At 36.4% G+C, this 72,089-nt stretch overlaps 2 protein-coding genes and 1 long non-coding RNA gene across 5 annotated transcripts; 1 reads left to right on the top strand and 2 right to left on the bottom strand.

Annotated features, from left to right (window-relative positions):
- Positions 1-39,105: 39,105 nt before the first annotated feature.
- On the top strand, positions 39,106-40,507 carry LOC131659281 (uncharacterized). The gene is made up of 2 exons (XM_058928493.1): positions 39,106-39,124; positions 39,627-40,507. The coding sequence occupies exons 1-2, from the start codon at positions 39,106-39,108 to the stop codon at positions 40,505-40,507; spliced, it is 900 nt and encodes a 299-aa protein (XP_058784476.1).
- A 2,464-nt stretch (positions 40,508-42,971) lies between these two features.
- On the bottom strand, positions 42,972-48,469 carry LOC131662549 (uncharacterized). 3 transcript variants are annotated; one of them, XR_009301656.1, is made up of 4 exons: positions 48,228-48,469; positions 47,995-48,133; positions 47,277-47,653; positions 42,972-47,186 (listed from the first exon to the last, which is right to left on the bottom strand). It is a non-coding gene; the product is annotated as an uncharacterized LOC131662549 (long non-coding RNA). The 3 variants fall into 3 exon arrangements; XR_009301655.1 differs by having other exon boundaries at positions 42,972-47,418; positions 47,614-47,653; XR_009301654.1 differs by having other exon boundaries at positions 42,973-47,653.
- A 1,792-nt stretch (positions 48,470-50,261) lies between these two features.
- Positions 50,262-51,702, bottom strand: LOC131659280 (transcription factor MYB35). Its single transcript, XM_058928492.1, has 2 exons — positions 51,597-51,702; positions 50,262-50,869 (listed from the first exon to the last, which is right to left on the bottom strand). Exons 1-2 carry the CDS (start codon positions 51,700-51,702, stop codon positions 50,262-50,264), a joined length of 714 nt encoding a protein of 237 aa, XP_058784475.1.
- Between the last annotated feature and the right edge of the window lie 20,387 nt (positions 51,703-72,089).

The raw sequence follows: 72,089 nt of genomic DNA, 5'->3' as shown, positions 1-72,089 counted from the left end.
GAACAATAACCTAATCTATGGTTTTTAAATTCTAGGTTTATGTTTAAGTTACCAATGATCTAACTTATTTATTGTTTTTTAAGAAAAGAAAACTGATAATGAAAAAATGAATACCTGTGTTTGTTTTTAATAAGAAAATGATAATCTTGATTAATTTTAAGTATTTAATATATTGAAAAAACATATCACGCCTATGACAAAGGATTCGGTATATCATTACTTGGTAAACGTAACATTGCAACTTTTCATCTGACCAAAGATTTGGTATGTCATTAGTTGGTAAAGGTAACATTGCATGCAAACTGTTCGGTTTTTAATCTCTCTTTCTTTTGCATTCTCTCTCACCGTTTAACTGTTGTTCTTTGCGCAGCATCCACTCCAACAACAACACTAGATTTCAGACGACATCATGTCTTCTTCAAATAGGTTAGTATCTGTTCTCTTCGTTTTTAACTCATCTCTGCTTTTCTGATATCCAAATCGAAAGGGTTTTAGGATTCATGTAATATGTGTTTGTTTATGCCATACAATGTAACGCAATTTTGTTGATTTAAATGTTATAGATTTTACAAAATTTAGGGTTTTTGGTACACATTTACAGTTTATGTAATTTGTGTTTGTTTATGCCATTGAATACCGCGCAAATTTGTTGATTTAAATATCATAGATTTTACATACTTTAGGGTTTTTGATACAATCTTCAGGATTTTATAAACAATGTGTGTTGCATGTTGTTATAATGTTGCAGAGCTGATAAACTCAATCTTCAACATTTTGACGAAAAGAAACTTCAACAGATGTACCTATGTCATAAGTTGTATCTGAAAAAACGATTGCTCCAGAAAAAAAGATCAAGAAATTGTATAGCTACGAAGAATTTTGTAAAAAGTTGGTAGAAGTGTGTAATCTTCGAGCAAAATACGAACTTGATCCACCAAAGGAACCTGCCAAGGAGCTCATTCAAAATGCTCCAGTCAATATTGGTGTTGATGCAAGAAAAAGTTACCATGCATTTGTTTACAGAGCCTCTCTCCAAAATGCTGCATCCAGGAGGTAACTCTGAAGTGTGTTTTATGAATATGAACATGTATTTTACCATAAAAACCTGTATGATTAGAGAGCAAGTAAGATAATAACGTTTCTTTACTTTATTGGACCATTTGTAGGAGTAATAAACATAGTAAGGTGTCGGGAATAGCGAAGGGAAAGGGTGAAACTGGCGGGGGGGGGGGGGGGGGGTTCCAGACAACGCTATGTGCAAGAGGTTACCAGTTCTACGATCAAGGACAGGCTCTCCGTGGAGGTAGAAGTGTGTAATCTTCGAGCAAAATACAGACTTGATCCGCTAAAGGAACCTGCCAAGGAGCTCATTCAAAGTGCTCTAGTCAATACTGGAGTCGATTCAAGAAAAAGCTACCATGCATCTGTTTACAGAGCCTCTCTCCAATCATCTGCATCCAGGAGGTAACTCTGAAGTGTGTTTTATGAATATGAACATGTATTTTACTATAAAAACCTGTATGATTAGGGAGCAAGTATGATACTAACGTTTCTTTACTTGATTGGACCAAGTGTAGGAGTAATAAACATAGTAAGGTGTCGAGAAAACCGAAGGGAAAGGGTGTAGCTGGCGAGGGGGTTTCCAGACAACATTGTGTGCAAGAGGTTACCAGGTCTACGATCAACGACAGGCTCTCCGTGAAGAAAGGAAAGAATAAACTTTGGCAGAGCGAAGATAGGTTAATTCGTTCGACCCAAGGTGTGGCGATCGATGAGGGCATGGAAGGCAAACGCAAGAGAGGAGGTCATCGTGAAGTTGATGCCGGAGGTAACGGCAAACTAAAGGGTAAGACTGTAGGTTCTTTGGAAGCCCCCGACGCTCAAAGCGTCGACTATGAATTCACAAGTATATCATCCGACAGCAATAGGTAAATATATTTTGAACGTATATTATATTGAAATAAGTTGCTTCGATGTTGAGTTGGAAGTTTCTAAGAAAAGTTTATATGATGTTTTGGCTTTGGTACAGGGTGTACACTCCGATCATTGTGAATCAGGATGAAGAGTATTGGGTTAGAGAAGTGTTTGATGCAAAGAAGATGCGCAACAATGTGATGGTATGTCCTGTTTTTATTTGATTTCCTATTACAGCAGAAGTCAGTTGGTATTTTAAAGAATCTGACATTCGGTGAAAACCTTTGCAGCAATTTCCAACAAATGTGATTGATAGTTGCCTTCTCCGCCAAATTTCAAACATTGTTTTACTTGACTGTGATAAGGGTGAACCATACTACTGTGAGATAAAGAAGAGGGAAAAGAAGAAGGAGACATATCTGTGTGAGGCGTGGTTTGATTACGTAAGGAAAGCTGATTTGAAGGTCGGTGACAAACTCCATTTTGTCATCCGATACCCACCGGTGGAGGAAATATTGGTATATGTTGAGCGTAGGGCTGCAACCCCATAGGGGCACCGAGGAGGATCATGGTTGCAATGGTATTTTTGAAAGATTCTATTTGTAATACTATAATTTTATATTGTAAACAGTGATGGAATTTTATTAAGTTTTATTTATAATGTTCCAGATACAATGTTAGTTGTGAAGTGAATTATATTGGGTATTTTGTATGTGTTTGTTAAGTTTTAATGTTAGTGATTGTTATTGCTGGGAAATTTTATGGTTGACCCCAGTTTATTAAGATTGGGCCCTTTTTGTGGTTGTATTAATCATAGCACATTCTGTTGTTTATCTGCATGATTTATATACTTTTATATCAAAAAGTATTTGTACGGAGTAAGGAACCTTGCAAAAACCCATGCAATGCTCAAAATTCAGGGGGTGAAAAAATGAAAAAGCATGAATTATAGGTATGTTAACATAGTTGTTTTGCAACGACACACAGTGGGACAGTCTGTTGCGACTGCTCGAAGCTTTTGAAGGATTTGCGTGACATTATTAAAGAACTTCAATACAGTAAAGGAGAGCAGATGGAGATGAAACTGCAAAATGAAAGGAAAATCTCCAAGATTTTTAAGACTTTATTTTTATTTTTTTTGGATTATTGTCATTAGATAAATTAATCAGTCATGATACAATATGCAAAGTATTTTCCGGATTAAGGTTTCTGTTACTAATGACCTAATTTATGGTTGTTGTTGTTCACGTTTCTGTTACTAATGACCTAATTTATGGTTGTTGTTGTTTATGCTTTTATTACTAATGACCTGATTTATCAGAAAACAAATTATTCATTTATAGAAAAAAGCAACTTTTCATCTGAAATATTTGTAGTGAGTAAACTGCTAACTGAATGATGCAAAATGCTAAGATTTAATTTAATATTATACACAAGCAATACAATAATTCATTACACTGCAAAAGTACATTATGAAACTCAACATTTGATTCATTTCAACACCAAAACAGACAACATCAAAACAAACTACATACCAACTACTTAACAAAACATCAAAGAAAATTACTTTCCATCTTCAACCAAGTTTAATTATACACCTAAAATTATTCGTATTACATCATAAAACGAAAAAACATTCTTGTAGGAAGATCTGCCACAGTGCACTCAAGAACATCACCAGCCCTCAGACGAGTTGCTTTAACATACTCATACCAAGCTAAGCAAAGATATCTCTCCCCTGGCCTCCTACCAGTCTTCAACACACATGGGTAAACAACATCGGTATGAACATCGACAATGTCTATCTCAGTTTGCAACGGCAATAACCAATTGTCAGCAACATTAGATGGAAAGTGCTGCATTTTAAATATGTTTCATAGCACAAAATCAGTATCAATACATGCGTATCTAACATACCAACATGTCGATTAAAATAACCGGTCCAGATTACTTACGAAAACATTCTTTCCTCTTACACAAGCAGCAGTGACACGATAATTGAATGAAAAGCCATTTTCTTCGACCGCGGGATCACCGAAATTTTCATCCATCTCTTCTTCACCTTCATCACTTTCAATGTCACTGAGATCGACATTCTGTTCAACCTAATCGTAAACGTAATTACCTAAATACTCAGCCCATTGTTCATCCATCCTTCAAAAAGATAAACATGAAACTATTAAAATTACAAAGCAAACAATGAAATTATATGTAAACGCAAATATGTAAGCAAATGATAAACATAATTACGTATCACTTGAAGTCACTGAGTGGGATTCACCACTGGACATTTCCCAAGAGCAAGAACACCTAACAATTTACTTTTAAAACAAGATTTTTTTCCTTATGTTATTTTTTCCTATCTTGGTGGTACTACTACTATATATATTGGAAAAAATATATAGGTATAGTTACACCTAACCTAAACCTCATTTAATGGCATTAACTCTAAGTGAAAAAAAATATTAATGCATGATGGTAATATAACTACTACTGCACTCATAGAATTAGGTGACTGACAATAGAACTATTAAACTGTATCAGTGTTGATTTGACTCCACTGAACTTACAAACTATTATGTTATAGACACAAAAAACCTATATAGATGCATGTATTCTAACCTAAACCTTGTCATACCACTAAAAATCACCTCCAATTTCACGCCTGGTCAAATTACAGCTACTTCTTTGCTCGTTCAAGTACCACCATTGTTCATCGATCGTTGTAGCCTACCGAAACACGAACCCGAATTTTCCGCAACTGTCGTTGGATATAGTGGGATTAATGGTTGTACATGCATTGGATGCAACACCGGTTGTACCACTGGCAACACGGGTTGCAATCCATACATTGCAGGCATGGGTATGCTTGTGCTTCCAACTTCCGCGCGAGAAGTCGCTGTCACATTAGCGCCACGAGAGTTCGGTGGTTCTGTACATTTATTTTGCACACTACTTTCACCAATGCGACCTCTTTTTCCATTCTTGTTCTATTTTAACAAACAAATTGTTCTTTTGATACAGATAATAACACGTTATAATTAATATAGCATATCAGAGCTTGTATTAAAAAAACATAATACCTTCACAACTTGGTTGAATGAATCAGTTACTGGCCGCGACTTCATACCAACATTTTATTCAGATGGCGCGTTTTCTGCAACCTTCAAATTATACAACAGAAACTACTATGTTTATCAAAAGAGAAACAGATTGACTCAAACGAACAAAATATAGCTTTTGAAATTACCGAACAACTCCTTGCATTATGAGTTCTACTGTTGCATTTAGAACATCGCCTAATAGCTTTTATGTCATTCTTTTTTTTCTTTGGAGCACCTTTGCTATTCACAATCCTTGGATCACCTACGGGTGAGTTCGATGCCAAAATAGGATCGTCCGTACTGCAATACTTTTTTTGTAACTTCAGAATGTCACCCATTATTTCCCCATAAACGCCTTCCTTTTTTGAAGCTTCTTTGCAAAAAGCAGTAAATGCAGAACAATATGCAGCAAACCGAGCTTGCTCAATCATATTAGAATCATCAAAATCATTACAATTCATGTTCAAGTATTGAATTTTGGCATCCTTCGTCCATCTTGACAAAATCAAACCGGTGGGAATGAAACTAACATGTTCTTCCTTCATGACACCAAACATATGAGAACATGGAATCCCACGAGAATCCCATAACCTACACTCACATTGAAGTGTTTCACCATCATACACAACCTCTACGTCATAGTTATCACAACAATATTTTGTAAATTGATAAGTCTTAAATCCATTGCGAATTAACTTTTCCTTAACAATCAATGATCCAGCCTTCACTATTTCATCTCTGACTTCCTTGAAAATCTCCGTAGTATAAACTTTCGCAGCATGGCTCTCAAAGGCACGCAGTTGAGTAGTCATCACAGGTTCTGAAAACTTTGATTTAAAATTGGCAATCAGTTCATTGTTTCTATAAGATCTCATAGCCTGCTCAAAATTATGCATAAATTAAAAAATGCAGCCTTTCTTCATGACATAACTCTTGATGATTGCTTTGACGGCTTCACATTGAGACGTAGTTCTTATATATCCAAAAAACTTCTCACGTAGATATGCAGTTGCCAATAGTGACCTGTTCTCGTACGTTTTTGCAACCCAAGGATTTCCTTCAAGTCCGTTTTCTTTAATTGTTTTTGACCAAAACTCTTCAAATTGATCCTTTGTAAAATTAGAGTACATGGCTTTTTGAAAATCTTTCAAAAATTCCGAGTTCTTTACATTCTCACACACATTCTTGTTCAAATGCCAAGCGCATAAACGATGTGTCGCATCCGGAAACACTTGTTTTATAGATTCCCTCATCGCCCTATCTCTGTCTGTTACAACTACTTCTGGGTATTTATTTTCCATGCACTCTAAAAAACACTCCAACAACCACTTATACGTCTCTGTCGTTTCATCTGACACCAATGCAACACCAAAAATAGCTGTATGAGAGTGGTGGTTACACCCTGAAAATATAACCAATGGGTAGTTGTATTTGTTCTTCTTGTAAGTCGTGTCGAACACAACCACATCGCCAAAACAAAAATAGTCAGATCTACTGCTTCCATCAGCCCAAAAAAGAGACTTCATTCGTCCATCCATGCCTACGGCATATTTACCATATAACATGGGATCAGTAGATGACTTCACATTTAGATAATTTATAGCAGCGGCAATGTCACCATCTTTAATAGTAGCACGCATTTTACTATCAAAATAATTATACAGATCCTTCTTTGTAAACCCAACACGATTGTATCCACCCTTCTGAGCAACCATGTACCCCATTATATGACAAGTTCTAATTCCATTTGACTGTAGACCGTCAATTTGAGCTCTATCTGCTTCAGTAATCTCACGATAAATGGGGTGTAAGTGGATAAACCTAGATGGTGTTAACTCATGGTTGTGAGCCTCTTCAAAACATGACACTACATAACTATCCTTCTGGGGCTTGTAATGCACACGAAGCCTAGCGGGACAATTAGTGCGGGTCGTAGGTCTGTGTTCTCTTTTTCTATCAAGCCTCCTTAAGTTTTTTGCATCTCTTAGACCGCGTTTATTGCATACAAACTGCCTCATTACAATTGTTTGTCCACCCTCAGTCGATCTTGTCCTAACATCACTTTTCCTAATGGCAAACCCTTTACATTTAGCATACTTAAAATAAAACACATTAGCTTCATCAACTGTACCGAATTCCATAGCACGAATTTCATCAGCAGTAAGGGCATCAATTTTCACTGTTCTATCACCTACAACTGCATCAAATTCAACAAAATTTTCATTGTGACTATCACCATCGCCATCACCATCACTTGAACCTTGGTACGCACTGGACACCGAATTACTGTCATCCTGACCATTGTCCGATTCAGAATCATATGTACCACTATCACGGCATCGATAGTCGTTGGAATCATAATGGTCGGTGTTTTCCATGGTAAACCTGAATTAACACATTTGTTAACACACCAAAAATCAACATAAATCACAGTACCTAATTTCCTATTCAAATCAAAGGTACTTAACATAATTGAAATTTCCAAATCATCAAATAGGAAACCCATGTACAGAAAACAATTTCAAGCATCAATCACAATTCCTTATTCCCTTATTAAATCAATCGACCTGATTCAAAGGTACCCACCAAAAGTGAAATTTCGTAATCATCAAATATAAAACCCATGTAAATAAAACATATTCAATCATAAACCTTATTTCCCAATCCTAAACCCTAATTCCCAATTTGAAATCAGTAAATCTTAACTATTCAAACAAATATAACAACCATTTTCTCATTTACCTTTGCAGCAGCGTGCTCAATACGAACACAAACAGATTTTTGGTCCTGTTACGTTTGACAAACCTTTGAATGGGACGATTACTGTTGTGTTGAGTTTGCAGTGTTGGGAAAAAAATGCCAAGATGAGACAATAACTGTTGTGTTGAGTTTGCAGTTGGGAAAAAATGCCAAGATGAGATGATGAAGATTATTTTTTTTTCAAATTCTGTTCACGATGATGAAGTGAGGGAGATGGAGATGAGTTGATTAATTTGTTGAGTTGATTAATTTGTTTTAATTTAATTGATTTTGTCTATAAACATTACATTTTAAAAACAATATTAATATGTTAGGGACTAAGTTTCAATATACAAACTATAAAATTACCACAGTAAGTGTCAATAAGGGTCATTTAATGCTTCAGTCCAATGTGGCACTATTAGGGCTTAGGGCTTAATTCTGATTGGTCAGGCAATGACTTCACCGCTGCAGTCAAATAGGTGACTACACCATAGAATTTCTCTATAATAAAAGGTAACATAACATATTGTTGCACCCCAAAATTTGCCCACTTATTTATATCCAATTGGCTTTCATATTACATTCATGTGCATATCACATCTAGCACATTCGCCCATCACATTCATCCATATCACAGTTACTGTTCAAGAAGAGAGACAAAAAAGAGCTCCTACGGAGAAAATTTCTTGGTTCAGAAAGAAAGACTTGAAGTCTGATTATAGAGGATCATTTACATTGCCATACTCCTAAAATCAGGATTTTTATTCTCTCCGAGTCAAAGCTCAGGTTAAGAGATACAAATCTCATATTCATCAGGGCTTTCAAATTAGGGTTTTTGACCAAAGTCAACCCTGTTGACTTTTGGGTCAAGATTTAACCAGGAAATGTTTGTGGATGCGAAAATATGGTTGTCTTGAAGAAATATCATTCACTGGAGTTTATTTGGTTGAAAATTGGTTGAGAATTGGATCGAAAATTGATTAATCGGGAAATTCATCTGGAATCAGAAAAATCAGGAAAAGTTGACTTTTTGGTCAAAGTCAGAGTCAACTGTCAAATATTGACTTTTGGTGGAAAATCGGTCAAAGAAAGTCAGCAAAATAAATAAAATCAAGAAAATGTCAAGATTGCCAAAATTGGAAAGTTAGTTGAAAATTGAAGTTGCCATAAAAAGAAAGTTGGTGCACTTAGAATTATTTTGAGTTTTTAAAAAAATGGTCAAGTGTTCAACTTTATGGCCGGTTTACACATGGTTCTAGGCATCATTTCAAGGCAAGGTCAAAATCAAAAGTATTCTACTCATGGCATACTACAATTTTGTAGTTGAATTTTTTTTGATTTGAGGTCTAGATTGAGAGATATGAAGTCATGAATTTGGAAAAATAACACTGAATGCAAGACAAGCTGCTGAGCAAATTCCTGGTCATGTGCAAGCATTTAATCGAACACGTGGCGTGTCATCTTTGGAGCCAGTTCTAGAAGAATACAAGCGTTATCTTGAATCAAAAATGAAACATATCTACTCTCTTCCATGCCCTCTTTCAATTAGCACCAAAATCATGGAGATTGAGCAAGTATTGAATAAATTAGAGAGATTCAAAGTCATGCCTCGACAAAGCCATGCGTGGAGATAAATGTGAGTCAAAATTTCTGGGCACGCGAGGATTTTGATCGAACAGGTGGTGGGTCATTTTCAAATCTAATTCTGGAAAGGTACAAGAGTCATGTAAAAGCAAGTCTAACGCAATTCTCTTCTCCCCCATGTCCTCTACCCAACAAGACAAAAATCATGGAATTCGGGTATGTGTGGAGCCGGATACTATTCACTAAAGTAGCGCCCTAGCCAAGTCACGCTTGGACAAGGACGTGATCATAAACTCAGGGCACGTGTGCAGGGCTTTGGTAGTGGTGACACCATGAGTTCATAAATATTTTTCTCACACTCATAAGTGTTTTCTCAAGACACTTTCAACATCAAATTTTCTCAGTTCCAAACCCTCTTTAATTTGAGCATAAGTTTGAAACGAATGGTGGCTCATGGAAAGGAATATAGACACACAAAGTCAGCATAGCAAGCATTCAATTTGACAAAGTTTACTTGTAGTTGCTGCAACGTGCATAGTAATAGCATCAGTATGTTTCTCATTGTGGCCATGCAGCACTCTGAAAACAAAAAAAGCATTGCAAGGAGCTTACTACAAATGGGAAAACTTGCTCATTAAGATTGAAATATCCACTACACTTGTACCCCACCATAACACATATGCACTTCATGTATAAAAGCAAAAGGTTCTTCAAAAAATGGGGGCAGAGCTTCATTTTCTTTTTCCAGTTTAAAATCTCATCTCTCTCTCACCATTCTCTTGCTCTCTCTACGCCTCTCTCTCACTTCATCCCTCTCTCACCGTAACAACCTCCCTCAACAAACTTCTCCGAGCAACCCCCACCATCTATAACCACCACATCAACCTTCATCCTCACCATTCATCTTTCACCATTTCCTCTATCACATTCAACCATCATCATCATCCTTCTCTTAACACAATCATTGCCACCATCACTAGTAAGGATGTCAAGATCCAAGTCCCTCATCATATCTGAGTTCTTCATATTCATCATCATCAAAGAACAAGGAACAAGATACGTATAGCAAGGTTCTTCATCATCAAAGAACAAAGAAGGCATTCAAAGTTTCTCTTCAAATCTTGATCAAAAAAAAGAAAACCCTTCAAGTAAGTATTCGGATCCCTTGCATTAGAAGCATATAGGCCTGGAACCCGTCATCAGGGATTGGGTTAGGAATTAGACCACCATGTTCTCCAGTGTATGTTGCATTCTGCATGAACTTGGGATCTCGAAATTTGATTTATGTTTGTGTGAAATAGTGCTGGTTTGAACGGTTAACTCGTATGTTTGAAATCCATGCGTGACAGTGGTTGAATTGGTATGCATAGCTTTGATTTTTATGAAGGTCTTGAATATTAGGGTTTTAATGTTGCTTTCGGTTTGGGAGATAGAGAGAGAATTAGGGAAAACGAACATCGGATCTGTGCTCGGAGTGAAATTCCGAGCGGGATAGTGGCGGCGGTTTTAGTTTCTGGGTTTTATCGTGGGGCTCCGCCGTGGAATGGGCTGGGGAAGACGACCGGAGAAGGAATCTCCGACGTCTGTTTTTTTCTTTCTTCCCAGCTCTGTCTGTGTAGGTGGCAGCATATGATTCGTCTGGTTCCCATTTTATTTCACTTTTGTTCTTATTCCTATGATTGAAGGGTGATTTGGCATGCAGCGATTGGTCGATAGCTTCTTTTGTCCTCTTGTGACTTAAAATTAAATGGACTGATTGATGATAAGTTGCTATGTTACGTTTGTCTTTTTCATGTATACCATATGATAAGTGATAATAATAACATGCTGTATGGAATAAATAAATGTTGAATTAAATAATAAAAATGAAAGAATGGTGATGCTGGGCCACGCAAGTCAATGGGCTTGGCATACTTGTTATCTACACCTCCTCTAATCAGGCCCATGCGCTGGTTAACATATCATAGTTCATTGCAAAATTGCTTTCTCACCTCCCTGCTTGCTTTAAGTTCTTTTATTGTCAATTTTGTTTTCCCTTCAACTTTTAATTCATAAATCCGTTTTGGTTGAAATAAAAAATGAACAAAAAAATATTTTAGATAGTTTAACGTGTGTAGATATTGTAGTATTTTTTATAGATTTTTAGAAATTGTTTTTCCTATTTTTAATAAATTTTTTTCTTAGATATGTTCATATTTTCGCATGTTTGCTATGTTTTACAAATCAATTTGATTAGAGGCCTTAGGGATAGAATATAATTGCCAATTTTTGTGTAGTTTCAGTAGACTAATCCATGATATTGTGTGTAAAAAATGAATTCCTAATTCTTTGTTTTGATTGGTATTTGGTTAGTTTCGTTTAACCCGATTAACATGCGTTTCTAATAGATAATTGTGACGTTTGTGCCCTCAAATTGAAACACATTCATGCAATAATGTTGGTTCCTTTTTTTACATATAATTAGGGATGTTTAGAGGTCCTAGGACCTGGAGTTGAATTTTTTTTAAGTCATGTTTTCTTATTTTACTTGATTTTTCTTTCTCACATGTAAATAACTTGCTTTTGGCTAACGATTGTACCATAACTTGTCCAAATGACCTATAATTTTGTATGAGACTTCTTGACATGATTCCATTGTTGTTTAGACATCTATTAGAGGTTATTATTTACTGATTTCCATCATTTGATTACATTTTTCTAACTTCATTCACTATTTGAACGTACTAACTAGTTTTGACCTAGTTTTGTCTAGTTTTTGTTAGAACTTTGTGTTGCTTCAAGCTAATTGACTAGCATAGATTGGCATAATGCCTTAGACCTATAAATACCATAACATGCTACTGACATCAAACTTAGCTCATGTTTTCATTCGCTTTTTGTTTTGACTAATTGATGTTTGTTTGCTAGTTGTTAAGTAACGATTCATGCGATACTTTGGTAACTTCTTGTGAATATTTTCGTGTGATGCCACGATGCTTTTGTGTTTGATTTAGGACACTAATTTCCTTGGTTTTCTACTGCCCTAGGGATTTCTCCCCTCTTTCTCATGCTTTTCCTCTTCTTGTACACTTTGATTGTTGTTAGTTTAAGAGGCGACGATTGTTTGTTCTTCCTCCACCTTTTGTGGATTGTTTTCTCTTGGGATTCATTGTGTGTAGTCTCTCTTAGGAGTAGACTTGGTTAGGGACTTCATTAAGTCACCTACCTTGCTTGTTGCTTTTTCTTATCTCTTACTATATGCTTACCATGTTCCCTTAGGGTGGTGACTTCAATCTTCATTAAGATTAGTCACATAGAACAACTTAGGTTGTAATCTATGCATGATAACATAGGTAGAGATCCCTTATCCTTGACCTTAGGGCCACTTGTAGAATAGAATAACTTGGATTAGAGAATAGGTTAGTTCCCCTTGGTTCATTCTTTTTCTTTTCAACTTTAAAACACTAATAAATAAAGAGGCGAATCACATTAAGAAAGTGATAGAGAAATGAGTGGGATTCATTCCCTAATCTGTTTCTCAATCACTTAGTGGCATAGAAATGAGTGGGATTTATTCCCTAATCTGTTTCTCGGTCACTACTTAATGGGAGAGAAATGAGTGGGATTCATTCCCTAATTTGTTTCTCAAACATTAGTTAATGGGATAGAAATGAGTGGGATTAATTCCCTAATCTGTTTCTTGAACATTATATAATGGGATAGAAGTGAGTGGGATTCATTCCCTAATCTGCTTCTCGATCATTATACATTGTATGTGATTCTAATCGCAAAGTAAATTCCCTTAAAAAATACCCAACCAAAAACATTTAAAACACCTAATAAAGGCTCGAATTAAAACAAAGTGACGAAGTGGTGCGAAACCTTGTATTGGGTTTTGTTCATCATGTAGTTACATAAAAAACACAAACCCAAGTTCATTCTTTTGCCTTGTTAGGCGCTTAAGAACAAGTTAAGTTCTTTCCAAAAATAGGCGTATAAGTCTCCAAAGGTCGAACATCGTGGATTGTGACCTTAACCTCTGTTCAACTAAAAAACCCAAAACAAATGGAAACTATGGAGCCGAACTACGGTCGCTCTGATTCCTTTAATGGGATACGTAGGCATTGGGTCGCGGGGCCTAAGCGAACACACTTGTAAATAATTCCTTCTTTTCCCCGTATTTCTTTTGCATTCATTCGCATTCAGGTTTAGACATAGATATACACCCTTTAGATAGAAACAAACATAGGTGGATACCATCGAGTACGATGGGCGTGAGGGGTGCTAGCACCTTCCCCTCGCGTAACCGACTCCCGTGCCCTGTTCTCTGGTCGAAAGACCCTGTTCTTATTCTGAGTTAGGTTTCCTGGTATTCCTTTCCCTTGATGGGATAAATATATTAGTGGCGACTCTGATTCCATTTTTCACGGTAGCGACAGCTGGCGACTCTGCTGGGGATGTGATAGACCTGTGCTGGTCCATTCTTAGCGAGTCGATCCTAGCCTTTGTTTGTTTTGTTTATTGGGTGTTTCTTTGTTTGCTTATATGTTCACATCCTGTATATATGTTTGCATGTCATGTTTACTTTCTTGCTTGCATATCATGTTTACTTTCCGCATGCATCTGGACTATATTATGGGTCCCCGGGGGGGCCACATATTTTCTCTGTTTGCAGGTTGGGTGGGATGTTTTATGAGGTAAAAGGCCCAATACCCAGGCCAGAGTTGACACATAGGATACCTAGGATAGAGTGGATAGTCATGACGCCAACAGAATGTCAGGTTCTGTTGATTGCGATCATGAGACCCACGACCAGTCGAGACTCGAATGGGATACCATTGTTGGCATGTATTTGCAACAATGATAGTGTTTCAGGAGAGTTGTTAACGCTGGAGACCTTTTGACCTACCTTGACCTAGACTCACCTGTGAGTGGGGTGGGATATACATGACAGGTACCGTTGGTGACTATTGGTTCTCCTGGTATTCAAAAAGGTGTCGGACCTTTGATCTCATGACATTTGACCTACCGAGGCTTTACATCAGTTATTCAGAGGATTGTACAGTGGTTACTCGGATTATATGGACCTTGATCCCATGCTTTTGCATTGCATAACATCATTACTTTATCCATTTCATTTGTGGGGGATTCTAAAGTCTATTTCCAAAAAAGAGGAAATAAAAAAAAGTAGAAAAGGTGGAAAAGAGAAAAAGAAAATATATTATATGCAAAAAAAAAGAATAAAAGAGAAACAAAAGTTGATGAAAAGACTTTAGGATCCCTTAGAAATGAAACATGCATTCATACTATCATGCATTTCATAGTTCTCTCAGAAGCTTATGGGGGCCCTTTCTACTCAAGTTCTGGTTTCAGCAACAATGCAAATGACTTCTTACCACTACGTGCTTGAAAGTTAAAAACGGAACAAATCCGTGAGTACTTGAATGAGATGAGGACAGGAATGGGGATTAACCTGAATCAGTGTATGGAGATTATTCAAGAGTTTTCTCTTAGACAAGGAAGAATTGAGACAAGTTCCTCAGAGGCCAAATGCAATGTTAATCTCACCTCAAGAGAAGGTCTTTTGAATCAGCATGTCTGAAGTAATGTTGAGATTCCTATCCTTGGTAAGGAGAATTCACATCATTGAATTCTTCGAGTTTCCGATTATTGAAAATGAAAAAAGGTTCCACCTCTTGGAGAAAAAGTTGAAAGCCATAAAAGATTTTGACTCCGTTGATTTAGACATTGTTGGATTGTGCCAAGTGTTTAATGTCAAGAGATGCAAAGGTCATTTATTCTCTCTCTGGATAGTCTGGACATGCAAGCCAAAGTGGTAATCATCTCTTGTACATATATGTGGAAATTGCTTGGGGCTCCCGACCGAGGGATAAGCAAGACATTGTCTATCTTGAGTATTGCATCATTTGCATTGCTCGAATCCCTAAAGTAAGGCAAATTGCACCACTCATGTACGCCTTTGTTGGAATTTTCTTCTGGGAAGTAATCTAAAATGTGTGGAAGGAACATATGATAATGCTAAGTGGCTACCATGCTAGGGCACCTAGCCATTCAACTGAAGGTAGTAGGACATTCAAAGGCAGAATTCAAGTCCTCACTGATTTTAGAACAACCACATTCACTCCAAGAGGTTTGTGCTTATACTAAAGTCTCAATGGGGTATCAAAACTGCAAAAGGCATTCGAGAGCAATAAGTCCATACGGAGTCAAGTCTCCTAAAAAATGGCATCCATTTAAGATCTTTATTGCATTCTCATTGGCAACATTCCATTGTTTATTTAAGCATTGCTAGCATGTAAAAATTTGTTAATTTCTGAATGAAAACCATAATACATTGTTTATGTTTGTCTTGAAGTAATCCATTCATTTTCACTCAAAAAAAATGTGTTTTTGGCATTACGATACCAATTTTACTTGTTGCTTGCTTAGGCAACGAGCAGAGGGAGAATGATGATATAAAAATGCAAAATCCCTAAGTGTGTGTTTTTGAATAAAATCCTACTGAGGATGTACAGGCATTGTTTCAAATCCCCAAACACCGGAGATATAAGGGAGATAGACCCTCGATTAACCCCTTTGAGACTTGAAGTAGGAGTTTCTTTTTTGATCGGAAAAAACCCTTTATCTTAACCCTGGGGCAGGGTAGTGTTCATTTAACTTGATCAAGTGTTCAAAACTCACAAATGATAGGCATCTAAGGATACAACAATGGTTATCCTTCAAAAGGTTGTGGAGAGTCAAAACCGTGATGGTTATCCTTCACCTACCAAGAGGACAAAAGATGACGGTACCACAATGGTAACCCTTCATCAATCATGGAATGAGGCAGTCGCAATCACTTCCAATGAATCAAAGACAATGCGAGGTCACACGACTTGTTCAAAAAAAAAAAGAAAGAAAAAAGAAAGCAAAGAAAGAACGATGAAAAATGAAAAGAAAAATATATAGAAATAAGAAGTAAAATGATGGTGAAAATAAAGAAAGAACAAAGTCGTGTGATAATGAATCAGAAGAATAAAAGGTGAGCGACTGCCATGTCCAAAAACCTCATTGATTCCTCAACCGTTTCAAAATTCCTTGTGAGGGATGAGCACTCATGTTGAGTTAATTGAACTTAGGAGTGGAGAACATCATGAAGGGGTGGGTACCAAATAACTTTGAGCCTAAAAATCCTTTGTTTTTGGAAAACCATGAACCAGGCCAAGTTACAACCCTTAAAAGTCCTAATTGAAGTAGGATTTATTTTGATGACACATTCCAATGAGATAGCGTTTAGCTGACTCCCAATGAAGCATAACACATATTTATGTTGGTATCGTATGCTCGCTTTATCTTGCATTCATAAGAGGTGGCCACCTCATTGCATAAAAAGTTTTTAAACTTCAAGACTAGCATGAGCTTTGCATTAGAAATGTCATTCTTAGAATTAACGTTCTTTTGCATACAAGACATTTGCTTAAACATCAAGGAAGTTTCCACAATGAGAATCCATGTCGAGCTTGATCATGTCAAAGTAAAAGGACTTGAGAACTCCTTAGAGTAAAAAGAAATCATTTCAGAGACTGATATAATGGGGCATGTTGCCTGAAGACTCTATTGAGCATAATCAGTTGACACCTTCTTTGATTGGTTACCCTGAGGGGAGTTGCCTGAATACTCCATTGAGCATGTGCAGTTTGATGCCCTCGTTGTTTGATTATCAAATCAAGTGCCTGAACACTCCGTTGAGCCTGATCAGTTTGATATTGTCTTTGATTGGCTACCCTGAGGGGAGAAGTTTGAATAACTCGGTGGAGTAGATGCATTTTGATTAAGTACCCTGAGGGGAGAAGTTTGAATATTCGGTGGAGTAGATGCATTTTGATTAAGTACCCTGAGGGGAAGAGTTTGAAAACTCCATTGAGCGTGATAAAGTTGCTTCCATAGTTTGGTTGACTTCAAAGGAAGTAGACTTGAGGATCATGATAAGATGTACATAATCAGGGGCAGTCACGAAGAGGAATCTCTCTCGTGAGTTCGGCCTATCTGGGGCAAGCAAATCAAGGTTTGACATCTTAAATTCAACCAGTCAGGGTTTATCAAGTCGAGGAATCTCTCTCTTGATTTCAATCAATCTGAAGTATTGATGTCGAGACGTCTCTCTCAAAATTCAGTCAATCTGGGGCCGTTATGTCGAGATTCGACGAATCCCTTCAAGGACCTGTTGATCAATAGGAACCATTTTAAATGTATGAATATGCTGGGGCAGATTTTCTCAAGTAATTGTGGTGTAAGGATCCTTTCGAGGCAAATGTCTTCTTAAATCAGATATCTCCACAAGTCAGGCAGCCTGGGGCATACTCTTTCGGTTTGTATTAAAGAAACCGTCATTCACTTGTAAAGTGCAGTTGGCCATCACAAAGTGGAGAAGTATCACAATGCTTTTCCCCAACAAGTTACTCTCTCCCCAAGCATAGGAGTTTAGTTCTCCTAAGAGTTGATTCCATAGGAGTTTATTTCTCCTAGAAAAGTCTCTCCCCAAGCATAGGAGTTTATTTCTCCTAAGAGTTAGTACCATTCATCGAGCATATGAGTTTATTTCTCCTAGAAAAGTCCCTCCTCAAGCATAGGAGTTTATTTCTCCTGAGAATTCATTCTCTCCCCAAGTATAGGAGTTTATTTCTCCTCGGAGTTGTTCCACTCATCCCATAAACAGTTCCTTATCCGAATTTCTCATCCCTAACATGGTGAATCGAGGGAATCTCCTCATGTCAAAAATTATCCAAGCAATGGCACATGGTGAGAAGTTAGAAGTATTCTTCAAGTCAACAATCAGAAGTATATCCTGCAAGTTAAAGTCCAATGTCTATTGGCACCCTCACAGAGTTCTTAACACTAAGGGGATTCTCCTTGGTGTTTACCTCTCCCGAGGTCTGAGACGAAGTTCAGGTGACAAGTCAGTGGAATATTCTCTAAAGGGCCCTCGTTATCTCTACATATAGTAATCATTGCATTCACATTGCATCTACAAAATTGCGTAGCATTTCCATAAATATGGAGCATTACGCCATAGAAAAAGTCAAACATGCATCAATGCATAAGCTAAGTTTGTATGTGCTCTAAAAAGCACAAGGTAATATATCCCCAGAAGAAGTCTCACTTTCTCTCTCCATTGTGGATTGGATACAAAGTCTTGTTTCGTCAGATCATTGTCTCGATGGTTACTTCCCGTTTGCCGAGCTCAATCGTTTGGATAACCCATACTTTGTGTGTGGCAATTCGGACGATTGTCACTCTTGTAGAATTACACCTCGCCTTTTGGCCTGAGGGAACCATGTAGTTCTTATGTTCCGTGAATAACGATACCTCTTTCAAAGACCAGTGTTTACTGGCAGCATCTATTAGAGTCTGGTCGTCACCAGTGTTCTCTTTGTATTCACTTTTTGTGAGTCCCCTTAATGCCTTTCGCATAAGGGATACCTCTTGCTTCTTGCAAGTTCGTCTTGGTTATTTTCCCGTATGCTGCGTGCAGATTAGAGTGCGAATGAGGATGGGCATTCAACCCATCTCATTTTTCAATCATTTGGGTAATCATACTTGGTGTGTGGCAACTCGAGTGAATGCCACTCTTGAAGAGTACACCCCGCCTTTTGGCCTGTGGGACCCATGTAACTTTTATGCTTCGCAAGCGTCATCACCTCCTCGAAGGTTCAGTGGTTACTGTCATTCGCGTGTCGAGTCTAGTCGTTACTAGTCTCGTTTTGGTTATTTTCCCACATGCTGCGTGCATAACAGAGTGCGAATGAGGGTGGGCATTCAACCCATCTCATTTTTCAACCATTTGAAATCCACACTATGTGTGTGGCAATTCGAGTGATTGCCACCCTTGAAGGGTTACACCCCGCCTTTGGCCTGAGGGATCCATGTAATTCTTATGCTTCGCAAGCATCAATATCTTCTTGAAAGCCCAGTATTTACTAGCATCCCCTGATTGTTTCTAGTTGTCACTAGCCTTTATTTCGGTCAAGCCCAATGGTTATTGGCATCGCCTTCAAATTCAGTGTTCATAAACATCCCCAATAAAGTCTAGTCGTTACTAGTCTTCTTCAATAACAATACTTCAGCCAAGTCCAATGATTATTGGCATACCCTTTCAGATCTCGAGTCATCCTTCGGCTGTGTCTCTCTTTGAAGTCTAACTGAGGTTAGCAATTTGGTAAGATTCCCCTTCGGCTGGTTTCTTCCTTTTGGAGTCACCCTTCGGCTGTGTCTCTCTTTGAAGTCTAACTGAGGTTAGCAATTTGGTAAGATTCCCCTTCGGCTGGTTTCTTCCTTTTGGAGTCGTCCTTCGGCTACGTCTCTTTGTTCAAGTCTAACTGAAGTTAGCAAATTAGGATCGGATTCCCCTTCGGCTGGTTTCATCCTTTGTTAAGTCACCCTTCGGTTGTGTCTCTTTTTGAAGTCTAACTGAGGTTAGCAAATTAGGATCGGATTCCCCTTCGGCTGGTTTCATCCTTTGTTGAGTCACCCTTCGGCTGTGTCTCTTTTTGAAGTCTAATTGAGGTTAGCAAATTAGGATCGAATTCCCCTTCGGCTGGTTTCATCCTTTGTTGAGTCACCCTTCGGCTGTGTCTCTTTTTGAAGTCTAATTGAGGTTAGCAAATTAGGATCGGATTCCCCTTCGGCTGGTTTCATCCTTTGTTGAGTCACCCTTCGGGTGTGTCTCTTTTTGAAGTCTAATTGAGGTTAGCAAATTAGGATCGGATTCCCCTTCGGCTGGTTTCATCCTTTGTTGAGTCACCCTTCGGCTGTGTCTCTTTTTGAAGTCTAATTCACCCTTCGGCTGTGTCTCTTTTTGAAGTCTAATTGAGGTTAGCAAATTAGGATCGGATTCCCCTTCGGCTGGTTTCATCCTTTGTTGAGTCACCCTTCGGCTGTGTCTCTTTTTGAAGTCTAATTGAGGTTAGCAAATTAGGATCGGATTCCCCTTCGGCTGGTTTCATCCTTTGTAGAGTCACCCTCCGGTTGTGTCTCCCTTTGAAGTCCAACTGAGGTTAGAAATTAGGATCGGATTCCCCTTCGGCTGGTTTCATCCTTTATCAAGTCACTCTTAGATTGTGTTCCTTTCAAGTCTAACTAAGGTTAGCAATTTGTTTAAGGTCCACCTTCGGCTGGTATCCTTTGATAATACTCAATATTCTTTGCTTTACCACAAAATGCAAATTTCGATGGTACTTTTGGGTATTCAATCCACTTACACCTCTCATGTCTAGAACTTGTGTCGTTCATACATACAGGTCCAAGAAGATTGAATAGGGGCAGCTGTTGCACCCCAAAATTTGCCCACTTATTTATATCCAATTGGCTTTCATATTACATTCATGTGCATATCACATCTAGGACATTCGCCCATCACATTCATCCATATCACAGTTACTGTTCAAGAAGAGAGACAAAAAAGAGCTCCTACGGAGAAAATTTCTTGGTTCAGAAAGAAAGACTTGAAGTCTGATTATAGAGGATCATTTACATTGCCATACTCCTAAAATCAGGATTTTTATTCTCTCCGAGTCAAAGCTCAGGTTAAGAGATACAAATCTCATATTCATCAGGGCTTTCAAATTAGGGTTTTTGACCAAAGTCAACCCTGTTGACTTTTGGGTCAAGATTTAATCAGGAAATGTTTGTGGATGCGAAAATATGGTTGTCTTGAAGAAATATCATTCACTGGAGTTTATTTGGTTGAAAATTGGTTGAGAATTGGATCGAAAATTGATTAATCGGGAAATTCATCTGGAATCAGAAAAATCAGGAAAAGTTGACTTTTTGGTCAAAGTCAGAGTCAACTGTCAAATATTGACTTTTGGTGGAAAATTGGTCAAAGAAAGTCAGCAAAATAAATAAAATCAAGAAAATGTCAAGATTGCCAAAATTGGAAAGTTAGTTGAAAATTGAAGTTGCCATAAAAAGAAAGTTGGTGCACTTAGAATTATTTTGAGTTTTTAAAAAAATGGTCAAGTGTTCAACTTTATGGCCGGTTTACACATGGTTCTAGGCATCATTTCAAGACAAGGTCAAAATCAAAAGTATTCTACTCATGGCATACTACAATTTTGTAGTTGAAATTTTTTTGATTTGAGGTCTAGAATGCAAGACAAATAACACTGAATGCAAGACAAGCTGCTGAGCAAATTCCTGGTCATGTGCAAGCATTTAATCGAACACGTGGCGTGTCATCTTTGGAGCCAGTTCTAGAAGAATACAAGCGTTATCTTGAATCAAAAATGAAACATATCCACTCTCTTCCATGCCCTCTTTCAATTAGCACCAAAATCATGGAGATTGAGCAAGTATTGAATAAATTAGAGAGATTCAAAGTCATGCCTCGACAAATCCATGCGTGGAGATAAATGTGAGTCAAAATTTCTGGGCACGCGAGGATTTTGATCGAACAGGTGGTGGGTCATTTTCAAATCTAATTCTGGAAAGGTACAAGGGTCATGTAAAAGCAAGTCTAACGCAATTCTCTTATCCCCCATGTCCTCTACCCAACAAGACAAAAATCATGGAATTCGGGTATGTGTGGAGCCGGATACTAGTCACTAAAGTAGCGCCCTAGCCAAGTCACGCTTGGACAAGGACGTGATCATAAACTCAGGGCACGCGCGCAGGGCTTTGGTAGTGGTGACACCATGAGTTCATAAATATTTTTCTCACACTCATAAGTGTTTTCTCAAGACACTTTCAACATCAAATTTTCTCAGTTCCATACCCTCTTTAATTTGAGCATAAGTTTGAAACGAATGGTGGCTCATGGAAAGGAATATAGACACACAAAGTCAGCATAGCAAGCATTCAATTTGACAAAGTTTACTTGTAGTTGCTGCAGCGTGCATAGTAATAGCATCAGTATGTTTCTCATTGTGGCCATGCAGCACTCTGAAAACAAAAAAAGCATTGCAAGGAGCTTACTACAAATGGGAAAACTTGCTCATTAAGATTGAAATATCCACTACACTTGTACCCCACCATAACACATATGCACTTCATGTATAAAAGCAAAAGGTTCTTCACAAAATGGGGGCAGAGCTTCATTTTCTTTTTCCAGTTTAAAATCTCATCTCTCTCTCACCATTCTCTTGCTCTCTCTATGCCTCTCTCTCACTTCATCCCTCTCTCACCGTAACAACCTCCCTCAACAAACTTCTCCGAGCAACCCCCACCACCTATAACCACCACATTAACCTTCATCCTCACCATTCATCTTTCACCATTTCCTCTATCACATTCAACCATCATCATCATCCTTCTCTTAACACAATCATTGCCACCATCACTAGTAAGGATGTCAAGATCCAAGTCCCTCATCATATCTGAGTTCTTCATATTCATCATCATCAAAGAACAAGGAACAAGATACGTATAGCAAGGTTCTTCATCATCAAAGAACAAAGAAGGCATTCAAAGTTTCTCTTCAAATCTTGATCAAAAAAAAGAAAACCTTTCAAGTAAGTATTCAGATCCCTTGCATTAGAAGCATATAGGCCTGGAACCCGTCATCAGGGATTGGGTTAGGAATTAGACCACCATGTTCTCCAGTGTATGTTGCATTCTGCATGAACTTTGGATCTCGAAATTTGATTTATGTTTGTGTGAAATAGTGCTGGTTTGAACGGTTAACTCGTATAATTGAAATCTATGCGTGACAGTGGTTGAATTGGTATGCATAGCTTTGATTTTTATGAAGGTCTTGAATATTAGGGTTTTAATGTTGCTTTCGGTTTGGGAGATAGAGAGAGAATTAGGGAAAACGAACACCGGATCTGTGCTCGGAGTGAAATTCCGAGCGGGATAGTGGCGGCGGTTTTAGTTTCTGGGTTTTATCGTGGGGCTCCGCCGTGGAATAGGCCGGGGAAGTCGACCGGAGAAGGAATCTCCGACGTCTGTTTTTTTCTTTCTTCCCAGCTCCGTCTGTGTAGGTGGCAGCATATGATTCGTCTAGTTCCCATTTTATTTCAGTTTTGTTCTTATTCCTATGATTGAAGGGTGATTTGGCATGCAGCGATTGGTTGATAGCTTCTTTTGTCCTCTTGTGACTTAAAATTAAATGGACTGATTGATGATAAGTTGCTATGTTACGTTTGTCTTTTTCATGTATACCATATGATAAGTGATAATAATAACATGTTGTATGGAATAAATAAATGTTGAATTAAATAATAAAAATGAAAGAACGGTGATGCTGGGCCACGCAAGTCAATGGGCTTGGCATACTTGTTATCTACACCTCCTCTAATCAGGCCCATGCGCTGGTTAACATATCATAGTTCATCGCAAAATTGCTTTCTCACCTCCCTGCTTGCTTTAAGTTCTTTTATTGTCAATTTTGTTTTCCCTTCAACTTTTAATTCATAAATCCGTTTTGGTTGAAATAAAAAATGAACAAAAAAATATTTTAGATAGTTTAGCGTGTGTAGATATTGTAGTATTTTTTATAGATTTTTAGAAATTGTTTTTCCTATTTTTAATAAATCTTTTTCTTAGATATGTTCATATTTTCGCATGTTTGCTATGTTTTACAAATCAATTTGATTAGAGGCCTTAGGGATAGAATATAATTGCCAATTTTTGTGTAGTTTCAGTAGACTAATCCATGATATTGTGTGTAAAAAATGAATTCCTAATTCTTTGTTTTGATTGGTATTTGGTTAGTTTCTTTTAACCCGATTAACATGCGTTTCTAATAGATAATTGTGGCGTTTGTGCCCTCAAATTGAAACGCATTCATGCAATAATGTTGGTTCCTTTTTGTACATATAATTAGGGATGTTTAGAGGTCCTAGGACCTGGAGTTGAATTTTTTTTAAGTCATGTTTTCTTATTTTACTTGATTTTTCTTTCTCACATGTAAATAACTTGCTTTTGGCTAACGATTGTACCATAACTTGTCCAAATGACCTATAATTTTGTATGAGACTTCTTGACATGATTTCATTGTTGCTTAGACATCTATTAGAGGTTATTAGTTACTGATTTCCATCATTTGATTACATTTTTCTAACTTCATTCACTATTTGAATGTACTAACTAGTTTTGACCTAGTTTTGTCTAGTTTTTGTTAGAACTTTGTGTTGCTTCAAGCTAATTGACTAACATAGATTGGCATAATGCCTTAGAACTATAAATACCATAACATGCTACTGACCTCAAACTTAGCTCATGCTTTCATTCGCTTTTTGTTTTGACTAATTGATGTTTGTTTGCTAGTTGTTAAGTAACAATTCATGCGATACTTTGGTAACTTCTTGTGAATATTTTCGTGTGATGCCACGATGCTTTTGTGTTTGATTTAGGACACTAATTTCCTTGGTTTGCTACTGCCCTAGGGCTTTCTCCCCTCTTTCTCATGCTTTTCCTCTTCTTGTACACTTTGATTGTTGTTAGTTTAAGAGGCGACGGTTGTTTGTTCTTCCTCCACCTTTTGTGGTTTGTTTTCTCTTGGGATTCATTGTGTGTAGTCTCTCTTAGGAGTAGACTTGGTTAGGGACTTCATTAAGTCACCTACCTTGCTTTTTGCTTTTTCTTATCTCTTACTATATGCTTACCATGTTCCCTTAGGGTGGTGACTTCAATCTTCATTAAGATTAGTCACATAGAACAACTTAGGTTGTAATCTATGCATGATAACATAGGTAGAGATCCCTTATCCTTGACCTTAGGGCCACTTGTAGAATAGAATAACTTAGATTAGAGAATAGGTTAGTTCCCCTTTGTTCATTCTTTTTCTTTTCAACTTTAAAACACTAATAAATAAAGAGGCGAATCACATTAAGAAAGTGATAGAGAAATGAGTGGGATTCATTCCCTAATCTGTTTCTCAATCACTTAGTGGCATAGAAATGAGTGGGATTTATTCCCTAATCTGTTTCTCGGTCACTACTTAATGGGAGAGAAATGAGTGGGATTCATTCCCTAATCTGTTTCTCAAACATTAGTTAATGGGATAGAAATGAGTGGGATTCATTCCCTAATCTGTTTCTTGAACATTATATAATGGGATAGAAGTGAGTGGGATTCATTCCCTAATCTGCTTCTCGATCATTATACATTGTATGTGATTCTAATCGCAAAGTAAATTCCCTTAAAAAATACCCAACCAAAAACATTTAAAACACCTAATAAAGGCTCGAATTAAAACAAAGTGACGAAGTGGTGAGAAACCTTGTATTGGGTTTTGTTCATCATGTAGTTACATAAAAAACACAAACCCAAGTTCATTCTTTTGCCTTGTTAGGCGCTAAAGGACAAGTTAAGTCCTTTCCAAAAATAGGCGTATAAGTCTCCAAAGGTCGAGCATCGTGGATTATGACCTTAACCTCTGTTCAACTAAAAAACACAAAACAAATGGAAACTATGGAGCTGAACTACGGTCGCTCTGATTCCTTTAATGGGATACGTAGGCATTGGGTCGCGGGGCCTAAGCGAGCACACTTGTAAATAATTCCTTCTTTTCCCCGTATTTCTTTTGCATTCATTCGCATTCAGGTTTAGACATAGATATACACCCTTTAGATAGAAACAAACATAGGTGGATACCATTGAGTACGATGGGCGTGAGGGGTGCTAGCACCTTCCCCTCGCGTAACCGACTCCCGTGCCCTGTTCTCTGGTCGAAAGACCCTGTTCTTATTCTGAGTTAGGTTTCCTAGTATTCCTTTCCCTTGATGGGATAAATATATTAGTGGCGACTCTGATTCCATTTTTCGCGGGTAGCGACACATATGTGCTAATGTGCATCAATGGGTCACCTTCTTTTTAAGTCACTAGATGACAAAACAAAGCAACACCCAATCAATGCATGCCACCACATCATCTTCTTCATGGAAAACATAAAAAAACATGAAAACCAGTAGAACAAAACATGAAAGCCCTAGATCCAAACATATCTCATGCAATCTTTAAGCAACCATAACTCATTCATTTCTCAACGAAATTCGAAATTGTAAAAAACAAAGTTGTAGATCTAAATTCCAAGAACACAACCATCAAAAATATGAATCAAAACAGAGGCTAGATGATGGAGAAAAGGAGCCTTAAAGTCACGGATCCACCATTTTTTACAAAAAATTTTAGAAACAGAATACATGATTCATGTTGAGAAGCTGAGCAATACTATGCGTTTTAGTGAGCTCAAAGAGAGTGTGGGTGAATGGAAAAAGCATGAGGTGATGAGCTGGCTTGGTGGTCACATGGGGTGCTTTCCTCTTTTTGAGAGAATTTTGCCAAAAATGGCAATACATGATAGGGATGGTACCATGACTTGTGTGTGTGTGACTTTTTTTGGCTTCTTTTGGTAAGTTATAAAGTGTAGAATTCGTGCCTCTCATGTGCTTTCATAACTGAGTACAAACAATAACCAAATACTCACCAAATTAACCAAAAGCCAAAACGGACAACCAGCTAACTTGTGGCTCACATTTCTCTAAATTTACTCGAGCATTTTGAATGTTAGAGAGGCCTTTGGAAAGCCCTTTCCATGTAGATGATCATAGTGCTTTGAATTTTAGAATTTGGAGTTTTCATCATGGAGAACTCTAGACACAAAGTTGAGAAATAAAAGAAATTACAATGATGGATGTGCACGTGCATGGGCCTGCATGGCTGGGCATAAATCAGTTTTGAAACCTCATCTTCCAAGAATCATATCTCTATCATTTTTGGCTAATTGAAGTGATTCCAAGCGTGTTGTGAAGCTTACATGGCCATTTACAATTTCCTTTCATTTATTCTTTCAAAAGTTTCTTCAATTATAAGAAAAAAGCTTGCACATTTGGCCCACCAACTGTTTGATGAAATTCCTGGGCATGGCACAGCAACTGCCTGGCAATTTACCCAACATGACTTGAAATGACCCGAACTTCTAAGGCCTATATCTTTTAATTATCATTACAAAATGCAAAATATTTATAAGAGACAAAGTTGTAGATCTCATTCTCCTCTTTAATATCCCAAAGGAGTCACCCAAATCCGATAAAAAACAAAGAAGTTATGGTCATTCAAAGTTAGGCAAAAATCATCCAACACTTGGAAATTTTTTTATCATCCAAGTATCTTACCATTCAAGTAAACTTCAAAACCTCCATTTCTCATGATTTTCACTCATCAATGATCATTTCATATGAAAATATGGTCTATGAACTTCATGTTGACCAAAAGTCCACTTGGTCAACTTTGACTTTATTTGACTTTTAGGTAAAAAGACCATTTTGCCCTTTTAGGTCAATTGATCCCTTTTCACTCAAAATTGATGATCAAATCTTCAATCATGGATTCTTAAGAACACATAGACATCATGGAAAAAGAATTGGCTCAAGAACTCTAAGCAAACCTGATTAAATCCAAAACCCTACTTCTTATCTTTGTCTTAGGAGGATAATGACCAAATTTCAAAAGCCTAATTCCTCTGGTTATCTTGACAAAATCCTTGAACAAAGATATCTCAAATGATAAAGAGAGAGCAAAGTCTCAATGAATTGGCTCATACACACCTTCAATGCCTCAATCAATCAAAAAAACCTAATTCAAGGTGATGCTTCAACAATTGATCCTTCAGGACAAAAACTTCTCTTGCCATAGCTGTTGAATGCCCTTTCTCTATCTTGAGAAAACTCAGGAATATCATAATATATTGATCCCTTCCTTATGCATGAATGCACATGCTAATGAATGAGAAGCCTACAAGTGGTTGAAAATTGGGTGAGCAAATTTTGGGGTGCAACAGTGACATCCCGAGTCTGTCATACCAGAATTTCAAACCAACTCAACAACAATTTTCTGACCCTCTCTAATTTCGTCAAGAATACCACTTGTTAGATTTAGCATACCCAACTTAACACTATTAGGAGTACCTTCACATACCAAACTTAAATCTCGAAACTGTTGAATTAAATCCAATTCTCGCACCATTGGCATAGACATATGTAAAGACTTCCTACTCAACGCATCAGCAACAACATTCGCTTTACCCGGATGGTAATTCAGCCCAAAATCATAATCTTTAAGAAATTCTAACCACCTTCTCTGCCTCATATTAAGCTCTTTTTTATCAAAGAGTTACTTCAGACTCTTGTGATTGCTAAACACTTCAAACCTTGAACCATACAAATAATGTCTCCATAATTTCAATACAAATACCACCGCTGCCAACTAAATCATGAGTCAGATAATTCTTTTCATGCATTTTGTGTTGTCTCGACGCATAAAACACAACCTTTTGATTCTGCATTAATACACCACCTAATCCCATTAGTGAAGCATCACAATATACCACAAAAGATTCCGCCGGATTCGGAAAAATCATGATAGGAGCACTAGTTAACCTCTTCTTTAACTCTTGGAATCCTTTTTCACATTTCGAATCCCAAATGAACGCTTGACCCTTTCTAGTCAACTTAGTTAACAGCAATGCTAACTTCGAAAATCCTTCTATAAACTTCTGATAGTAACCTGTAAGACCAAGAAAACTACAAATCTCAGAAACTGACTTCGACGCTACCCACTGAGATACCGCTTCTACCTTCGTCGGATCAACTGCAATACCGTTCTTGGAAATTAAATAACCAAGAAAAATTACTTCACTTAACCAGAATTCACACTTCAATAGTTTAGCATAAAGCTTCTTCTTTTTCAACAATGCCAATACAATTTTCAGGTGCTCCGAATGCTCTTCTTTGCTTTTGGAATATATCAGAATATCATCAATAAACACCACAACAAACTTATCAAGATAAGGATGAAAAATCCTATTCATATATCCCATAAAAACACCAGGTGCATTAGTAACCCCAAGTGGCATCATTGTATATTCGTAATGACCATACCTTGTCTTGAATGCGGTCTTCTGAATATCATCTGCCTTCACCCGAATCTGATGATACCCAGACCTCAAATCAATTTTACTAAATACACTCCCCCCGACTAGCTGGTCCATCAAATCATCAATCCTCGGAAATGGGTACCGATTCTTGATAGTTACTTTATTCAACTGTCTATAATCCACACACAACCTCATCGAGCCTTCTTTCTTCTTTACTAACAACACTAGCGCACCCCACGGCGACACACTAGGACGAATAAATTCTTTCTCCAACAACTCTTCTAATTGACTCTTCAATTCAGTCAACTCAAAAGCTGACATACGATAAGGCGCCATCGACACAAGACTAGTTCCAGGAATCAATTCGATAGCAAACTCCACTTCCCTCTCAGGTGGTAACTCTCTAACATCTTCTTGGAAAACTTTTGGAAAGTCACGTACCACCGGTAGTTCACTAATCACCGCTTTTCCCTTCCCTTCCATTAATGCAAATAATATGAACATGGAAGCCCCATCCCTAACCGCTTCATTCACTTTCTTAGTAGTCATCTCCAAATCCTCGACACTACTATCTCCAGGAAAGATCACCGTCTTTGTAAAACAATTAATATAGACTCGGTTTAATTCCAACCAGTTTATTCCCAGAATAACGTCAAGTTATTCTAACGGAAGGCACACTAAATCCATTTTGAACTCCCTACCAAAGATATCAATTGGATAATTCAAATAAGCAAACAAAGTAGTAACTGAACCCAACGCATGAGTGTCAATGACCATTTTAGATGTTTTCATGTTGGCTGCATTTGTGGTAAAACATACCTGGGTGTTTAATGTCTTGACTGATGTCATGACATGATTTTAAATGTGTAATGCAGGTTGCATTTGTGTTTAGCTAATACAGGTTCTGGTGTATGTCATGACCGATATCATGACATCCTTGTCTGACAGCAGGAGCTGTTATATTTTATTAATTGTGTTTCCTAATTTCTCTCAATCTACAATTTAGGAAACCTTTTATTGTGTGCTGAATATTTCATCCAGAAGATTTTGCTGACAGCATATTTTGTAACAACCAGATGGCGTGTGAATTAGGTTAACTTGGTTAACCCTAATGTGTTTCTAAAAAGGCCCAAGGCCCAAGAGCTGCATATAAAAAGTCTGTAATCCTAATTTTGAACACAGAGAGAAGGATTGTTAATTGTGAAGAACCATAGTTCTGTAGCTGTCTCTTGTACTCTAAGCAATTGTCTTTGATGATTGCGTTGGAATAGTTGTTTATGTTATTTGTCACTCTAAGATTTTAAGCATGAGTGTGTGTCTCTTGATTGAAGCTTTTAAGAAGATTAAAGTGTGTGTTTGAAGTGTGTCTTCTCTCTGAATTGTTTTATGTTTATTTGTAATCACTGTTGTGATTGAGGGGGAGTGAGTGGAGATACTCAGGTCTAGGAATAGGTTGGAATTTCATTGGGTAGGTTTTAAGTGAGGAGTTGTAAACGGGGGAGTTTAACTCCAAATTAATTATGCTTATATTGGATTCCCTCCCTGGCTTGGTAGCCCCCTAGAGTAGGTTGTTTGAACCGAACTGGGTAAACAATTCTATGTGTTCTTTATTGTTTTTATGCGCTTCTGTCTTAACGTTTTATGTTGCATAATTGTGGATGTCATAACATCCAGTAAGACATCCAGCGTGAGTTATTAGAATTTTCAATTGGCATCAGAGCAGGCACCATGCCTATTTACATCTGGGTGAGATCTAGAGATAACAAAATTCTGGTACTATGGAGAAAGAACTGTTAGTGTTTGGGAATAGACCACCCATCATGGATGGCTCTAACTATGACTACTGGAAACCTCGTATGGTAGCAGTCATAAAGTGTGTGGACAGCAAGGCCTGGAGAGCTGTGGAAAGCGGGTGGAAACATCCTGAAAAGGTCATGGAAGATGGAACCATTGTTCTAATTCCTGAAGCAAAATGGAACAAAACTGAAGAAGAGTTAGCTTTGGGCAACTCCAAGGCCCTAAGTGCCTTGTTCAATGGAATTGACAAGAACATATTCAGGCTTGTGCAACACTGTGAACTAGCTAAAGAAGCATGGGATATTCTCAAAACGGCACATGAAGGCACATCCAAGGTAAAGATGTCGAGACTTCAAATGCTTACCACTTAGTTTGAAAATCTAAAGATGAAAAAGGACGAAACTATTTATGAATTCTATATGAATGTCCTTAAGATTTCAAATAACTCAGGAGTCTTAGGAGAAAAAATTTCTGAAGAAAAATTAGAAAGAAAGATCCTCAGATCACTGCCTAAGCGATTTGATATGAAGGTAACTGCCATAGAGGAAGCCCAAGAATCAGCAACATGAAGATGGACGAACTCATTGGATCTCTACAAACCTTTGAGTTAAGTATCTGTGAGCCTGTTGAAAAGAAGAACAAAAGCATAGCTTTTGTTTCCAACACAGATGACAATTCAAGAGAAAGCAATGGTGGAAGTGATGAAAATCTATCAGAAGCCATAGCCATGCTCGGAAAACAATTCAACAGACTTATTAAAAGGGTTGATCAGAAGTCCAGACCAAATGTCAAGACACTTCCAATGACATCAACCAGACCTATGATCCAAGCAGAAGATTCAAAGCTGAGGAGAAGCCCAATCAAGGGAAAGGGGTTTAGTGTCATGGATGTGAAGGATTTGGACACATAAGAGCTGAATGTCCTACCTACCACAAGGAGCAAAAGAAAGGACTGTCTGTCACTTGGTCTGATGAAGACTCCGAGTCTGAAGAAGAAACTACAAGACATGTCACAGTTCCAACAAGAGTCTATGCATCTGATGATGATTCTAGTGATGATGAGCTAACCTTTGATGAACTTTCTGCCTCATACAAGAAGATGTGTATCAAGAATGCTGCAGTCTGCAAACAAGTGGAGAAGCAAGAGATAATCATAAGAGATTTAGAAACTGAGAAGAATAGACATCTTGCAACCATAGACTCTCTCAGTAGTGAAGTAAGCATGTTGAACTACAAACTTGATCAAATGACCAAGTCCTTCAAAATGATGAATAATGGAACTGATACTCTAGAGGAAATTCTTGAGTCTGGACAAAGAACAGGAGATATGTCCGGGGTAGGATTTGTGGCTAAAGAAGAATTCACCTCTGGGTTCAGGAGAGCAAAGCCCGAAAGGTGTGTGAAGAACCGGATATCATCACCAATGTCACAACATCAAGGAAACATAAGAAGGAGCCATTCAAAGAAGAAATTCCAAAAATGGAGGTGTCATCACTGTGGAAAATTTGGGCACATAAAGCCATTCTATTTTAGACTAGTTGGGTATCCAAAAAAAATTCATCAAGTCAGACTTGAATATGATACCTGTAACAGAAAGCAACAGTGGGCAGCTAAGAATGTTGCTCTGGTAGCACACACTTCTCTAAGGATGCCTGCCAAAGAAGATTGGTACCTTGATAGTGGTTGCTCAAACCATATGACTGGGAGGAAGAACTCTCTAGTAGATCTCAAACTGGAGGGAAACAACTATGTGACTCTTGGTGATGGAGAAATAAGAGAAGTTAAAGGTGTTGGCAAGACAGAAGGATATGGTGTTCCTAACCTAAATAATGTCCTACTTGTACAAGGACTGGCTGCAAATCTTATAAGCATCAGTCAACTATGTGATGAAGGATTCTATGTCAGGTTCACCAAAGAAGAGTTTATTATTACCAATGAAGAAAATGAAGAAATCATGAAGGGAGTCAGATCTGAGAATAACTGTAACCTATGGGAGCCTAAAAACTCCAAGTTTCCCTCTACTGGTCCCATGGCCAAAGAAAAAATTAAGGGTAAGCATCAAGAAAGAACTATCAAGTTAGAGTTTCCTGTTCCCAGAACAAAGAACCAGATAGAAGAGGTGGATGAGTCTGATGATGAGTTTTATATTGAAGAACTCACCAGCGATGAACTTGCTGCTGGATATTCTGAGGTGTGTCTACGAAACAGTGTATAAAAATGCTTATGCCCTGTTACAAGAAGAGAGAGTAAGTCTTATGATAAACATCGTTGATCTGGAAAGAAAATTGTGAGACACAAAGAAGAAAAAGAAGGTCAATCAAGAGCCTCAACACCTGGGGAAACACACCCATGTTTCAGCCAAGAGATGCTATCAATGTGGTAAGATAGGTCACTTGAGGTTCTCTTGTCCTGAAACTCTTACACCTACCAAAAGAAATATCTCTCAGCAGGAAAATCTGGCCAAGGGAAAGACTCTACAGCGGAAGGTATGTGTAGATGCTAAACACTCAAGCTTTGACAAAAACAAGGAAGAGGCTATAACGAAAACTGGAAGCTCTATAGGAAGGAAACCTAGACAAGATGAGAGTCACAACAAGAACAAGGGCATTCCTGCTACAAGCAAGAACTCAATAATAATGTGGGATGCTGTAGAAGAAGGAGAGATTGCTACCTCAATAGAATATGAAAGTGTCAAAACAGATGTCTTAACATAAAAATAAGTTGAGAACTCAATTGTGCACATTAAGACAAATAAAGCATCTAGAATTGAGGAATGCTCATCAGTAAAATTCCAAAATGCTCTCCACAGGGAGATTATTATTCAAAACCAAATCCCAGAAGCTGTTAGAAGATCAAGAGATATGAAAAGAGAAGTCTATCTATTCAAGAACAGTACTGCACTGAACTTGGTTCCAAGGAAGCTATCCATTGACAGTCTGTTTCATCTAAGAAGGGAGACACTAGAAATAGACCATGCTTCAAGAATCTGGATGGAAAGAGCAAAGGACACACAGTTCAACCTAAGAACTCAAGAAAGCAAGGAGAGCATGATCCTTCTGATCACAACTGAAGATGTGAATCTGATGACAGGTATGATTTCTACAAATATTCTGGGCTGGTCTGAATCAAGCTGGATACACCAAAGTATATCTAATCAGAATGTCAAGAGGAATGTCATAACTATGCCCTTCTACATCAAAAATTGTGTGGAAGACAAACTGATTTCTATACCAAGGTCAACCACTGACCTAGATGTTGTTAATAAGCTGGATGTGAAGGTCTTCCTGGTTCACAAAAAGGTCCTTCAGTTGCTATCCCTCTACAACGACTCTAGTATAATCACAAATTGCATTTTTCCCACAGAAACAGAGGTAACTAGTCTTAACAGAAATTTGAATGATGCACAGTCGAGAATGGTGCATAGGTTGAAAAATGAGGATCTAACCAAAAAGTCTGAAAATGAATCTAAAGATAGACACAAGAATGTTTCCTAACAATATCAATGACATCCACACAAAAGCTCTTGATGATACACAATTTGAAAACTTGCGGAGCAATTTAGGAATCTGCATCCTTGAGGAACCTTAAATTTTATTTAAAAATAATAATAATAAATTACTGGGGAGAAGACAATTGTTTGCTTTGGTAACTTTTGTGGCCAAACAGGGGGAGAAGTAGTATTGTCACCCCATAACAATAAGTATGTGGTGTGTGTGATCAATAATTCTGATATGCTTATTTTTATGTTGATTTGTTTGTGCTTGTGCTGCTCTTGTGGTATGGTTGTGTTTTGATTCTATTTAAGCACTGTATGCATATTGGTGGTGTATGCTGTCTGAACTGTATTAGCTTTGATTGTGTTTTGTTTGATTTGTTTCTGCTGCAAGTATTTCTCTGATATTGTGTGACAAGTTGTTTTAGCCAAAATTTTGCCAAAGGGGGAGATTGTAGATGTTTTCATGTTGGCTACATTTGTGGTAAAACAAACCTGGGTGTTTAATGTCTTGACTGATGTCATGACATGATTTTAAATGTGTAATGCAGGTTTCATTTGTGTTTAACTAATAGAGGTTCTGGTGTATGTCATGACCGATGTCATGACATCCTTGTCTGATAGCAGGAGCTATTATATTTTATTAATTGTGTTTCCTGATTTCTCTCAATCTACAATTTAGGAAACCTTTTATTGTGTGCTGAATATTTCGTCCAGAAGATTTCGCTGACAGCACATTTTGTAACAACCAGATGGCGTGTGAATTAGGTTAACTTGGTTAACCCTAATGTGTTTCTAAAAAAGCCCAAGGCCTAAGAGCTGCATATAAAAAGTCTGCAATCCTAATTTGGAACGCAGAGAGAAGGATTGTTAATTGTGAAGAACCATGGTTCTGTAGCTGTCTCTTGTACTCCAAGCAATTGTCTTTGATGATTGCGTTGGAATAGGTTGTTTATGTTAATTGTCACTCTAAGCTTTTAAGCACGCGTGTGTGTCTCTTGATTGAAGCTTTTGAGAAGATCAAGGTGTGTGTTTGAATTGTGTCTTCTCTCTGAATTGTTTTATGTTTATTTGTAATCGCTGCTGTGATTGAGGGGGAGTGAGTGAAGATACTCAGGTTTAGGAATAGGTTGGAATTTCATTGGGTAGGTTTTAAGTGAGGAGTTGTAAACGGGGGAGTTTAACTCCAAATTAATTCTGCTTATATTGGATTCCCTCCCTGGCTTGGTAACCCCCAGTGTAGGTTGTTTGAACCGAACTGGGTAAACAATTCTGTATGTTCTTTGTTGTTTTTATGCGCTTCTGTCTTAACGTTTTATGTTGCGTAATTGTGGATGTCATAACATCCAGTAAGACATCCAGCGTGAGTTACTAGAATGTTCCACCATACTTTCATTAATATCAGATATCTCTATATTCAATCTTTTAGCATAATCCAAAAAAATAAACGAATGAGTTGCTCCAGTATCTATAATTGCAATTAAAGGCGTGCCATGGATAAAACACAAACCATTAATCAATCGATCATCTAGATTAGTCTCAGACCCAGACAATGCAAATACTTCACCACCAGTCTGATTCTTCTTCGGCTTAGGACACTGTGGACTGATATGGCCCTCTTCACCGTAGTTGTAGCAAGTCACGGTCTTCATCCTACACTCAGAAGCAATATGACCTGCCTTACCACACCTGAAGCACTTTTATCACCACCCTTGCATTCATTTCTTTTATGCCCAGGTTCTCCGCAGTTGTAGCACCTAATAGGAGCACTACAATCTCCCCCCACTAGGCCTCTTTCAATCACCAGCTTTTGAATTTCCTCGACCATATGGCTTACCTTTGTCCATATGCTTCTTACCTTTCTCGTCAACTAAATCGCGAGAGTGAGATGACTTTAGCTTAAGGTTGTCTTCCTCAAAAATCCTACTACAATCCACCAAGTCAGCAAATCGGCGAATCCTCTGATACCTGATACCTTTCTAGATTTCATCATGAAGACCATTCTCAAATTTGATGCACTTTGAGAACTCACTGGCTTCATCATTGTTGTAGTGAACATAGAATTTTGCCAGCTCAGCAAATTTGGAAGCATACTCCGGCACCGTCATATTACCCTACTTCAGTTCCAAGAACTCAATTTCTTTCTTTCCCCGAACATCTTCAGGAAAGTATCTCCTCAGAAATTCCCTCTTGAACACAACCCACGTGATTGCTATGCCATTAGCGTCCAGCTCAGTTCTAGTAGCAATCCACCAGTCGTCAGCTTCTTCCGACAACATGTGAGTACATACCTCACTTTCAGGTTCTCAGCATAATCAATGATTTTGAAAATCCTTTCGATCTCCTTCAGCCACTTCTGAGCACCTTCCGGGTCGTGAGTGCCCTTGAACAACGGAGGATTGTTCCTCTGAAAATTCCTCAATTGTCTGTCAGCAACAATCCCAGCTCCATTGGCATTCCCTCCTAGCACACCAGCAATCATGCCCAAGGCCTCTGCAATTGCATCATCGTTTCTTCCACCTCTTCCAGCCATTGTTCTGCTAATCCACAAAACAATTTCCATTAGCACAAAAGTATCGACATTGTCAACACGCACTATTCGCATACACAGGAAAAGACTGACACCATGACTCTGATCGCAACGATCGACTATGCTCTGATACCACTATTATAATACCACTATCAGAGTAAAAACATGCAACCCAGAGTGCTACAATTAATTTAAACCAAAACATATGTCAAATGTCATGCATTATTAGAAACGATTTGTCAAATAACAATCTCATGTTTAACACAGCGGAAAATACGCATCACCAAAATCAAGGTTATAAAACAAAACCCAAAAGAACCATTAAATAGAGTACATAGTTAAACTCTAAACTATATCGATCACCAGTGTTACACTATCAGAGCATGACTAACACAACACCAAACTACCGGAGTAAACTCTAAAAGCTATCCTCACCGAGCAATAAGCCGCTACTTCTCAATCTGAAAAATATCAACATGTAAGGGTGAGACTCATTCGAAATGAATACGTATTATGCATCCATAAGCAATAAAAACATCATATAATTATTATTTACCTAATTACAACATGTATTCAGATTTCCAACATAAACCAAACAACCATGCCGATACATACATCACTGAAACATAACACTCAAGTCATTTAATCATACTATATCATTTTATGCACATGAATATACTGACTCTATGCATGTGGTACCATACATGGGATAAGCCCATCTGACTGATCTATTCATCACCGAGATACAGCCCAACCGGCACAAATTCCACACAATGGGAATCATGCCCACCATTTGATCCACAACATCACCGAGATACATCACCAAAATGCGTATGAATGAATGCACACATATGACATACTTATCACATCACCGATCTGATGCATCACATCGTCTCATTACAACTCACCATTTCATCATCAACAAGTATGCACATGTCTTAGCACAATTCAAGTCATATCAAACATCGTTCATTCGCAATGAAAATCAAGATAGTTTCACCACCATAACAACACCTTGTTACATTCACACATATATGTACACAAAGCTACAACTCATCATTTAATTTAAATAGAAATTTAAAATAAAGTCGGGCCACTGCCCATTTATCTAATTCATCATATAAAGCTCTTAATCAGCTTCACAATGCTTGACGTAACCTATTCTCTATTATTTAAAATTGGCCGTAATCGGTTACCATAACCGATTACTAGCTCGAAAATATAATTTTTTCAAAACATCACTCAGCATAATCAGTTACCGTAACCGATTACGAGCCCGAAAATGTAATTTTTCAAAATGACGTCCAGTGTAATCGGTTACTGTAACCGATTACACCCCTCCCGATGAGATCATGGGTTCACTAAGCATGTGGAAGGAAACATATAAAAAAAGTGCTCCAAATAAAACGTGTTAGGGCCCAGCTTGTCAAATTTTGGCCCAAAACACTTGTTTTTAATTTTAAGTATATTTTTAAATATTCTAAAGCTCATAAAGCTTAGAATTTTCGTGGTCTTTATATTTATAGGTAAATAATGGGCTCAAGAAATCAATAGGTCCAGATTTTAAGGAAGGAGAAAGAGAAAGGTGAGATTCATTAATCAAAGTGGCTATAAATTGCTATTATTCATCAATGCAATTAATATCCACTTTCTCCACTACCTTTAAGTGTGTGACCTTTGTTTTCCAAATCATTATTGATTAGTTAGTAGGCTGAAGTTGTATAATTTCTTGAGTTATTATTGTAAGCTACCCTTTACCTATAAATAGGGAGCTAAATATGAATGAAAGGCAAGTTGGATTTTGTTAAACACTTTGTGTGATTTTGAGAGCTTTGCTCCTTTGGTTCTGGACTGGACCAAGTGTTTGATCTTATCAAGAAACCAAGTTTCTTGTGGTGATCTTCACTTAAGGCTTATCATCCTTTCTAAATAATAGAAAGAGTGTGGCGCCCCATTTCTATCCTTTTCCACCCATTTCTTTCAAAATTTTCTGTCCCAACTCAAATATAACTTGTAATTTCGTGTTCCTTACTCTATATTATCACCACTAATCAGAAGTTTCATAAATATAACAAAGTATGAGAAAAATGGCCGCTTTACATATCGGTTAGCCATCAAGAAATTAACAAGAAAAAAAAAACAAATTACAAATATTTGGCTCTTTTTAGAACCATGCTCCGAATACCACTCAATCTTTCCTCTCTAGGCCTACCCATCCTCCTTCTCCTTGCTCTTTCCTCCACATCAGTATTATTTTGTTGGTTTTCTAGTCGAAAAAAAACAAAAAAAAAGTACTCTAGTCTTATTTGAGCTTGTGATTATTCTTATAGTTTTATTTGCTGCCACATTCTACTTTACCTTGTTATTTTCCATTGGCTAAAATTACTCCCTTATTTCCTTGTTTTTTTTCATTTCCTTTTATTTCCAGCCTTTTAAGTATTTATCATTTGAAGTTTGTTTTCTTGTGTGATTGAATTTGGTTTCTTTAAAGAACTATAAAGAGCAATTGAGTGGAAAAAGGCAAGAGTGTTCATTTGAAAAAAAGCCAAATTTGAGTGTAAACACGTGAGTATTATTGTTGTTATTATTTTGTGATTAACCATTTCAGGTGGTGATGGTAGCCCTCGTCAAATAGAAGTTAATAGACTATTGTTGGAAGCTCTCACAGCTAAAATGAGAGAGATGATGATAGAAAAAACGGAGGCAATTCATGCGAGGATTGATCAATTAGAAAACCAACAAAATAATACTGATGAGGAGGAAAGAGCAAGGAGAAGGAGGATGGGTAGGCCTAGAGAGGAAATATTGAGTGGTATAAAAATTAAAGTTCCAACCTTTCAAGGGAAAAATGATCCAGAGGCTTATTTAGAGTGGGAAACAAAAATCGAACAAATTTTTGCTTGTAACACTTATAGTAATGTTCAAAAAGTGCAGGTTGCTGCCCTTGAATTTACAGAATATGCCTTGGTGTGGTGGGATCAAAATGTCAAAGACAAGAGAAGATATGATGAACCAGCCATTGACACTTGGGAGGAGATGAAAATAATTATGAGAAGAAGATTTGTTCCTTCCTATTACCATAGGGACTTGAATAATAAATTACAACGGCTCACTCAAGGTTCTAAAAGTGTTGGTGAATATTACACAGAGATGGAGGTTGCAAAGATAAAAGCAAATGTGGAGGAAGATAACGAAGCAACAATGGCAAGATTTCTTCATGGCCTAAATCGTGACATAAGTGACATGGTGGAGCTGCATCATTATGTGGAAGTAGATGATTTGGTGCATCAAGCTATCCAGGTAGAACAACAGCTCAAGAGAAAGGGTCTAGGAAGGAGAAGCGCAACTACTTTCGATTCTCAAAGTTGGAAGGATAAAACAAAGAAGGACGGTGCTTCATCATCTAAGGAATCCACAGTTGAAAACAAAGGTAAAACTATTACCCCTGCTTCAAGTGTTTCAACTAACAAAAATGTTAAGTGTTTCTAGTGTCAAGGCCAAGGACACATTGCATCTCAATGTCCAACAAAGAGAACAATGCTTATGGAAGAAAATGAAGAAATTGTTGAAGAGGAGGATGATGATAATGAAGAGGAGTTTGAAGAAGATGGAGAAGAAATACCTAGTGGAGATTTACTCATAGTGAGAAGATTGTTAGGAAGTCAAATCAAGGAGGCGGATACAAGTCAAAGAGAAAATCTTTTTCATACAAGATGCCTTGAGCAAGGAAATGTTTGTTCTTTAATTATTGATGGAGGAAGCTATACAAATGTTGCTAGCACACGTTTGGTTTCTAAACTAAATTTGGAAATAAAACCTCACCCAAAGAAAGTGTAGAAATGCTTATTAATAAACAAGTTGAGGTCTGTTTTAAAATTGGAAAATATGAGGATGTAGTGTTATGTGATTTAGTACCAATGGAAGCTAGTCATTTGTTATTAGGTAGGCCTTGGCAATTTGATAGAAAAGCCAATCATGATGGGTACTCCAATAAGTACTCTTTTATGTATCATGGTCAAAAGATCAATCTTGTACCATTAAATCCTTGTGAGGTGAGAGAAGATCAAAAGAAAATGAGAGAAAAAAAGATCAAGAAAGACAAGAAAAAGAAAAAGAAAAGAATGAAAAAGAAGAAAAGAATGAACAAGAAAAAGAAAAGAATGAAAAGAAAAAGAATGATAAAAAAGAAAAGAAACAAAGTTTAATTGCAAAAAAATGAGATGTGAAGAAAGCAATTGTGTCACACCAGCCCTTATACTTGCTCTTTTGCAAGGAGGTGCCTTTACTAACCACTGTTTCTAATGAAAACAAATTGCCAAGTTGTGTTGAGTCTCTTTTGCAGGAGTTTAAAGAATTGTTTCCAAAAGAGGTTCCAAGTGGATTACCACCCATAAGAGGAAATGAACATCATATTTTGATCTCAATCCAGGAGCATCTTTGCCTAATAGACCAGCATATAGAAGCAATCCACAACAAACTCATGAGATACAAAGACAAGTTGCTGAATTGATAAGTAAAGGATGGATAAGAGAAAGTTTAAGTCCTTGTGCTGTCCCTGTTATTCTAGTCCCTAAAAAGGATGGTAGTTGGAGGATGTGCACTGACTGCAGGGCCATCAATAATATTACCATCAAATATAGGCATCCCATTCCTAGACTAGATGATTTGCTTGATGAATTGTTTGGTGCATGCTTATTTTCTAAAATTGATTTGAAAAGTGGATATCACCAAATTAGAATAAGCGAAGGGGATGAATGGAAAACTGCTTTTAAAACAAAATTTGGTTTGTATGAGTGGATGATTATGCCTTTTGGGTTAACTAATGCACCGAGTACTTTCACGAGACTAATGAACCATGTGTTGAGGGAATTTTTGGGTAAGTTTGTTGTTGTGTATTTTGATGATATTTTGATTTATAGAAAGAACTTAAATGATCATTGCATTCATTTAAGGGCTGTTTTGAAAGTGCTAAGACAAGAGAACTTGTATGCCAACCTAGAAAAATGTGTTCTTTGCACCGATCATGTGATTTTCTTAGGTTTTATTGTGAGCTCTAAAGGGGTCCATGTTGATGAGGAAAAGGTGAAAGCCATTCGAGAGTGGTCTCCTCCCAAAAATGTAAGTGAGGTAAGAAGCTTCCATGGTTTGGCTAGTTTTTATAGGAGGTTTCTTGAACAATTTCCCTATTTAATCAAGCATAAGAAAGGTAAATCAAATGTTGTGGCAGATGCACTCTCAAGAAGGCATGTCTTGATTTCTACTCTTGAAACTAAAGGTCTTGAGCATATTAAGGACATGTATGGAAGTGATTCTGAATTTTCTTCTAAATTTTTATCTTGTGAGCATGCTGCCCAAAATGGATACTTTAGGCACAATGGCTATTTGTTTAAGGAAAAAATATTATGTGTGCCCAAAGGATCCATTAGAGAATTACTTGTGAGGGAAGCACATGAGGGTGGGTTAATGGGGCATTTTTTGTTTTTTAAGACTTTAGATTTGTTGCAAGAACATTTTTATTGGCCTCACATGAAAGTAAATGTGCAAAAGTTTTGTGAAAAATGTATTGTTTGTAAAAAGGCAAAATCTAAGGTGATGCCTCATGGGCTTTACACTCCTTTTCCTACCCCTGAATTTCCTTGGATTGACATCTCTATGGACTTTGTTTTAGGGCTGCCTAGAACAAAGAAGGGAAAAAATTCTATTTTTGTGGCTGTTGACAGGTTTTCAAAGATGGCACATTTTATACCTTGCAGGAAAGTAGATGATGCTTGTCATGTTGCTAATCTCTTCTTCAAAGAAGTGGTACGCCTTCTTGGGCTGCCAAGGAGCATTGTTTCAGATAGGGAGACTAAGTTCCTAAGTCTTTTTTAGAGGACTTTGTGGGGTAAAGTGGGTACTAAAATACTTTTTTCCCACAACTTGTCATCCTCAAATGAATGGACAAACATAAGTAGTCAATAGAACTCTTTCTACTCTTAGGGGCGTTCTTAAAAAGAATTTAAAAATGTGGGAAGAATGGTTGCCTCATGTGGAGTTTGCTTATAATAGGGCTGTTCATAGTACTACAAAGTTTTCACCTTTTGAAATTGTGTATGGCTTTAATCCATTAACACCTCTTGATTTATTGCCATTGCCTAAAACTTCTCTTTTGAAGCATAAGGATGGAAAAGCTAAGTCTGACTTTGTAAAGATATTACATGAGGAAGTTAAAATACAAATTGAAAAGAAAAATGAAAGCTATGCTAAATATGCAAATAAGGGCAGAAAGCAAGTGGTATCAGAGCATGGTTCTAAAAAGGGCCAAATATTTGTAATTTGTTTTTTTTTCTTGTTAATTTTGTTCTTCATCTTGTATTGAAAAGTTTGCCAAATATTTGTAATCATCAAAAGTTTTTTTTTTTTGTAATTGTTTGCCAAGTTTTAGTTTCTTATAGTGGTTCATTATGGAAGACAAACAAAAAAAGAAAAGTTTTGTCACAAAATGTCTTGTGAATTATAAAGTTTGTGACATGTTCATTAGTAAAAAATATTGGATCAATATGGCAAGTACAACTATGGTAGAGAGATTGGGACTTCCGGTTCTTGAGCATCCAGAGCCATATATACTTTATAGCCTCGAGGATCCAGAATTCAAAGATATGGCTAATATTTTGGTGACCAAAACAAGTAATAGTGTCATTCATGCTTGAAGAATACGAAGATGAAGTGTTATGTGATGTGGTGCCTTCAAAAACGAGAGAATTGTTACTTGGGCTTCCATGGCATAAACAACATCGACCAAAGTATGATTATTTCACTAACACATACTCTTTTTTATTTAAAACTTTTCAAATAGCTCTTGTTCCTAAAGAAAAATTTCAACATCAAATCTTGAAAAGAGAAAGTGAGAAAAAAATGAATGTTGGAAATTTTGTCAATGAAGAAAAGAAAAAAACAATCATTGAAAAAATAGAGAGCACTAGTAAAGAAGTGGAAAGAAAAGAAAAAGAGAGAAAATACATTTACAAGGAAGTGAAGAAGAATAAAAGTTATAAGAGAAAAGAAGAAGAGAGAAAAAAAGAAGATACAATTGAAAAAAAAGATCTCTTTGAGAATATGGAAGATAAAACAAAAAACTTTCAAAAAGAAAGAAAAGAGAAAAGGAAGAGAATTTTTTTCAATCAACTAACTATTGATGCAGGTTTGGATTTGAGGACAAATCCTCTTGAAGTTTGGGAGAATGATGAGATCATGAGTTTACTAAGCATGTGGAAAGAAACATATAAAAAAAAGTGCTCCAAATAAAATGTGTTAGGGCCCAGCTTGTCAAATTTTTTTCCCAAAACACTTGTTTTTAATTTTTAATGTGTTTTTAAAAATCCTAAAGCTCTTAAAGCTTAGAAATTTCGTGACTTTTATGTTTCTAAGTGAATAATGGGCTCAAGAAATCAAAAGGTCAAACTTTGATGGAAGGAAAAAGAGAAAGGTGGGATGCATTGATAAAAGTGGCTATAAATTGCTATCATTCATCAAGGCAATTAATATCCACTTTCTCCACTACCTTTAAGTGTGTGACCTTTCTTTTCCAAATCATTATTGATTAGTTAGTGGGCTGAAGTTGTAGAGTTTCTTGAGTTATTATTGTAAGCTACCCTTTACCTATAAATAGGGAGCTAAATATGAATGAAAGAGCAAGTTGAATTTTGTTAAACACTTTGTGTGATTTTGAGAGCTTTGCTCCTTTGGTTCTGGATTGGACCAAGTTTTTTATATTATCAAGAAACCAAGTTTCTTGTGGTGATCTTCATTTAAGGCTTATCATCCTTTCTAAATCATAGAAAGAGTGTGGCGCCTCATTTCTAATCCTTTTCCACCCATTTCTTTCAAAATTTTCCGTTGTTACAATTTTGTCTCAACTAAAATATAACTTGTAATTTCGTGTTCCTTACTCTATATTATTATCACTAATCACAAGTTTCACAAATATAACAAAGTATGAGAAAAATGGCCGCTTTACAAATCGGTTAGCTATCACCTCCTGCAGTAGAAAAACGTTATTTGACAGCAACTTAGCCCTTTCCATGATTTCTATCTCGTACCAATACGAATTATACATCGAAACAACACCAATTTACATGTTATAACACTATTCTAACATGTTTTAACATCAATCAACAACATACTTGAACATTATCATCCAATTCATCAAATTCACATAAAAGTTATGAGATTACTCAAAACCTAACTACCCCAAAACCCAACACATACAATTGAATCAAACAACAATTCTAATTCATTCTACTACCCTTGATTGTATAATAATTACTAACCCAAAGAGTCCCACCTTACCTTAGAGCTTGAATCTCTTGAAGGTTCTCTTCCTCTTCTCCTCTTTCACGTATCTTCTCTGTTTTCTCACTTTGGCTCTTTTTTCTTCTAATTTCCTTTTCACAATTTTATGAAAATTAGAAATATGATTAGTGAGGCCTACACACTTAGCACCCCCTTCTCTACTAATCACAACACAAGCCCAATTATATTATTTCCAATTCTCCAATAATTCACCGAATAATTAGTTAATTCCAAATAATTAATTTATATTTCAATTAAAGTATAATAGAAAAATATGGGGTGTTACACTACGTGATAAGACTGTGCACTTGTAGTCACGGATCTATAGACATACCCACTTTGTCGCGATCAACAGAAACTTCAGACAAGCAGACTTGCCTTATTATGGAAAGTTGGAAGATATCATTGAGATTAACTATTATGGTCATTTCAAAGTTGCTCTTTTCAAATGCAAATGGGCAGATACCACAAGAGATAGAGGGTATAAAAAGGATAGTTGGAATTTTAATTGTGTAAATTTTGATAGATTGATTTATAATGGTGATCATGAAGAACATGATCCTTACATTGAGGCATCTCAAGCACAATTGGTGTGTATTATGTTGAGGATTTGGTTAATAATGGATGGAGTGTTGCAATGCATTTAAAGCCAAGAGATTTGTATGAAATGGGAGAAGAAGTATAAGAAGAAGTTCATCAAAACATGTAATAATAAGAACATGAACTTGCTTTGAATTTTCATAACAATGATGATGAGTATATGCAATTAGCTACCAATCATTTGAATAATGATGTAGTTGATTAAAATACAGACATGTCTATATAGATAGATTTATATTGTTATTTGTTTAAAGTAAATAGTTTTAGTATTGTTAAAGATGTGTTTTTTGTAAAAGTTATTTATTTTATTTATTTTGTTGTAATATGTCCCTTTTGTTCTTCAGAGTTATTTTATTTACTTTTCTCTAATATATTTCTTGTTAATATGCAGGCATGGAAAATCAAAAGTGTTTCCCAAATCCATTAAAGTCAACACCTCAAACTACACATGCAACACGTTCTCAAGCACATCAAGTTCATAAAAACATGCTTATATTCCCTGAAAGAAACACATTTAACGGCTTATGAATAATCTCAGAACTAACATAGAAGGAACAAAAAATTGAAGAGAGAGTATATAGAAGCAAGAGATGGAGAAATTACGGAAGGTGTTTGAATATAAGGTAAATAATGAGGCTTATGTTGAGAAGCTCATTATATGTAGGAACAATTATACTGTACTTGTTTTTCTGATTCTGCCCGTCCATTCCTATCTAAACATGAAACAGATCCACTTAATGAAAGTGATTTTGATGAAATTTTACATATATGAAAGGAATACAAGAGCATATTTCCAACATGAGAGGAAAATCTCTTTCTAATTCCTATGGAGTGCTTCAAATGGCCTAGTTCTTCTGTTTAAAAATTGGTTTGAAAAAGGGTCTTGAATTCTGTTATGCCAAATGTGTCGTCCCCAAACTATTACTCTATCATAAACATAGACTACCAGAAGAATAACCACTCACTAATGGATTATTGATAAAGATTACATGATCATAGCTAAATCATATTTTTCGGTAACTCACTTATTTCCTCACGAGTAAGCTTAAAGAATCCTGATAGTACTTCACTTAAACTCTCAAACCAAACCTGGGGAGATTATTTCAAGCCATATGGGAGTCATCTAACCAACAAACCTTCCCACACTCCGCTTACTCCACATAGACTTCTTATGGTAGATCACTATGGGGAATGGTATTTTTGGCACAAAGTTGTTCCAGCCAATGATGATGATATGCTTGCAACACGATAAGCAAACGAGCAAAAGCCAACTTAGAGCTAAATGAGAAGGTTTTAGAGTAGTTGAAATAGTAATTTTTTTACTTACATTAATAGTGACACTTTCATCCGCAGACAACCCTTTGATAAATCTCCAACATGCTCTTGATGCAGAACAGAACCCGGAGAAGAATTCGTACTAGACTTGGACTCCATCACATGCTCAATAGCTACCACAGCCTTAAAAGTGCCTAATAAATAAAATCGTCTTTCTGTAAAATCACTAATGAACATAATATGAGAAACTTAGCAACCAAAAGAAAAACATACATCCAGTATTTCTATCTTACACGATACTTGTTTGGTGGGATTGAAGTGCTGCTTATTAGGAAATAATACTTATCAATGAACAAAAACTTTTACAAGAGAAAAATGTGTGACCAAACCTGATGTTTTCCTTCCCTCACCAATTTGACACGGTCATCCCTGAAAACATAGAAATAAATATTTGAACAATCCTTCTCAAATTACATTCTGACAAGGAATCAAATATATTGAAGAATAATATGTTAGAAAACAATATAGAAATAGATAGATATATAATATAATAAAATACTTTAAGAAAGAGTATTTTGCCATGGCCTGTAGCGGCAACCCACAAAACAGACTCTGTGGCACCGATAGTGTTAGCCAAAGAAGCAACAATAGAATTAGCAATCCTGAGATATTTGCCATTCAAGAGGATCCACCGGAACTTTGAAATTGAAATTGAATGAAACGAAACCCTAATAAATAAATAAACAGATAATGGAAGAATAGAAACATACTGAATGGTCATTTGCTGGAAGAGGAGACCGAGAGTGGCGAGGGAGCAGAGTAGAACAATAAAAACATCGGAGAAAAGATAGAAGATGGCAGAATTCTTGAAAGCGCAGTGATAGTAAACGAGTGTGCCGCAAACCAATGCTATAATCAGTTTTCCACATTCAGAAGTTCCGATTCAAATTAAATAATAAAAGCATCGAATTTCTGATAATAAAGAGGAATTACGAATTAGCACCTCAAAATCGAGGGTGGAATTGAGACCGATACTGGATTTAACCTGCCACTGTTCATCATCGTAAACTATGTTTTCATCTTCGTCGAGGTCATCAAGGTCGTTGTCCAGCTCAGGTTCGAGACCGAAAGAAGTTGGGTTTGGATTCGGAATCGAATTTATGTTTGACTTCATCTTCGGAGAGAGACCAGAGAGAAGCGGAAGATATTCACCTAATATTCATTTAACTAGATAATTAATATTCAATAAAATAGATTGTAGTTGGTTAATATGCGTAAGATCAATATTTTGAGTTATAAAATCAAATATTTTTTTAGTCTATCTAAATTTACACACGTTTTAAGTTTAACCGGAGAAATAGAGTTGATTGTTTTTAAAAAATAGGTGTATATTGTTATGCGATAATACTTAAATTCAGTGGCAGGGCCAGAAATTTTAGACAGCTTGGGCAAAAACTTTACACCATTGATTATTCATCTGTTTTAATTTTTACTCCCTATTTTTATTAATTTTGCCTCTAATTTTGCCCTTGATTTTGTCTTAAAATCAACTATTAAATTGGGAGGAGTGCAAAGAAAATAGGGGTTGAGCCCGGGCGCCTGCCCGGGCTAGCTGGGCCTTGGCTCCGCCCCTGCTTAAATTGATATTTTATTTATAAAATTGCCACTCATTTCAAATTTACACCCGTTTTTTAATATATCGGGTGTAAATTTTAAAATTATATTGTTGTTTTTGCACTAGTGTCACCTTAGGCTATGTTTGGGAGTTTGGAGGGGAAGGGAGGGAGGGCTTTGAAAAATAGGAAGAATTGGGTGAAAAGGATAAAAAGATTTTAGGTAGGAGGGTTTTGGAGGGTTTGAGTTTACTCATAACACCAAAAACCCCATAAAATGGGGAAACTCAAAAATTGTATTGAAGGAGGGTTTTGGAGGGTTTTGAAGGGCTTACATAAATGTTCCAAATATCTTTTAGATTGTTATAGTATTCCTAAAATTAAAAATATATTAATGATAATGACTCTTTTATCATTCTAAACAAAATCATTTTTTCAAAAAATGTCAAATATTTTCCTATATTTTTTTAAAATTTCATTTTTTGAAGCCTTCCCCTCCCCTCCCCTCCAAACTCCCAAACATAGCCTTAGAGTTTATTAGAGAGCAGAAGCAATCGACAAGGGAAATGATACCTTAATGGAAAACATTATTTTGAACTTCATTTCATCATTTGAAGTTAGTTGGAATACAATACTAGGATGCTATATATAGTTGCACCTGCATGCTTGACTTCATTCATACATGTTTTTTTTTTTATAAACAGCTCATGTAATAGATTAAAAGAATATTAGAGGTACTCTAATTCTTACAAGAGAAACAGGAAAAATCCTGATAAACCAACTAGATTAAACGCACAAATTAGGATTTTTAAACCACTCATAAAAGTTACAACTAATTCTATCCTTAGCTGCAATTGCAAGCCACCACCACGAATGCCACATAATCCTATAAAATAACTCCTCTGAGTCGAAAACAGCAGCATTAAACTGAACATCATTACGATGCTTCCAAATACACCAACAAATGACATCATGAAGCTTAAGCATGTGCAGGCTTTTATGCATTAGACCTACAAAACTCTTTTCACTGCTTTTGGTGATGGTGGTGGATCACCCTTACCTATACTCTATTAGAATTTGGAGATACGAGTGTAAAGCTAAAAATTTCAGAGGGTTTAAAAAAAAAATAAAGTAAGAAAGTGAAGCTAAATATCAAAACAAAGTTAAGAGGATATACCTGCACCCCTCACATTAAAAAGATTTATGTTTAAGATAATATTAAAAAGATTTATGTTTAAGATAATATAGAATAGATAGATAAGAAAGAACGGAAAAGAGGTCCTCAATCAACAAATTTGTAATGATGAGTTAGCATTATTAAAACACTCACATGTTGCACATGGATAGGAACTTGATTCGTAAGCTAACAAATGAAACTTGATTGTTACGAAATGAATCCTTATTGACAAAATATTATGAAATGATCAGTAATGTGATGGTTCCTCCAAAAGTTCGGGGAAGCTCAGAAACATCTCATTTTCTTGATAGAGTATTGCTTCTACAAATGAAGTGTCTGACGAAGACGATGATGATGATACCACCTCTTTGTTTTTCTGTAATTGTAGTTTGGTCACCACAATATCCTTTGAAAATAACGCTTGATCTTGGTTATTAGTAAGTGGTGGTGCAAACGCATCTTGTATAAGAAAGTCATTCCAACTAAATGGTGCAACATTATTTGCCTTATTCTTTATTTTTGTTATTGGAATGGTTTGGAAGTGTGAAAGATTGGCATTCTGGAAGTCTTGTTTAGCACCTATGTTTCCATAGTCAGCAATTAGTTTAGAAAAGGGCTTGTGTGTAACAGGATCTATCCCCATTTGAGACAGTTTCTTTTTCAACTTTGTATTCCAGTTGTTCTTTACATCATTGTCTGTTCTTCCAGGAAGTTGTTGTGCTATGATAGACCACCTACTACCTATGGCAGCATGAAGCTTAACTATAAGATCTTCTTCTTCGGATGTGAATAACTTATCATCAACCACGTTGTTACTCCACCTAAGTCTGCAACTTTTTCCACACCTCTTTATACCTGTTCAAAACATATATATTACTATATATTTGAGAGTATGCAAAGCGTGATACCGCATATAACTCAAAATTGTCACACTTAAATCATTGTTAGATAGAACCTATAAAATATTTGTCATGGTTAAATCTTAATTTAATAAAGATTCTATTTATTTTGACATGATTAAACTGCAATTAATCTACATAGGACTTCCAAAATCACGACACGACTTTATATATCATCGTTAGGGCTCTTCATAGTATGGTTTACTCAAAAAAACTAAACCAAACCGAACTGAACCAAACCATAATAGAAATTTATTCGATCTGAACCAAACCGTTTCAATTTACTCACAACCGAAAAGGAACATAATCAGTGGTTTGATTTACCATTTCGAAATTCTGAACCATATTTAGAAGTTAATTTTTCCCAAACTGAATCATTTATTCAAGAACTGAACCCCTAAACTATTTTTAATTTTTTTGTTAAATAATTAAAACTCATTTTTTTGTATTTTTCATTATTTCGGTTCGGTTACAGTATTGAATACGGTTTCAATTTTTTTTAGAAATATTTGTATAATATGGTTTGATTCACTAATCAAACATAAAGATTTTGTTATTCTTACTTCAATATAGTTTACTTCGGCGGTATAGTTCAATTCATGGTTTTTTTAAGTAATTCATCGTCGTCATCAATTTCTAATACAATAGATAAATATTCTTTTGAAAAGAAACAACCCTCTAACCTGTTTTTTTGGGGACAGAATTCCAATTACCAGATCCATCGTCTTCTGTGATCCATACACCCCTTTTGACCACACTATTTTTTTCACAACTTGCAGACCTCACCATGTTATATGTTCTTGTTCTTTTTTTAAAATCAAATATGTAGAGAGAGATGTTTTACACAACTTCAAATAAGTTGATCTGAAAATACTCTTTGCAAGGTAAGAGAAATTGAGTTTAAAGGTATCACAAGTATTGAAGCAAGAAAAGCATGTTAAGTTGTTAGTTACCAATCCAACATGTTCTGCATGATCATTCACAATAAACAGCCTCATAAGAAATATATGAATAAAAATAACACACTCTAACCCAACCATGCATACTCACCTTGTTCCGTAATTAATTTAGGATCAGGTTTGAATCCGGTGAGTTATTAGGTTAAAATTAGAACCAATTTAAGTGAATATCTTGTTGTTGAACCACTTTCTACATCACCACTTTCTACATTAATTAAACCATATAAAAGTCTACGTAGACAACGATCAAGTGACATTTTTTAACTATTTCATTTATTTTGGTAATCTATGTTTTTTTCTTCCAAAAATTTGATAACTTACTAATTTCATACTCTTGAATTTCTTTTTCGAATTCAAGATTTTCAATATTTTGGTTTCTCAGGCCACACTTTCATCTATAGTAGACGACATGAGATGTCACTTTAAATTTTTAAACATATTGACGATGCGACAAATCTATGTTATGCAACACCCAAACTTGTGAAATGCATAGTAAGAGAGATGTCTTTTAGGGTCTGTGACTATGAATCAGGCATCCTTCACATATCATATTTTGTAGCTATAAAAAAATAGCATGTTTTTGGTTCCTACAAAATTATTATACACTTAATTTTAGTCTCTGCTGTTAAATCAATATCTATATTTAAATGATTATTTTACAGACATATTTAAGATATATTTTTCTTACATATTTAAGACATATCTAAATCAATATCTATATTTAAATGATTATTATTCACGTAATTTTAGTTTCTACTGTTAAATCAATATCTTCGGATAGAAGAAACTTAAATAGGGGCATCTGTCATACCCCAATTTTTGACCCTAAGATCATTCTTTCATTTTTGCATCTCAATCATTAATCAAGAGCTGCATCTCGAAGCTCGTCCTTGGTGTTGGGCTCACCTCATCTTTAGGGGGGACCATCAAGCACCTATGCTTTAGTTTTTATATATATTATACTAATCAAATTACAAAAATATGTATTTATTTTTCAATATTTTGATGAAAGCTAGGTGTTGAATCAAGTACATCCAAAAATCTCCTAAAATTAGGGTTTTGAGGGATTTGTCGTTATAACATAACGACAGATCCTTCAACACAAAATTTGTACTGTCAAAATCATTAAGTAAAGATATATTATCCTACAACCCCTCAAGCATGAGGTTTATAAGGGAAAATGGTTTAAAGAAAATTATATGAGTTATAATTGTACTTATCGGTGTATCCTTTGGTATCTACATCTTTAGTGAAAGTCGATGTTTAGATTTTTTTCTTACCTTCAAAAACATCGGTAGTTCACCTTCAGTAAAAGTCAGTGTATCCTTTGGTATCTTCAATGGAAGTTGATGTTTAGATCTTTTCTTACCTTCAGTAAAAGTCGGTGTATCCTTTGGTATCTACATCTTCGGTGAAAGTCGATGTTTAGATCTCTCCTTACCATATTGATAGTTTGTACCGATTATGCCTGGGTGACTATTGTCTTGGTTTTCTGACATCTATTACGACTCGGTGCAGCTTATTGCATTATGCCTTAATGACATTTGTGCTTGACCTTTCTGGTGTGAAGTATTTTTCCCATTAAAGTTTATTTACCCAACAAAGTTTTGTTTTAACTAGTGGAGTTTTTCCCATAAGATGTGTATCTTCCACAGTAGAATCCTTTCTTCTCCCCAATGGTGTTAGGTTTCCCTATATTTCATAATCACGTATGCTTCATTAATTAGCATTGCATTGCATCTTAGGTTCAAAAATTGTGTTTTATATTTAAGTCTCTTCAATCCCGTCGAGACAAATATTTCAATCCTCGTATCTCAAGATAGAAGAAACTTAAATAGGGGCATCTATCATACCCTAATGTTTGACCCTAAGATCATTCTTTCATTTTTGCGTCTCAATCATTAATCAAGAGCTCCATCTCGAAGCTTGTCATTGATGTTGGGCTCATCTCATCTTTAGGGGGGCCATCAAGCACTTATGCTTTAGTTTATATATATATATATATATATATATATATATATATATATATATATATATATATATATATATATATATATATATATATATATATTATAATAACCAAATTACAAAAATATGTATTTATTTTTCAATGTTTTTATGCAAGCTAGGTGTTAAATCAAGTACATCTACATCTCTCCTAAAATTAGGGTTTTGAGGGATATGTCGTTATAACATAACGACAGATCCTTCGACACAAAATTTGTACTGTCGAAATAATTAAGTAAAGATATAATGGCCTACAACCCCTCAAGCATGAGGTTTATAAGGGAAAATGGTTTAAAGAAAAATATATGAGTTATAATTGTACTTGTCGGTGTATCCTTTGGTATCTACATCTTTAGTGAAAGTCGATGTTTAGATCTTTTTCTACCTACAGAAAGTCGGTAGTTCACCTTCAGTGAAAATTGGTGTATCCTTTGGTATCTACATCTTCAATGAAAGTCGTTGTTTAGATCTTTTCCTACATTTAGTAAACGTCGGTAGTTCATCTTCAGTAAAAGTCGGCGTATCCCTTGGTATCTACATCTTAAAAGAAAATTGATGTTTAGATCTTTCCTTATAATTTCGATAGTTTGCATCGATTATGCCTCGATGACTATTTTCTTGGTTTTCTAACATCGATTACGCCAAAATTAATGTTTAGATCTTTTCCTACCTTTATGCCTTAATGACATTTGTCATTGACCTTTCTGGTGTTAAGTATTTTTCCTAGTAAAGTCTCCACTACGCCAAAATTGAGTTTAGACAGCGCTACATAGGCAGCTCTTTTTTCCCAAAGCACTGTTGTAAGTTTATTTTTAAAAAAATATTAAAACTTAAGAAAAAGCGCTGCTAAAGGCTTACTTTAGACATCGCTTCATAAAAGCGCTGCTATAGGCCATTTAGATAGTGTAACATAGGCATCGCTTTTTTTGCAAAGCGCTGCTATAAGTTTTAAAAAAAATTTAAAACTATATACTAAAGCGCTGCTAAAAGACGTGTTTAGAAAGCGCTTCTTACAAGCATTGGTATAAGAAAAGCGCTGCTAAAGGAGAAAGCTATTTATTTCTAATTTCTAAAAACCCTAAAACTAATTTTTAGAATGTTGTTTCTCTCAAACTCTGGAAAAAAACCCTAAAAACTCTCTAATCTCTTTTCTCTCTCAAAACATTATTCTCTCAAACTCTCGAATCTCTTCATTAATCAGTTTCTGAACTCCATCTCTCTCAATCGCTACTTCCTATTCAACCCTCATTCCTTCATCTATCTCAATCGCACACACTCTCCTTTGAAGCGGACACCCTGCAGTAGCGTCGTCGCGAGGTAATTCTTGAGTCACCCTCTTCCACTTTCTTTTCTTCTTCGTCTTCTCATTTTCTTTGTTGCGGTATTTATGAATAATATGAATGCCTTTTCCCTTTCATCAAATCTTCGCCTCCTGAAACGATTATGATTCACCCATTCCACGGTTCTTCTTCGATTCCACGGTGGAGATTGTGAGCATATTATCTTGAATAGTTGTTGTTGTTGAAAAATTATTGGGTTGTTCAGCAACCGAACTGTGGCTGGAGAAATTGCTGGGTAGACAAAACTGGGAACAAGTACTTCACTTAAAATGAAGAAATTGAATGTACCAATAAGTTATTTTCCATTTTTCTCGCCCATTTTTGTTTTTATTGATGTGGAGTATTGTGCTATGGGTTTATGTTTATTGGATTGATTGGTTTTCTCGCCCATTTTCCATGTTTTGGGTTTATGGATATAGAGTTTAAGTTGTATGATTATTTTCGTGTTGCCTTCTTTGTATTTGTGAAAATGTTGCAATGCTTTTGTTGAGCAATATGCATATAGAGTTGTCAAATAGAGACTACAGTCGGTGAGTGTTGGACAATAGGTTTTTGGGGCTTTGCATCCAACTGCTATTAGAGGGACTTATGTTGACTATGCTATTCTTTCTCAATGTGAGGTTACTGTAAAACCAGATTCACTTTCTCATGTTGCATGTGTTCTTGAAAATTTGGAATCTTATAACTTTTTGCTTTCTTGTTATTTAGTATGATTCTAGAAATTATTATGTCATAAGTAATACTTTTTTTTTATAGAATGTCATAAGTAATACTTAATACTTTATAAATAGGTAAAGTATTGTTTTGGCCCTGTATCATTTTCTTGTTTAACAAAAATATTTACTTGGTTGTACGAGAATATTTTTTATCTAGTTAAAAATAGTTTTCCTAAGAAGTTTACAAACAAATATGTCCATTATAAATCGATTATCGTGATCTAAATTGTCTTCATTATCTTCAAGCATATTATGGACCAAGAGTTTCCATGCCACCTTACTACAACTCAGTTGTGGCTTCTGGTCACACTCCCCACCCATACATGTGGGGGCACCACATGTAATAGCCTAAGTTTCAACTATTAAGTTATATAACAATCTTTTGTTTGTTTTGTGTATTAGTATATACCCTAGATGACATGAATGAGCAACTTTTCAACTTATTATTTCTTGCATACTATGATGCAACCTTATGGACATCCTTATGCAGCAATGTATCCACATGGAGGGGTTTATACTCACCCTGTAACACCCTTCTAAACCCCCGATAAATTAAATAATAATTTTAGAGTAAACATGCTATTAAGAGTGTTACAATTACTTCATATAAAATAAAACAGCTGTCATGCTATTCTGAGGAACATAAACAATTACAAACATGTTTAAAACACAACGGAATACTTCATCAGTTGAATATATAAAACCATCTTCTGCCACGGGCAAGGCATAAACAACATTATTCAACAACAAAACCAAAACAAGAGTTATTATCCAACTGTAAATGCAAAAGTCTCCCATTGTTACAAGACGAGAGCATGACACGACTCTAAAACAACCAATGCAGCCTACAAGCTATCCTCACCAAAGCAAGCACCGCTAAACTTCAATCTGAAAATGATCAACAGTAAGGGTGAGTCTCATTCGCTATTAAACAAAGTTATCAGTTCCTAAACGATAAAATATCAACAGTATAATATTCACACAGTAGCAAATACATTCAGACTATATACACATCCACCAAATACAACGGTTGATCAAACAGACAACATTATAACATTGGACAGCCTTCCATTCATGTTTAATAATTCATACACCTAATGCAATGCAACTATATGCATGTGGTACCAATAATGGTGTTCGCCCATCTCACCGATCCACCATCATCAAGGATAGGACTACATCCACTCACTAATTCCACACAATGAAAATTAGCGACCGCTGATCCATCTCCATCGGGATACAGCCACCATATGATTAAGAAATGCATGCATCAGCTATCACATGCTAATCACCACTTCAATCAAATGAACAACATTATCATAATTCAATCCATCACACAGTGCATACGACAATAACACATTCCACGATCGTGTGCCAAGTACCTCAAACCACCACAACAACAACAGGGGATTTACATCATCACAAATCACCATTTCGAAAATACCGGATTTATAAAAAAAGAGCTACTGCTCTTTGAGTTATTTAAATATATAGGAAATATAATTATTGACTCAACACCCAAAACGGACTTACGGCTCAAAAGATATGAATTTTCGAAAATAAATATTTTTCACAAAAGCTACAACGTAACGGGTTACGAAAAGGCGTAACCGGTTACGAAAAACAAAATTTCAAAAACAGCTTCAGTGTAACCGGTTACGAGATCACCGTAATCGGTTACGCTTGACGTAACTCTATTCGTTGTTATTTTTACGTAACCGTAACCGGTTACGAACGGCACCGTAAGCGGTTACGAACGACACCGTAACTAGTTACAAAATCGTAACCAGTCCAAAAACCCCATTTTTCACAACCATAACCGATTACGTGCACGACCGTAACCGATTACGACAACCTGCAGCAAAAAAAAGCACTTTTGACAACAACTTAAATTCTCATAAACAATCTAATCGAATCATTTCGATCATACACGAAAAAGCAAAGTCAATTTACAAGTATTACGTGTTTATCACCAATCAACAACCACATCCAACATCATCAATCATCACAAACATGTAATTACATATAATCTACGAAATTGAACCTAAATGTCAAAATCCCAACCTAGAAGAGATTTCTCTATTGAATCAATAGCATACAAATCTCAATCCTGTCGTCTACAACCCGATAATAGAGGTTAATCGGAAGAGTCCCCTCTTACCTTAGCCAATCTCTTGAGATCTCTTTTCCTTGTTGATTCTTCTCCTCCTCTGCTCTTTACATGTTCAGCTTCTCCCCAAATGCTCTTGTGTTTCTATTTTTCTAAAACTCTTGTTTTATGAAAAATATAACATAACTTTAGTAAGGCCTCAATTTAACACCTCCTCTTTACTAACCACAACACTGGCCCATTAACTCATTATTCCATAATTCTTCCAGATTTATTTATTTAATCACCGAATAGTTAAATGAATTCAAATAATTAAATTAAAAATTAAATTAAATTAATTTACGAAATTACGGGTGTTACAACTCCCCCTCACTAAAAGAGTTTTCGTCCTCGAAAACATACCTCAAATGAAGAGTTCCGGATATGAATCCTTCATCTGAATCTCTAGCTCCCACATAACATTTCAACCTGCTGGTCCTCCCCAAGCTACTCTGACCAATGCTATCTCTTTACCGCGCAATTGCTTCAGTCTTCGATCTTCAATCCTTACAGGCAATGTCTCAACTGTCAAGTTGTCTTTCACCTGTACATCATCTACTTGGATCACATGCGACGGATCCGCAATGTATTTCCTCAACTAAGATACATGGAATACGTCGTGCAAATTCGCAAGCATCGGTGGCAACGCAATGCGATAAGCCACTTCTCCTACTTTTCCCGTAATTTGAAACAGACCAATAAAAGGCAACGTCAACTTCCTTGACTTCAAGGCTCGACCAACACTTGTCATAAGAGTAAATCTCAGAAACACATGATCTCCTTCTTGAAACTCAAGTGTTATCCACCTCTTGTCATGGTAACTCTTCTAACGACTCTGAGAAGCTTTCATCTTTTCTTGAATCATCTTAATCTTCTCGGTAGTTTCTTGAACAATTTGTGGTCCAATTACGGCACTCTCATCGGATCCATACCAACATAACGACTTCCTACACCTCCTACCATACAAAGCCTCAAACGGAGCCATACCAATACTCGAATGATAGCTATTGTTGTAAGTAAATTCAATCAAGGGTAGATAATCATCCCAAGCACCGCCTTTCTCTAACACGCAAGCGCGCAACAAATCTTCCAATGATTGAATCGTTCTTTCTGTTTGACCGTTAGTCTGCGGATGATAAACAGAACTCAATCTCAACTTAGTACCTAAAGCTTTCTGCAAACCTTCCCAAAATTTTGAGGTAAACCTTGGATCTCTATCTGACACGATACTCGAAGGAATACCTTGCAGACTCACTATCTTTTCAACATACAACTGAGCTAATTTCTGCATCGGGTAATCCATTCTCATCGGTATAAAGTGAGTAGATTTCGTCATTCTATCCACGATAACCTAAATGGCTTCACAATTCTTAACTTTCCTTGGTAACCCAAAAACAAAATCCATAGATATACTATCCCACTTCCATTCAGGGATAAACAACGGTTGTATAAATCCATATGGCTTCTGATGTTCATACTTTCACTTCTGGCAAGTCAAACAAGAATAAACAAACTCAGCTATTTCCTTCTTCATTCTAGGCCACCGAAACAACTTTTTCAAATCGTGATACATCTTGGTAGCACAGGGATGAATACTCAATCCACTACAATGTCCTTCTTCAAGAATACTCTTTCTCAGCTCGGCAACATCAGGAACACAGACTCGATCACCAAACCTCATTATACCATTCTCGTCAATTCTAAATTCACCTCCTTTACCTTGATTAATTAAAGTCAACTTATCAACCAATTCTACATCATCTTTCTAACCCGCTCTAATCTCATCAAGAATACCAATTGTCAGCTTTAACATACCCAATTTAACACTATCAGAAGTACTTTCACATACCAAACTCAAATCTCTGAATTGTTCGATTAGATCCAATTCTCGCACCATTAGCATAGTCATATGTAAAGACTTCCTACTCAGTGCATCTATTACAACGTTCGCTTTACCCGGATGATAATTTAATTTAAAATCATAATGCTTGAGAAACTCTAACCATCTTTGTTGCCTCATATTAAGCTCTTTTTGATCAAAGATATACTTCAGACTCTTGTGATCACTAAATACTTCAAACCTTGAACCGTATAAATAATGTCTCCACAATTTCAACACAAAGACCACCGCCGCCAACTCTAAATCATGAGTCGGATAGTTCCTTTCGTGAACTTTGAGTTGTCTCGACGCATAAGCTACTACATGTTGATTCTGCATTAGTACACCGCCTAATCCCATCAATGAAGCATCACAATAAACAACAAAAGATTCTGCCGGATTCGGGAAAATCAGAATAGGTGCAGTAGTTAACCTCTTTTTCAACTCTTGAAATCCTTCTTCACATTTCGAATCCCAAATGAATGCTTGGCCCTTCCTATTCAACTTAGTTAATGGCAATGCTAACTTTGAAAAGCCTTCAATGAACTTTCTATAGTAACCCGCAAGACTAAGAAAACTACGGATTTCAGAAACTGACTTCGGAGCTTCCCATTGAGATATCGCTTCTACTTTTGAAGGATCTACATAAATACTATCCTTGGAAATTACATATCCAAGAAAACTTACTTCACTTAACTAGAACTCACACTTTGACAACTCTGCATAAATTTTCTTCTCTTTCAGCAAATCCAATACAACTCTAAGATGATCTGCATGCTCTTCTTCATTCTTGGAAGATATCAGAATATCATCTATAAACACCACCACAAACTTGTCGAGATAAGGGTGAAAGATCCTATTCATATATTCCATAAAAACACCAGGTGCATTAGTTACTCCGAATGGCATCACTGTATATTCGTAATGACCATACCTTGTTCTGAATGCATTCTTTTGAATATCGTTCGCCTTCACATGAATTTGATGATACTCAGCCCTTAGATCATTCTTACTCAACACGCACACCCCAACCAGTTGATCCATCAAATCATCAATCCTCGGCAACGGATACCGATTCTTGATAGTAACTTTATTCAGTTGTCTATAATCCACACACAGTCTCATTGAACCTTCTTTCTTCTTTACCAGCAACACCGGCGCACCCCACGGCGAAACACTTGGACGAATAAATTCCTTCTCCAGTAACTCTTCCAATCGACTCTTCAATTCAGTCAACTCAGATACCGACATACGAAAGGCGCCATCGACACAGGACTAGTTCCAAGAATTAATTCAATAGCAAACTCGACCTCTCTCTCAGGTGGTAACTCTCTCACATCTTCTTGAAAGACTTCCGGAAAGTCACATACCACCGGTAATTCACTACTCAATACTTTTCCTTTCACTCCCAAAGATGCAATCAACATAAACACAGCAGCCCCGTTTTCAACCGCCTGGTTCACCTGTCTAGCAGTCATTTCCAAGTCCTCAACACTAACGTCTTCAGGGAAAATAATCGTCTTTGTGAAACAATTGATATGAACCCGATTGAATTGCAACCAATTCATTCCCAAAATAACATCGAGTTGTTCCAACGGAAGGTATACTAAGTCCATTCCAAATTCTCTACCACAAATATCGATTGGACAATTCAAACAAGCATACGATGTAGTCACTGAACCCGGCGCAGGAGTGTCAATAACCATACTTCCATTTATATCAAATGTTTCTAAATTCAATCTTTTAGCACAATCCATAGAAATAAAAGAATGAGTTGCTCTAGTATCTATAATTGCAATTAAAGGTGTGCCATGGATAAAACACGTACCTTTAATCAATTGATCCTCAGGAGTAGTCTCGGAACCAGAGAAGGCGAAAACTTTACCACCAGCTTGATTCTTCTTTGGTTTAGGACACTGTGGACTAATATGACCCTCTTCGCCGCAATTAAAGCAAGTCACAGTTTTTCCTTTACAATCAGCAACAACATGTCCCGCCTTACCACACCTATAACACCTGTTCTTTTCACTCTTGCATTCATGGATATGATGTCCACGTCACCGCACTTAAAACACCTAACAGGAGCACCAGAGTCTCCCCCACTAGGCTTCTTCCAACCACCAGCCTTTGGATTACCTCTACCATACGGTTTACCATTATCAATAGGCTTCTTTCCCTTCTTGTCAACTAACTCACGAGAGTGAGATGACTTCAGCTTGAGATTGTCCTCCATAGATTCTACTACAGTCTAATAAGTCAGTAAATCGACGAATCCTGTGATATCTGATACCCTGCTTGATTTCGTCACGGAGACCATTCTCAAACTTAACACTCTTCGAGAATTCACTAGCCTCATCATTGTTGTAGTGGACATAATACTTCGCCAGTTCAACAGACTTGGAAGCATACTCCGGCACTGTCAGATTACCCTGCTTCAGCTCCAAGAACTCAATATCTTTTCTTCCCCGAACATCTTCAGGAAAGTATCTCCTCCGAAATTCCTTTCTGAACACAACCCAAGTAATTGCTACACCAGCAGCCTCAAGTTCATCTCTACTAGAAATCCACCAATCATCAGCTTCCTCAGATAACATGTGAATATCATAACTCACCTTCAGATTTTCAACGCAATCAATCACCCGGAAGATTCTTTCAATTTCCTTCAGCCACTTCTGAGCGCCTTCGGCGTCGTGAGTGCCTTTGAACCACGGAGGATTAATGCTCTGAAAACTGCCCAATTGTCTGTCAGCACCAATCCGAGCTCCATTGGCATTCCCTCCCAGCACACCAGCAATCATTCCCAGTGCCTCATCAATCGCATCATGGTTTCTTCCACCTCTTTCAGCCATTGTTCTTCTAATTCATAAAACAACTTCCATTAGAACAAAAGTATCGACAATTTCAACTCTTAGACTAGTCGTATACAAGGGAAATAATGACAATAAGACTCTGGTCACAACGAACAACTATGCTCTGATACCACTATTGTAACACCCTTCTATACCCCCGATAAATTAAATAATAATTTCAAAGTAAACATGCAATTAAGAGCGTTACAATTACTTCATATAAAATAAAACACCTGTCATGCTATTCTAAGGAACATAAACAATTACAAACATGTTTAAAACACAGCGAAATACTTCATCAGTTGAATATTTAAAACCATCTTCTGCCACGTGCAAGGCATAATCAAAATTATTCAACAAAAAAACCAAAACAAGAGTTATTATCCAACTCTAAATGCAAACTTCCCCCAGTGTTACAAGACCAGAGCATGACACGACTCTAAAACTACCGAGACAGTCTACAAGCTATCCTCACCAAAGCAAGCACCGCTACACTTCAATCTAAAAATGATCAAGAGTAAGGGTGAGTCTCATTTGCAATTAAACAATGTTATTAGTTCCTAAATGATAAAATATCAATAGTATAATATTCACCCAGTAGCAAATACATTCAGACTATATACACATCCACCAAATACAACGGTTGATCAAACACACAACATTATAACATTGGACAACCTTTCATTCATGTTATAATAATTCATACACCTAATGCAATGCAACTATATGCATGTGGTACCAATCATGGGATTCGCCCATCTCACCGATCCACCATCATCAAGGATAGGACTACATCCACTCACTAATTCCACACAATGAAAATTAGCGACCGCTGATCCATCTCCATCGGGATACAGCCACCATATGATTAAGAAATGCATGCATCAGCTATCACATGCTAATCACCACTTCAATCATATGAACAACATTATCATTATTCAATGCATCACACAGTGCATACGACAATAACACATTCCACAATCGTGTACCAAGTGCTTCAAACCACCACAACAATAGGGGATTTACATCATCACAATACCATGTATAACATATCCGTCACAAATCACCATTTTGAAAATATCGGATGTATAAAAAAATGAGCTACTGCTCTTTGAGTTATTTTTTATTTAAATATATAGGAAATAAAAATATTGACTCAACACCCAAAACGGACTTACGGTTCAAAAGATATGAATTTTTGAAAAAAATATTTTTCACAAAAGCTACAGCGTAACGGGTTATGAAAAGGCGTAACCGCTTACGAAATCAAATTTTCCAAAACAGCTTCAGTGTAACCGGTTACGCTTGACGTAACTCTATTTGTTATTATTTTTACGTGACCGTAACCGGTTACGAATGGCATCGTAACCGGTTACGAAATCGTAACCAACCCAAAAACCCCAAATAATTAAATTAAAAATTCAATTAAATTAATTTACGAAATTACGGGTGTTACACCCCCCGATGTTCCTCTTGTATCGCTACATTCTTGTATTATTTTTATTGGAACTAATGTTGACTGTGTGGACCATAGTTTCGTTCATATATAATTGAAATTAATCTATGCTGATAAAGTTTGAAAAGATATTGAGATTCAATGATGCTGCTTTTGTTAGCTCTAGGTGATTTTGGTGTTGTTTTTATCTAGTTGCCTCTCTTCTGTTATGAATTCTTTTTTTTTTGGAATTTTCCCCACGGTCTTACGAATTATGTCTTGTGAAATATAGGGGCCACGCCTGTTAGAACATACAAATTAAATTAATATTTATCAATGGAGAAAATGAACAATTGAAGAAGATGAAGACTAATGAAATTGAGAAAAAAATAAGAGAAAGAGAGTAATTGAGGATGAGTGGACAAATTGGCATTAACAACAATAGGAGTAGTGAGCTCCTTATATGGTACAAGTTACAAAATTAGTGGAACTAACTAAACTGCCAAAATAGAAACAGAAAAACAACTAAGCTTTAGTGTAATCTGTTACGGCATACAGCGGGTTCATAACCGATTACGGCAAACAGCGTAATGGGTTACGCCAATTGAAGTGTTAAAAAACAGTAGTTTCAACACACCACCTCACTTCAGTTGGTCCAAGTCAAGCATGCTCAAGCTCATCTTCAACCTCTTGAACACTTCATTTGTCACCCCCTTGGTCAACAAATCAGCCACTTGGTCTTCTCTTCGACAATATCCCAATCATCACTTTCCATCACTCACTAACTCCCTCAAATAATGAAACTGCATCTCTATATGCTTGCTCCTTCCGTGTGCAATCGGATTCTTCGCAAGATTAATCGCATAAACATTATCAACAAGGAGTGAAATAGCCTCACCCTCATTGCTACTAAGCTCCTTCAATAGATTCATAAGCCACATGGCTTGATAAGCACACAACGACGCTGCAATATACTCGGCCTCACAAGATGAGAGTGCTACCACCCACTGTTTCCTTTTTCGAACACCAAGAGACTGGTGTCCTACCAAACATAAAGATGTATCCAACTGTTGACTTTCTATCATCTTTATCACCACACCAATTGGAATCGGTGAAACCAAGTAAATCACACTTTCGGCCCGTATCCGATGCCGGAAAGAGAATTCCACAAGTAAGAGTTCCTTTAACATATCTAAGGATCCTCTTGACCGCTTCCATATGAGATACCTTAGGTCTCTCCATGAATCTACTCGCAATACCGACACTAAATGCCAAGTCTGGTCGCGCATTGCACAAATACCACAATGATCCAATCAATCTCTGATATCGAGTTGGATCAACATCTCGCTTATCTTTTCTCTTGATGATGTAAGTCCACAACTTCCTACTAAAATCGTCAATGAACGTGACAAAATATCTATTGCCACTGAATGTTTCTACTTGCACAGACCCACAAACGTCGGAGTGCACCACCTCAAGATGTGCTTTGGTCCTATGACCCACATCCTTGCTAAAACTCCCTTTGTGTTGCTTTCCTTTCAAACATTCTTCACACAACTCGGCTGGAATGTTAATGTGTGGCAGCCTAATAACCGTAACATCTTGTTGCTGTTAGAAAAAGATTGAGAATCTATGTTCAGAATCTGGTTTTGATGATAACAAGCATATATTTTGTTAGTAACAATTTTACTACTAATGTTTTCATTAAGTGTGCCGATATTATGCTACAAGCCTTATACGACAGCATCAGGAAGAAAAGCACAACATCAGAAAGAATCTCAGACAAGCTTCAAGGAATTAAACAGAAATATCAAGATACATGAAGTCTCGCTACAATAAGAAGATTACATGAATAGATGATCAGAAGTTCTGATGGCGTAACACAGTGTCATACAAAAAGCAAACAATACGTGAACCATGAGAGAAAATACAACCTCAACCTACAAAATGAATAAAATACAAAAGTTCAGAATCAAGGGAAAAAGCCTTTAAAGACATCATCATTAGAAAAATGGTTGCAATAATTAAATGGAACAACTCCCAAGGTTGATTGAAGAAGCAACCCACATGCAACACGTTGGAAAGACAAGCTTAACCAAGGAAACACACTACCAACTGTCATCATCACGCTAGAGATAAGATTCCTTCGTGAACACATGCAATTCCTGATCAAATCAAGACAAAGCATTCAATACAATCTTAAAATAGATTCCAACGGCTATGTTCCAACGGTAACACTTCAAAGCTATATAAAGAACAAACTTCAAAATTGAAAGTGTGAATTTGTTAAGAGAGTAGAGCATGAGAGCTTAAACGAAGAAATATAGATCATGTTTCAGAAGTTACACAATAGGAAACACATACTTAGTATGTGATGAAATAAACAATAGTGTTGTGTCATACACGAATGATAAGCCTATGTGAAGAAAAGACTCCATCAGAGGAAAATGCTGCATGCAATGCAAATTCATTTCAAGGGAGCAATGAGTGAAAAAGAATGCAAAGATTAAATGATAATTCACTCTACAATAGAATGACTTAGAAAAATTATATACACTGAGTTGATGCTTAACAATGTAATAATTATGTCTGAGATCATTAAACTGCTATTTGTTTTTCAAGAGAATCATGATCAGCAGTGGAAGATGAAGATCAATTCAAGAAGCAACTCAAAATAGAGTTGTTGCTCTGAATCTGCTTTTAGAAGAAATGAAGATCAAATCAGAAGCAAATTTACAAAAGAGTTGTTGCTCTTAGTCAACTTAAAAAGATTTGAAGACGAAGATCAGCTTGAAGAAGCACTCAACATATGGAGCTGAAGCTCTTACTCTGCTTACACCCAAGAAGCAAAGATCTCGTTCAGAAGATGCAGACAAGAAGACTCCAAAGATTATTCATTCACTCAAAGTGATTACTTTTCATCGTATCAAAACAAGATCTGCTTATATTGAAGCATTATGTTGTAACCAATTCAATTAGTAACGATTCCTTGAGCGACCAAATAAAGGTCAGAAGCTTGAGAAGACAGTGATGGATACCAAGTGAAGGTCAGAAGTCCAGAGAGGTCAATGAATGTTATATATGTGGATTAGATCACTAAATAGTTCATTGTGGTTAGTCATAACAGTTGGTTGTGCAGGGTTAGTCACAACAGTTTGGTTGTACAGGTTTAGTCACAAGCAGTTGGCTTGTGCAGGGTTACTAGATTGATGAATGTTATATCTCATTGAGATCACTGAACGGTTCAGTCATCTAGGGGTTAGCCACTCACAGGTAGCTTGTGCAGGGTTAGTCACAACAGTTGGTTGTGCAGGTTGTTAGTCACGACAGTTGATCGTGCAGGTGTAATCAAGATTGGTTATAGTGGATTAAGTCATCTGTTGAGAGGCAAATCACCTGAGGAGGGTGGACTTGAGGTAGCCTTATTTAAAAGGTGAACCAAGATAAAAATGAATGTGTCTTTTACTTTTTGTACATTTCATTTAACTCAGAACATTCACGCAGAATGTCTTCAGAACTGTACTGAGACAAGTCAGAAGTTCTGATGATATAAAGAAGTTAAATTGAATATCTCATTGGTTATGCAACTCCATTTCAAACATGCTTTCGCAACATCAAAAGCATATCCAAAAGATGAGATACTAAAAGAAAGAAAAAGAATTTTAAGAAAGGGAATTTTTATTTGGTAAAGAACACAATTCAATCCCCCATTTCTTGTGTTTTCCCACCTTCAATTGGTATTAGAGCATAGCTCTGTTATTAATCTCAGGATCAAACACTTAACCATGTAGAGAGATCTAGAAGGAGAGAAACCACACTGAGTGGAAAACAAAGATTTATTCCAACACTCAGTATAATGAGAAGATGTCAAGGCAAAGATCTCAAGACTCTGTGCACATTATCTACACATCATAAGTAGTTTGTGGATCAACTTCAAATCTTAAATAGGCTCAAGACATCAAAAAGAAGAAAATTATGCTTAAATGAAGAGATTCAAAATCAAAGACAAACAAGTGTAGCTGACTCAAGCTAAAATGGTCAAGGCAAATCCAATGGACCAAATCAAAAGAAGAAGACACAATAGGACAAGACTCTGAAGCAAGGAAAAGCAGAACTTCTGCTTAAGAAGATGCTCTCTCTCTCATAAAAGACAAGAAGAAAGTTTATCTTCAATACAGTCAGATCTTTCTAAACCTTCTCTTTTATAATTCTACTGATTAAAATATTTGTTAATTAATCACTCTTGCATGCCTAGATAAATAGCTTTCATAGCCACATATTCCACTGTCAGCTCTATTCTTCACGAACATGGATTAGCTATAAAGTGTCTATGTACAGTTTTTTCATTCTCCTTGAAAAAAAAATGACTCAACCACCTCATTAACTCATCTACCTAACATTCATTTTCCATAGAAATATAATTACCCTAATCATAGCTCTAAATAAACCACTCCTTTCTTAGAATGCCTCCACTGACATATCTAGGTAATCAAAATCTTCTTGAAATAATCTCAGAATATCGAGTTGAAGTCTCATTTGTTGAAAATATTTTTTCATGTAGTCTCATGGATGTAGTCTACTGTCAAAAATGGACAAGATATCTCTCAATGCTCAAGAAACCTATCTATGAGAATCTTGTTAAGGATTTCTGGAAATATGTCTCTCTTATCCCCGAGGATAACTCCATCTCATCTTTCATATCTGATATTCCAATTTCCATTAAATGTTTCTCTTTTGTTCTTGCAACTGGATGTGAGAACCTAGGAATTATTTTTAACTCTTTTGAGACTCAGTTCATTAATCCTAATATGTTGAGGACTCTTCATGATGTTTCCCTATGATACAATCCCACTTACCTCGAAAATCTACTAACCATTTCAAAAACCTGGTTTAAGCTTGTTACCTCAAATTTCCTCCCTATAAAAGAAAATCAAGATCTTCTAACATATGGTGATCAGGCTTTCATCTATCTATTGATGAATGACATGCGAATTAATCTGCCTTAATCTATGTTCAATCATCTATGAAATTCAATTTCTGACTCCAGAAATCGCACTAAGTCCTGCATTACATTTGGAAGAATGCTGTTAGAAATTTTCATTCAAGATGGAATTGTAGAACTCATCAAAGAAATGATAGAGGAAGATGAAGCTGAAAACTTCCCTGAGAATATGTTATTAAGGACTAAGGGTAATCACTTTAGAAATTAGTAAAACAAAGCTAAGTGTGTAATCCTTCTTTCTAAATGAAGTTATGTTGTGGTATTTGCATTATGCTTTATTTTTTTTCTTGTTTACTTAGGAAATACCATACACGTAAGGCATTCCGATCTAGTCAAATCACTTAGGCATAAACCATATCAAAACATACTAAAATACTGTCTTTAGAATCTGGACTATGTGTGAAAATTAAACCAACTGAGTTAAGAAAACAAAAGATCAGATGTTTAAGAAAAGCTAGGACGTAACCCTAAAGTCATAAATAGAACATCCTACAAATCAGAAGTTCATGACATTAAAATCTCTCACCTGCAAAGACATGTGATTAATGAACACGTGTCCAAAACCTCCTGAAAAAATGCTTGCCGTTAAGCTACTGACAAAAACTCTAGGGAGCTGTTCCAAATCTCTCAAAACACGCCACCCCTTTCGAAACGGTCAAAAACAAATAATTCCTGGAAATAATTGTTCTAACTCACTATTTTCCTTCCATTTCCAATACACAGTCAAGACTGTTATAAATTCAAAAACCCTAAACAAACTCATCTCCTATTTCTCGCTCTACTCATTTGTTCATACTCTTGTTTAAATTGTCACTCCTCGTCTCACCATCATCAAAGAACAATACATTGGACTAGCTGAAAGGAATGATTATTTTATGGATCTTCTGGAGAGTCTTCACTAACCTCGTAAAGACCTTCTGGATGGAGGCATCCATCAGTGAGGACAATCGCAGCATCACATCCATAATCTATGGCATTCCATTTATTATTACAGAAGAATCCATTGCTGAAACGATTGGATATGCTCCCAACCCATCTGCTATCAGTCTCGAGTCGTTTGATTGCTGGAATGCGAATCATACTATGAGCAGAAATATCAGACGCATCGTCAACAATGCAGAACTTCTGACTCATTTTAGACAAGTTCTATTTAGGTTCATCTTGTCTAACATAAAACCTAGAGAAAACTTTCACCAAATCTTGTCAAATAGAGATCGTTTTGTCATTCACCGACTCGAAAATGGTCATCCACTGGATCTTCCCAAGATCATCTTCTGTTATCTCAAAGAATCTCTCATTGCTTTTGGATGTGGCCAAAGTATTCACATTCCATATGGGAGAATTCTACCCGCTCTATTTGAATCAGTTGAATTAGTTCAGATTATCCGTAATGCAGAGTGTGAGAATAACGATGACATCTGAAGGAGTGAAAAACACTTAGAAAGGGGGGATTGAATAAGGGTTTGATAAAAAATGGTAGATAAAAAGTATTGAACACAATTATTTTTATCCTGGTTCGTTGTTTACTAAACTACTCCAGTCCACCCCTGACAAGGTGATTTACCTCAACTGAGGATTTAATCCACTAATCAAACTGATTACAATGGTTTTCCACTTAGAACGCTCTCTAAGTCTTCTAGAGTATTCTGATCACAACTTGATCACTCTAGGAATTCCTTTTACAATCAATGTAAAATAAATATTACAAGAGTTTAACTTTGCTTCTTAAAAACTTGTAATCACCAAGTGATATTTTTCTTAAGTTCTAGTTCTTAACACTCACTAAAATATTACAAAGTTGTGAGGTTGAAGATGAAGTTCTTCTTTGCTTTAGTGTGATTTCAGTTTGACAGCGTTTTGGTTCTTTTGCACAAGAGTGTTGTTAGCTGCTTCTGAATCAGAACTTCTATATATAGGTGTTGAGGAAATGTGACCTTTGGGATCATTTAATGCTTTGCATGAATAATACATTATTGCATTTAATGTTTCACTCTTTTGTCAACTACCTCGAGCCATGCTTCAACTGCTTTTACTGACTTTGCCTTTTGTAACTTCTAACGTTCCTTTTGTCAGTCAGAGATTTGACGTTATGGCCTTTTCATCTTGTACTTTCTTCTGGACTCAGATTATATAGAATAAACGTTTGAATATCAGAGTCTTCAGCTTTGGTGCAGATGCAACATCTGTCTTCAGACTTTGAAGTGCTTTGAGCGTGACACCATCAGATCTTCAGAGCTTTGCTTCTGACTTCCATCTTCTGATGCTTTCCAGATCATGTTCTGAATCTGCTAAACCATCTTCTGATGTCTTCCAGGCCATGTTCTGATGAAGCCATCCAGAACTTCTGGGTCAGTGCTTCTGAACGCTGATTTTGTGCATACTCTTTTAGACTTTTCCTGAAATGGAAAACGTGAATAATTAGAGTACCACATTGTCTTATACAAAATTCATATATATGTTATCATCAAAACTAAGAATATTGATCAGAACATTTCTTGTTCTAACAATCTCCCCCTTTTTGATGATGACAAAAACATACAGAATTGATATGAATTTGTATCCAGAATATCAGATGAACAAAGATAATACACAGATATAGCATAAAGCATATTATTCAGAGTGTGTGACTATGTCTCTCCCTGAAATTAACAATCTCCCCCTGAAATTAATACTAGAAGATTTTATAAATAAAAGACTTCCCTGAGTATTTTCCTTTTCAGATGAGACTTTCACGTTGAACTTTAAACTTCAGATAATTCAGAGCTTCACTTCAGAGCTTCCATTGGATAGCTTCAGAGCTTTGAATTTCTCTTTAAGATCACTTGGCTTTATCATAGCAT

This window comes from Vicia villosa, linkage group LG3 (assembly GCF_029867415.1).
Source record: "Vicia villosa cultivar HV-30 ecotype Madison, WI linkage group LG3, Vvil1.0, whole genome shotgun sequence".
Taxonomy (NCBI): Eukaryota; Viridiplantae; Streptophyta; class Magnoliopsida; order Fabales; family Fabaceae; genus Vicia; species Vicia villosa.
The sequence above is the reverse complement of the archived record's forward strand: the minus strand, read 5'-3'. Positions and strand labels throughout refer to the sequence as shown.

What these genes read in the sequence shown, in the direction of transcription:
- LOC131659280 (XM_058928492.1), bottom strand. Translation starts at nt 51,702, where the DNA reads ATGGTGAGGTCTGCAAGTTGTGAAAAAAATAGTGTGGTCAAAAGGGGT. An exon ending in TTCTGTCCCCAAAAAAACAG is followed by an intron (nt 50,870 to 51,596) that starts GTTAGAGGGTTG and finishes TGTTTTGAACAG; the next exon opens with GTATAAAGAGGTGTGGAAAA.